The 72,089-nt window shown below is 40.8% G+C and overlaps 2 protein-coding genes across 5 annotated transcripts in view; one reads left to right on the top strand and one right to left on the bottom strand.

The window, feature by feature from the left end:
* Window positions 1-6,211, top strand: part of PDCD-5 (programmed cell death 5) — a 10,307-nt gene extending 4,096 nt beyond the window's left edge. The window contains exons 2-4 of the mRNA XM_076179874.1: window positions 1-17; window positions 3,647-3,810; window positions 5,369-6,211. The exon at window positions 1-17 is cut by the window's left edge and continues 80 nt beyond it. Of these exons, the coding sequence (XP_076035989.1) occupies window positions 1-17; window positions 3,647-3,810; window positions 5,369-5,413 (226 nt within the window). The 3' untranslated portion in view covers window positions 5,414-6,211. The remainder of the gene's footprint in view (window positions 18-3,646; window positions 3,811-5,368) is intronic.
* An 8,212-nt stretch (window positions 6,212-14,423) lies between these two features.
* Window positions 14,424-71,433, bottom strand: LOC143021951 (dual oxidase maturation factor 1-like). Of its 4 annotated transcripts, none has more exons than XM_076179868.1 (14): window positions 71,323-71,433; window positions 68,288-68,488; window positions 67,610-67,667; window positions 62,553-62,687; window positions 57,087-57,173; window positions 53,508-53,661; window positions 43,161-43,384; window positions 42,148-42,264; window positions 34,134-34,196; window positions 31,100-31,170; window positions 29,592-29,676; window positions 26,009-26,085; window positions 21,170-21,312; window positions 14,424-20,498 (listed from the first exon to the last, which is right to left on the bottom strand). In XM_076179868.1, the coding sequence occupies exons 2-14, from the start codon at window positions 68,441-68,443 to the stop codon at window positions 20,468-20,470; spliced, it is 1,401 nt and encodes a 466-aa protein (XP_076035983.1). In that variant the 5' UTR covers window positions 68,444-68,488; window positions 71,323-71,433; the 3' UTR covers window positions 14,424-20,467. The 4 variants fall into 4 exon arrangements, with proteins under 4 accessions (XP_076035983.1, XP_076035984.1, XP_076035985.1 ...); XM_076179869.1 differs by having other exon boundaries at window positions 71,362-71,380; XM_076179870.1 differs by lacking the exon at window positions 34,134-34,196.
* Window positions 71,434-72,089: the final 656 nt, after the last annotated feature.

The raw sequence follows: 72,089 nt of genomic DNA, 5'->3' as shown, positions 1-72,089 counted from the left end.
GCAAGCAAGAGCAAGGTGTCAGTAACTATTTAAGATGTTCTGCAAATTAAACTGTTATGAAATTTGAAATAAGGCACTTGTGTCAAAAAAGCTTTTCAGTCTTGAACTTGAAGGTATCACATACTGTTTTATCAAAATTCATACATATCAATGACAAAGTAAGTGTTTGTACTGCATTGTCAGCATTTTTATTTTATCCCAGTTTATACATGATCATTTGGGAGATTGAGAGTGGATGTGAGGGGTGGGGGAAGGGGAGAATAAGAGAAGGGAGGCAGAGAAGTACAGGGGTCACCGCAATTTGACAGGGATGGGGCGGTCTATCTTCGATCGAACCTGGGTTCTGTCGAATCATGATGCAGTTTTTCCCATAGGAATACATTGTAATTAGGGGGGATAGGGACCGACCTCCAGCCCAGACCCCCACCAATATATCACTATGACCTCTAAAAAAAACACTAACTTAGACTAAATCAGTAATATTAAAGGCTTCATTTATATCTAATTTTGTTGATCTCGGGACACCCATTTCCGCTGCAACGGTAGAATGAGCCATACCTGCCACACACTTTCTTATAAGCTCAAGCTTATCTTTGAAAGGCAGGAAAGTGTGTTTCTTAGGGGTGGGGCTGGAGGTGGATTTGCGCGGCATGGTGAAGGTGGAACAGAGGAGTGTGGCTTGCCTCGATGATGGCTGGGGTGAGAGTGAGACAGAGTGGCTCATTGGGAGTGGCGGCAAATTCGACCGGGTGGGTGGCACGCGAGATTTGGATGTCGAATTGTCGAGTCTGGCTGTTGAACCTTGAGGGTTGGATATAAATTAGCTACTGTCGAATTGTTGTGACCCCCTGTATTAGTGCATGAAAACCAGGTGAAGCTGAGAGATGTATGGAATGAAATGGAAGAGAGGGGAGGAGAGTCTGGGAGTATAGAAAGAATGCTTCATGGAAGAAAATGTTACGGCATGGAATGAGGTGAATGGGTAGCAATAGAGTGAGAGTTAGTGAATGGTGAGGGTGGCACATACATACATACATATACCAAGGCTTTTTTTCCCCTTACCATGGGGGTAGCCAAAAAGGACAAGGCACAAAAATATTCCCACCCCATTTCATCCCCGAAAACACTCCACACCCCTCCACCCTCCCTCCCATCTTAGCACCTCCTAGATGACGGGTCATCCCTGCACCCTGTCCACTGCCCTGGGTCAGAAGCAGTGTCGCAAGACACAGCACATCCACAGCAAGGCCGCTTCATTAAATCGGCGACCCCCCCTCTCCGTCCCCCCATATAAAGGAGAGGACGGGGAGAAATCCCTTTGGGCTGTGTCAAAATTTTTGCTCACACACACTACCTGACCCCCATTCCCCCGTCCAATCCACCTCATGCATCACAACATTTTCCATATACAACCATTCTCTATTCACCCGTCTTCTGTCCTCTCCCGTCCTTCCTCAACCGACATTCCTCTCTTCCCCAAAGCCCCCTTCACCCCATCCATCCATCTCATCCTAGGACGTCCCCTCATGTTCACTCCCTCGACATCTGCCTTCCATACCTCCTTTACTAGTCTTTCTTCACTCATTCTTTCCATGTGTCCAAACCATCCTAATACTCTTTCATCCACCCCTGTTCTCCTCCTCACTTCCTTATTTCTCACTCTATCAAGCCTAGTAACCCCCATCATACTTCTCAGACACTTCATCTCAAACACATTCAAGTTCCTTCTCTCTTCCTCTCTTATGTTCCATGTTTCTGCTCCATACAGTGCTGTTGGCACAATTACTCCTTCATACAGTCTCCTCTTAGCATCCATTCCCAGATTCCTATTCCTCATTACACTTTTTAAACCACCAAGGCATTTACTCGCTTCTCTCAATCTACATTCTACCTCCACCTTCACTCCACCCTTTCCTGCCACATTTGCACCCAAATATCTAAAACTATCCACTTCCTCCAGTTGCTCTCCCTTAATGCTCACTTCCAGATTACTGCCACTTTCACCCCTTGTACATCTCATCACCTTACTTTTATCCACATTTATCTTCAGCTTTCTTCTATCACACACTCTCCCAAACTCTGTCACCAGCTTCCTCAATCCCTCCTCCGATCCTGCCACAAGCGCAGTGTCGTCCGCAAACAACAGCTGGCTCACCTCCCACTTTTCTCCATTTTCCTTAACCATCTCCAATCCCTGACCCACTACCCTTGCATTCACCTCTCGCACCACCCCATCCATGTATAAGTTGAACAGCCAGGGTGACATAACGCATCCCTGACGAAGTCCCACCTTTACCTCAAACCACTCACTCTCTCCATTTCTAATCCTGCAGTAGTGGTGGAAAAGAGGTATGCAAATGAAAGATAGTGGCAGGGAAGAACAAGCAACATCCCCAAATGTAAGGGGGGAAAGGCCTTTGGTATATATAGCAGAACCTATTATAATGAATATCCATTTTGTGAATGTGTTCTTAAACTGAATGATACATACATATACCAAAGGCTTTTTCCCCCTACATTGGGGGTAGCCAAAAAGAAAAAGGCATAGCAATGATAGCTAACTGAAATAATTATGGCAAATGCACCAAAGCACTACTCTGCCATAAAAAGACAGAATGCATCAACTCCAGAATTTGGGGGGGTGGGGATAATTCACAATTTTGGTATCTATGGAATTGGCAGAAATAGATGAACCTTAATCTTAGGTGGGTTAGTCCTGTCTATAATACCAGGGTTTCAACAGGCAGAGTGCATTTACTCATGTTTTCTACATTATTAGAATGCATAATGCATTGACTATTTGCTGAACATTTTGTGGGAATCTAACATCATAAAGCAACAGTTCTGTTGTCAATCCTCAGATGTGCAAAAGTACAAGATGCAGATGTAAGCAGCAAAAAATCAATGCGCATTCAAACCTTTAACATCGCTTTTCTCTAAACAAAGATTTTGGAGTTCATGTGTTTTGACTTTTTATAGCAGTACAGTAACTGTGGTGGTGGGAGTGTGTGCAGGCATATGCATATGTTTGTATCCTGAAGTATTGTTGAGTAACTGAGGCAAGAATTATTCACAAAACTTGTTCATTAACTGGTTTGTTAAATGGGGCATTCATTATCTGAGGTTCATCTGCATTTTCAAGTAGTTGTCATTAGAGAAACTGTAAGTGAATATGAGATGGTTTATTGTAAGCTCATGTACTGCATATTTAGTATTGTACCATACATACCAAAGGATTCCCCCCATAAAGTGGGGTGGGTGGGGGGCAGGCACATGCCCACCCCACATCCACCTCACATCCACCCAGACCTTTTCATTACTCCATCCACCTTGGTACCTTTTAGGTGAAGGGTCATCCCTGTACCCCACCACATAGCACAGGTCAAAGGCAATGCAGCAAGATGCAGTAGCATTATAGAAGTAATGTATATAAAAAAAGAAAAGTGTATTTGCATAGTGATTATTTATACAGGGTGGTTAGAATGTGGAATGTATTAGGACCCAAAAGGTGCTTGAATCTGATGATTGACACACTCAGACTATTGTGTTATGGGTTGAATTCAAATGTAAGATTTTGTATTCTTTATCAAATACCTGTAGATACCATATTACTCTTGTACCTAGTAGATTTATTTTTAATCCACAGTAAACACAATCATGTTGGCCAAACCTGAAAAGGGCAAAAAGATTGAAACAATGGTTCTTCAGATGGCAACAAGTGGTCAGATTGGAGGCAAATTGTCAGAAAATGACCTCATAGGACTTTTAGAACGGGTCAGTGCACAGATGCAGAAGACTACAACTGTGAAGGTTAGTATAAGTATATTTATTTTTATAATTCCATACCATCATGATCAAAAGTCGTGACCAAGCCTCAGTTTTCCGTGTGCAAATGTCATGTTTTGTTGTTGAGCAGTGGTGTAGGCAAATCTTAATGCCAGAGTAGATGCACCAATAGCCAGAATAGAAGAGAAGTATAGTGTATCAGGTAAGAACTATAGTGGAAAGATGTTAGAGATTGTTTAAGAAGGGAAATGGTGATAGCAAACACTACTTAAATCATACATCGTCAGCTCAGGTACAAATACATGCTGGCATGGGCTGCTTTTTTTTTTTAATTTGTTTTGAGATAACATATAATAAAAGTAGGGCATAAGAAAGTAGTCACAGTTGAATATATCTGCATCTGTGACCACTGTCAGCATGAGATCAGAGCATATAGGCCTACAGTGAGTTGACAGGGTAAGGTTTTAAATTTAGCCTGTTCTTTCCTGTTCATTTATATTTTCCATGAAAGAAATGGTACTAAAACTGCCAAAATTTTACCCAAAATGTGTGAACAGTGCTTCCAGCACTCTGCAGTGTTGCAAGGTTATGAAAGTATATTTGGATGGCTCAAAGTCAACCCATGATGGCAAAAATATGTAGTGTACAGCAGAATGGTTATACATACATACCAAGGGCTTTTTACCCCCTTACACGGGGCCTCAGCAAAACTCTATATTAATGAGGTTCTCAAAAGGCTTCAACCACTGCGTACAATTGTCATGTTTCATGTTGATGTATGAAAACTATGCAGCTTACCCAAACCAATTTGTTAGGAAGCAGCTGCTATGGCAGCTATTGTGGCATTGAATGAACACTGTTGACACTCAAGCTAGTCAAATGCTGTGTGTTGTGATGTAGAATTAACACTGTTGATGCTGTATGGGTTAAAAAGAAAAGTAAGCATAGGTGCCTTACCTGCTCTCTTCTTAACAATGGCCTTCACTTCATCTTTCCTTATTTCTCCTACATTTTCCTCATTCATCCTGGTCATTTTCCTAGTGCTTCTCGCTGAACTACCTTTCCCTCCCTCTACTCCTTCACATTTAGCAACTCCCTGAAATACTCTGCCCATCTTCCTCTTATTGCTGTCTCTTCCATTATCATCTCTCCATCTGCACCTTTTCTTCCCTACTTGATTCGCCTCGTCATTCTTTTGTAATTTCTTTCCAAAACATCTTTTTATCACTTTCAAAATTTTGTCATACTCTTACCCCATTTCATATCTGCTCTCATCTTTGCCTCCTTTATCTTATGCTTTACTTCTCTTTTCTTTGTACCTTTCATATATTTCTCTCATCTGATTTATGTATGTATGAATGTATATAGATAGATAGCTTATTATGTACTGTTGTAAGGGAGTTTGGTATCTGAGTATATTGTAATGGTTCTGTATTACCTGAAGTAGAATATTTGATGGTATGATGACTTACATCACCTCTTCAAAATTTAGTCTTCAAAAGGTTTAGGTTTCTTTTTTTAATATTATATATATATATATATGTATATATATATATATATTTAAAATTTCTTCTTTTTTCAGTTTGATCGAAGGCGGGCTGCTCTTGATTCGGATGATGATGATTGATCTTTGGATTATGTTGATAACATGTTACACCTGCAGTTCCCAGCTTATCTTATAAAACACAGCCACTGTTTTGATACTATTTTTAAATCAAGCTTAACCTTTTTGTGTGCGGTTGGCTTGTGTACCATTTTCTACAATTTTTATTTATGCTTCAAATCTTTTTTGCTGTTGAGCATATCGTTACCTGTGTTTATAGCTCTGACCATGAGGGTGTTTTCTGAGCCTGCCTTGTGTCTGGTGAGTTTAGAATGCATCTTAGTCTCTGAGATATATTGTTTGTTAATTTTATTAAATACATTTGGAATAGTAAGTTCAATGCTGCTCCTATGCATCAGTACCAGAGTGGTGCAATCCTGAATTGCTGAAAGCACATAAGCCAGTGACAATCTGGGTAACATAAATAAGCAGATATTTACCTGTGACATTGTAACTACAGCTAGATATGTCTGTGTTGCCAGCAATCATCAGTGAATATTGTGATGAAGGACTTTGCCATCTGTACCTTTCCAGCCTTTTCTCATAGATGAATGATGACAGCATGTTTTCACTGTGGTATCATTGGAAATATAGATATTTTAGTGAAAGCAGCAAGTTTCATGTAATATTAAGGGTTTTTGTTAACCATGATATTTTCAAGATAAACACAATAAATTTGCAAGTCATAAATACCACTGCATTATATTTTGCAGCTTGTATAATTTGAAACATTACCAGATCATTGTGAATGATTCTAATGTTCTTGTTATGATGAGTGTATCCATGCCATAACATTTTTCAGAACTTAAAATAATGAATTTACTCTTGCCTTTTATTTTGAAGTCCCAAGAACAAGAATTTGTTAATTAGATGTATGATACAAATTGAAAAGATGGTAGGAAGTTTTGAGATGAAACTATAACTTGGAACCCAAGGAATGCAAGGATTAATGAAACTAGAATTTTGAAGAGACCACATTTTCACCATGGAACAGAGTAATTGACCTCGCCATTTGATGAACCCATTGACCTGTTTTTAGCATCATATTATTCTGCATTTTGAGGTATTAAACAGTCAAGACATATAAGTACATTGGAACTATAAAGCAGTGAGTGTATGATTAGGTAGGGTACAAATAAATATATTTGATTCCTGTGTGTATTGGTTTATAGTGTGTTGATAGTAAAAATTGTTGCCACAAGTTTCAGTGACTGGAAGCCTAATCCCACTGTGGTTTGGCAGCAATATCTAGGCCTTCCCATAGATCTATCAGAGAAGAAACTTTTTTTTTGACTGCTGCTGTTATCATTCCTTAGACTGGCCGAGCAGTTCCGTCTCCCTGAGGAATGCCATTGCTGGAACAATGTTTACCCACAAATCTATTATAGTGTATATTGTGTTGTTGGCATGTTTTGTATAATATGAGATGAAGTGTTACATCTTTGACAGTTGTCTGCAATGCAGTCATCCAGCTGCCTCTAGTAATTTAGAAGAGCTCAATAGTGGCCACACCAGATCCTGGCCAGATGGACTCTACTCTCAGAAGAGACAATTCAGAGGGATGGATGTGAGAGGGGTTGGGCATGTAGCAGCATAATGTCTTCCAGTCTGTTAGTGGAGCTGTGAGTGATATAATTATGGATATGCTTCTGGAGAAGGGTGTGTTATTTGTGTGTGATATATTGGGTGTTGTTTTGATGTTTCTTGGCATGTGTGGGTGTTCTGTGTTTGTCTGCCTCTCATGTCAGGGTGATCCTTGAATTTGAGGACTTTTATGTGGTGAAGATGGGCTGTAGGTGTTGTATCTGTGCAGCCTGTAATTGTCTTTAGGGCTTTGTTCTGTATAGTTTGTATGGGTGTTGTGGTGTCTCAGTGAGGTTAGGGGTCCATGCAGGAATTACATAATTCACCAGTGAGCATATGTATTGTTTGTTTACTGTAGTGGTAGCTTCTTTGTTGTGTTCAAAAATTGTACCTGTAGAGGTTACTAGGTTGGATAGAGTGAGAAATGAGGTGAGGAGAAGGGCAGGGTGGAAAGGGGGTTGGGAGATAGGGTTGATGAAAAAGTATTGGGATGGTTTGGACACATGCAAAGAATGAGTGAAGAAAGATTAGTAAAAGGTGTGGAAGGAGTGAACATGAGGGGGCGATCAAGGATGAGATGGATGGGGTAAAAAGGGCATTGGGAAAGAGGGGAATGTCTGTTGAGGAAGGAAGGGAGAAGACAGAAGATAGGTATGAGTGGAGAATGGTTGTGTATGCATGATGCTATGATGTATGGAAGGGAGTGGGTGGGGCAATGAGGGGGAATAGGTGAATGGTATTTTGATATATCCCAAAGGGATTTCTCCCAGTCTTCTCTTTTTCTGCATGAGGGAACAGAGAGGGGGAGTCCTTAATTAAATGAAGCAGTGTTGCTGTGGATGTTCTATGTCTTGCTGCATTGCTTCTGACCCAGGGCAGAGGACAAGATGCAGGGATGTCCTGTCATCCAGGAGGGGCCAGGATGACCTCTCTCATTGTATATATTCTTGTACATAAGAGAATATGTTACTGGGCTAGGTGATGCAGGGAGAGATTAGCACTCAGTTTGGCTTGTGCACTTTATTCTGACTAAAAGAGATCTACACACGCGCGTGTTGGCCAACGCGAGTCAGAAAGGATAGTATGACCTGACCCAACATCACATGACTTAAATATCCCTGGGGCATACCGAAAGGTAGCATCCCTCTGGCTGGGACAGAATTGCCGGGCATGGCCCAAAATTGGGCTTTCTGTAGCATACAAATATCTTTCTCACAGGCGTAATATGTCTGTAGCCCAAACATAAATGCTCTGAAGCTGAAGGCTAGTTGTCCCTACACATTCTCACCAGTGGCTGCTCACCCACATCCCGCAACTATATAAATATGCCTCATAACGTTCCTGTGGGGGATTCTATTCACCACACCTGCATCTCGCCCACTGCCCTGGGTCAGAAGCAGAGTCGTAAAACACAGCATATCCATAGCAAGGCAGCTTCATTCAATTGGTGACCCCCCCCTCCCTCCCTCTCCCTCCCCTCTGATGTATTTTTGTATCCTGGTTGGGTTTGTCAGAGTTATATCGTTTCACAATTGAGTTGGTAAGGTGGGAATATTTTGAATGGTGAGTTTAGACTAATGTATTGGAGATGGTTATATTATGTTGGCAATTGATGGAGGTAGTTTTGAGTTTGATATAATTGTGTATTATTCCTGAGCATCAAGATCAGAAATAAAGACGAGAAGATTTTTATATGGAATGATTTTTGGTAAGGGATCGTTAATAACCTGTAACCTATTGAAACACAACCTCTTGTGTCCCTTGGGTAGAACAACTATTGAAATTGCATGGTTTTATGTATTGGTTTTGTTCATTGTGGGATTTGTCATTGTGTTTTCCTTGATTTATGTTTTGTTATGTGTTGGCTTTGGGTGACAGCTTGTGAGATTTCCCTAGGGCAGAAAAAGTGGTTGCAGGTGTGTGTAGAATATGCTGAGCTGAACATTTTGTTGGGTGTGAATTTATCTGATTTAGTTTAAGGTTAATGTGATATTGAGTTGATATATTTGGGTTAATTATTTGAGTACATGATGGCAGGGGTGATATTGTAGCTTGTGTTTAAGAGGTGTATTGTCTTTGATATTGTATAGAATGAGTTTGAAAAGCTATCTTGTACTGGGAGATGCTTTGTGTGTAATTATTTACTTTTATATATCTGAGATTTGATATGTTTACAATGAGTTTGGTATTATGTGTAGATCTATCTCTAGGTATGTAGTATGTGTTAAAGTTTGTTGTTGGCTGATATGTACAGTTATTTTGGTAAACATATGTGGATTTGAAGACTTGGTTGTGTAATGATAACTTAATGTCTTATCGATTCTGTTGGATGCTTTTGATTTGAATGATTGGCTGTGAATCACTTTACCTCTTAGTATGTGGAGTCTGTTTAATGTGGATGTACGTATTGGTTTGTAACTTTCTATATTGAATGTTTATATATATTTGTGTAGTTATGTGTATACACAGTTATAAAAATTGTTTTTATTGGGTTGATGGGCTGATAATCCTCTTTTGAATGTGTAGTGGTTGGTGTCCATAATTGCTGAGTTTGTTGTTTCTTTGGTCTGCTGATGTCTTGGGTGGAGGTTGGTGGTGGATGGGGTGGTTGAGGGAGATGGTTGCGTGAGGTGGTTAAGCGGGGTGAGCTTGACCAGCACGAGTAGCAAGGCCTAATGCCTCCTGGCCTCGCTCAACTGATGTGATGTCCCTGGTCCTCGTTGGATATCAAGGGGGTGCAGGGCAGGTTCTCACCTGGCTCCATATGAGATGAACTAGAAAGATTAAAAGGGGATTAGTGGATGTATGTTATTTGGTACTCATAATGACTGATGAGGTTAGTGATGGAGTATGTGGAGATGCCTCGACACTGCGTTGACAAGTCTCATCGGCCTGGAGGTCGTGTGGTACCGAGTCGACCTTCAAGTCGGTGCGCTGGGTCCCTCACGGCTTATTGAAGTTGCCTGGGATTGTTCTAGAAGTAGAGAGGTCAACAGTATTACCAAGTGGATTGTTTGCTGAGATTGCGATTTGCATTGCTTGTCAGATTGTCACCTTGGGGGGTGGGGGGTGGAAGGGTGGCATATAGATGCGGTTTGATTGAAGATGAGAGTTGAAATGGAATGCTTTTTTATTTCACCACCTATTCTAAGATGGCTATCAATTATGTAACAATGGGTGTGAGCAATTTCTTTTGATGGGCGTGGGTAGTACTCTTGGACCACCGTTGCTGGCAATTATGTAACAATGGGTTTGCTACATAAAAGGGGTGCTTTGGTGGGCAATGTAAAGTCTCGGTTGGACTTTGGTGATTTATGCTACAACTGCAGGTCACACCTGTGGCGATCGGCAGATGTTCCTAGAAGTCCGATCGTCGTCTCATAGGGGACGGTTTGTGGAGGGGTGGGGTATAGTTGTGTTTCTCCCAGGGAACTGCAGAGTTTAGCGCGCTGGGTTGTGACCTGCCACTTGTCTCAGGTGGCGATGAGGATTTGAGTGGGTGGAGGTGAGTGTGCGGTGCTGAATGAAATTGTTTGAAGTCTTGATGTTGATGTACTGGGCTTGTGGTGTGATTGAAGTTTGATGCTTTGATTTATGTCTTGTGTTGTCAGGAATCACTGATCCGGATTGACAATTCAGTCATTTAACTGGTAAATGGCTGCTCAGACATGCTATGGGGTATATTGTGGTGAGTCTTCAATTGGTAGCAAACTGCCACCAGGTGGTTTGATATTGAATGTCGATTTCACCACCAATTATGTAACCCAATTTTTTTTTTTCTTTTTTTGTAAGCATGGTCTGGGTGGCTTGGCTGAAGATGACAGTTTTAGGTACCCTTCTTCTGGGCATGGGAGCACCCCTGCTACCAATTATGTAACAGCAGGTTTGCTACATAAAAGGGGTCCTTTGGCGGGTGGTGTAAAGTCTTAGACTTTCTATTTATTGGCAGGTACTTTATTTTACAGCTTCAGAGAATGTCTCCCCTACCTCTAGACTGAAGGAGAGAATCTCCTTGGTCCCTGACCTAGGCTGCCTCTTTTTTATATGACGAGTGCAGTCATAGTTTATAAAATGGAAAAAACACTTGGGTAAGTACGTTTGGTATAGTTGCATCCTAGGGAATGTGTGATAAAATATACATTATATGTGTGTTAGTTGCATAGAGATGGGTTTAGTATTATTATTTGTGGTTGCGGTTAGTTATGGCATATATACTGAAGTCATGATAATGTAGTTGGGGTAAGGGGTCGATGGATCTGTCTGGTGATGTTAGGTACTTACTTGTTGGGTGATGGTTCAATGGCATCATGTTGTGAAATGTTAGCATTCATTGAGACATGTGTTTTGTGATTGGGAAAATGCGAGGTCAGGGAGACTGGAGGTCTTAGTAAAGAAGAGTACCATCTTACATGTGTGTGGATTATGTGCATGGCATGTGAGCTAATAATAATGGTTACACCATGCAGAAAAAGACAGGGAGAAATCCCTTCAGACTGTGTCAAATTGTTTTTTCACACACCCTCACCCCCCATCCACTCCCTTTCATGGATCACAGCATCATCTATACACAACCATTCTCCATTCACCCCTATCTTGTATCTTATCCTTTACTCAACAGACATTCCCCTCTTTCCCTTGCCCCTTGTACCCCATCCATCCATCTCATCCTTGGTCGCCCCCTCATGTTCACTCCTTCCACCTCTGCCTTCCACAACTCTCTCTTTTACTAATCTTTCTTCACTCATTCTTTCCATGTGTCCAAATCACCCCAATGCTCTTTCATCAACCCTATCTCCCATCTCCCTTTCCACCCCCATTCTCCTCACCTTGTTTCTCTATCCAACCTAGTAACCCCTCTCATACTTCTCAGGCACCTCATCTCAAACTCCTTTCTTATGTTCCATGTTTCTGCCCCATACAGTGCTGTCAGCACAATACAAGATCTGTATTGGCTCCAATAATGTTTACTATTTATGTGAATGACATGGATGATGATGTGGAATGTTACATGAGCTTCTTTGCAGAAGATACTAAATTATTGAGGAAAGTGAAAACAGAAATACTTGATGGAGAGGACTTGCTAAATTAGGACAAGAGAAACACAAGAGGACATGAAAAGAAACTAAAAAAGAATAGTTATAAATAGGGCTGTGGAGTCGGAGTCAGAGTTGTGGAGTCGGAGTCTGAAGTAATTAATATGTCACTGGAGTCGGAGTCTGTAAAAATATACCGACTACGACTCCAGTTAGATTTACACTTTATAAGGCCTTCGTTTAGTCTGTAGAGTTATGTAGTGCACACTCCTTATACATACATACATACATATACCAAGGCTTTTTTTCCCCTTACCAGGGGGGTAGCCAAAAAGGACAAGGCACAAAAACATTCCCACCCATTTCATCCCCGAAAACATTCCACACCCCTCCACCCTCCCTCCCATCTTAGCACCTCCTTAATTTTATAAAATGTAATAAATCTCATCGTCTTATCTTCGTGGTCATTCCACTAAACCCCCAAAATGTCCTCGTGCACCGCTGGCTTTCAAATTTATACGTAGACCGATAAACATCCAAAGTATTACTTGAATAAATTTAACACCTCAATTTTACACCTTCTGTTGACACAGTCACTGGAGCTGTAATATTCCTGTCAAGTTCCATATGCATCGTTTCCATCACTCCTTCAGTTTGGTGTTTCTCCCACTGCTGTGTTGCCAAACAGTAGGATAATCATGATTTCAACTGTATACTAATGCAATAATATTATCTTTTCTTTCCTTTCCCCTTCTTTTTCGCCTCTATACTTTTTAACAATGAATTATTGAAATAAGGATATTTAAAGTTGAAAAATTTAAGTTGGAAATTACATGAAGAGGAGTCGGAGTCGGAGTCAGTGGTGCCAAAAATAGAGGAGTCGGAGTCAGAATCGGAGGTTTTGTGTTCTGAATCCACAGCCCTGGTTATAAAAGAGATCTGAAGAAAAACAGTTTCCACAGAGTGGTGGACACTTGGAACAAACTGGACAAAATGATAGTGCATGCAAAAACCATACATGAATTTGAGCAAACTAGACACTACAAGATACAAAGGCGGGACACCACGAGCTTAGTTCCCCTTCCCATAAGATACAACTAGATAAATACAATCTTCTCCCAGCATCCATCCCAAATGTCTATTTCCCATTACACATTTTAATCCACCAAGGCATTTCCTTGCTTCTCTATATTTACATTCTACCTCTACTCCCTTTCCCACCACATTCGCACCAAAGTATCTAAAACTATCCACTTCCTCCGGTCTCTCTCCCTTAATACTCACTTCCAGTCTGTTGCCATTTTCTCCCCTTGGACATCTCATCACCTTATTTTTACCCACAGTTATTTTTAACTTCCTTCTTTCACACACCTTCTCAAACTGTCACTAACTTCCTCAATCCCTCCTCTGATCCTGCCACAAGCACAGTGTTGTCAGCAAACTACAACTGGCTTATCTCCCACTTTTCACCATTTCCTTTAGCCATCTCCAATCCCCAACTCATTACTCTTGCATTTACCTCTTGCACCACCCAGCCCATGTATAAATTGAACAGCCAAGGCAAAGTAACATATTCCCGGCAAAGCCCCACCTTTACCTCAAACCACTCTCTCCATTTCTGATTCTAACACAAGCTCTACTACTCTTGTAAAAACATTTGACTGCTTTTAACAGGTTTTCTCCTATCCCATATATCTGCAATACCTCCCACAGTGCCTTCCTGTCTACCCTGTCTTAAACCTTTTCCAAATCCATAATGGTCCAAATAACATCCTTGCCTTTTTCTAAAGCTTTCTCACATATCTGCCTTACCACAATAATCTGATCTACGCAATCCCTATCTGTCCTAAACCCACACTGTTCCTCACCAATTACTCCCTCTGTTCCTCTCCTAATCCTCTCAATCAAAAACCTCCTATAAGCCAACCACAAACTGATCCCTCTAAAACTACCACACTCACACTCATACCCTTTTACCTTGTAAAGTGAAACTATACAGGCACTCTTCCTTCTCTTAAACATTAAATAATCTCACCAGCTAGTCCACCATCACTGTACCTCCTTTTTTTTTTCAGACATTCTGCATGACATCCATCCAACAGGTGCCTTACCTGCTTTCATCAACTTAACAACTGCCTTCACCTCATCTTTCCTTATTTCTCCTCCATTTTCCTCACTCATCACTATCATGTTCTTAGTGTTTCCCACCACAGCTACCTTTCTTCCCTATCCTTCTTCACATTTAGCAGCTCCCCAAAATACTCTGCCCATCTTCCTTTTATTGCCATGTCTTCCATTATCATCTCTCCATCTGCACCTTTTACCTTTTCTTCTCCACTTGATTTGCCTCTTCCTCTCTTAATTTCTTTCCAAAACATCTTTTTTATTTCAGTTGTTAAAAATTAAAGACTTGTAGGTGTTATCCAAACTTTTTATTGAAAGCTTTGGTATATTGAACAAAAGAATTTGAACACCAACCTAAATATTAATACGGAGTGTACATAAATATATCAAAGACCCTTTCCCCTATATATATATGGGGCGAGTCAAAGCATACATATCTAGAACAAATAGATTCCACTTGGCCACTCCTCCCATTTCAGTATCTTGGGTATAAAGATTTGCCATCTCCTCCCATGCTGCTTAGGATATGAAATGTGCAAATCTTTAATTGGAGGGGGGAAATGGTGGTTGAATAAACATACATACATACATATACCAAGGCTTTTTCCTCCTTACTAGGGAGGTAGCCAAAAAGGAAAAGGCACAAAATCACTCCCATTTTTAAATTTCAATTTGTAAAATTGAAATTGAAAATAGTGAGGCTTGGTAATAAGTTCATGGAAATCAGTCTTCAATTGTTTGTAGTACTTTACTATAAAAGAAAATGGCACATCTAGTAATTTTGTTCTGTATATACATGCATTCACCTAACTGTAGTATAATGAAAGGAGTTATGCTATTTTCTATTAATCATATTTAGATTCATTTATGGTTATAGTTAGGGTTATATTATCCAAATTATTTCAATTTACACATCAGTACAAAATAGAGCACTGCTTTATACACTTTCATAAATGATATTTTTCAAGTTTTCCATGATTTTGTGATGCTTCCCAGTCCCAAACTGTGATTTTCAGTCAATTTTGTCCACTCCCTTCATCAATCCATGTCACCCACACTTTATTGATGTTTGTCAGTTGATAAGTTACACCTGATCAATACTAGATATTTCTCATCATTTGTGTTTGTTTTACTTCCATTATATAACTCAATGAAGATCTTTTTGAGTTATTGCCCATTTCTGATACTTTGCATTTCTTGTTGAAATCCACTTTATGCTCGACTTCAAGCATATGTATTGTCTAGATAATTTTGTAAAAACATAGTTATCCTCGTCTCTCACTCTCCAGTTCTTTTGATATTTGCATCACCCACAAACATACTGGTGTATTATTTTCAGCCCTCCATCATGTCATTTAGAGAGATGGAACATTACAGGTGCTAATATTCCCTTGTGGGACTGCTAGTCATAGCCTTCCATCCTGTTATTTACTACTGTCATCATGTACCTGTCTTTCAGGAAATATTTCATCCAGTCAAATCTATCTAACTGTATACCAAGGGCTTCTTACCTCACTCTACTGTATGCCAGACCCCCTGACATTTACCCCTCTGAACCATCTCTCCCCCAAGAGGACAGAGTCCACTTGGCCAGACTGCAATGCAGCGACCATCCAACCTTTCTTTGTTAGTAGAGGTGGATGGATGAACGCATGCTATTCTACACATTATGGAGACTGCACTGTACACAATAATGAATGCCAACAACACAGCATATAGTTTATAAGGGACTTAAGGGAAAACCCTGTTCCAGCCATTGTGTTCCTCAGGGAGATTGGACTGCTCAGCCAGACAGCCTAGGGAATGTCGTCATTAGCATCCCCCTTATAAGGGAAGTAAGTCAAAGGCACACACCCGCTCTGATCCACCACCCTCGTTTTCCTCTTATCATAGTTCTTCATGGACCAAGAGTTGTCATCCCTGTTTCCTGCCCAGGTCAGAAGCAATGCAGAAAGATCATATAGGTTACCTTTTAGTCCTCCACAACCCACCCAGCCCCCTCTCTTGCAGAACATCAACCACTTGAGCAAAAGCTTGATTCATACGACTCCATTTCTGGAACCAAATTGATTGTCCACCAAAATGTTAATTTTTGCAAGGTATTAACCCACTAATCTTTCAAAATTCCCTCACAAATATACTAATGTGGTATTTTTATATTTCCCTTTTTATGAACTGATATCATGTTAGCCAGTTTCCAACCATTGTGCCCCACTCCTTTTAATGACCACACAATTAGGCTATGAATCTTATCTGCCAAGTGCTCCCTCCATCATTTAAGTCCAGTTTGAGGTCGCATCAGGCCCTAAAGTTTTTTTCACATCCAGTGAATTCAATAGTTTGAGCATTTCCTTCACTTATACATTTATATCTTCTAACATACCTACCTCCTTTACAAAAATAATATTCCTTAGCAAAAACAGATTGGAAGATTTTGGTAATTATTACAGCCAAATTAATATTTTCTTTAAATGCCTCACTGCTATTAGCTACCTTCCCTGTGTCACAACTAATCATTGACAAACCTGCAGCTGTTGATGTCATTTTCTAAATTGGTTGAGCACTCCCGTCTCCCTAAGGAACACCATGGCTGAAACAGTGTTTTCCCACAAATCCTTTATAGAGAGTATATCGTGTTATTGGTATGCACTGCATGATTCTTGTACAGAATCATGCTATTACAGAATCATACTATTGCAGTCTTCTATAATGTGTTCTATAGGATGAAGTGTTGCATCCTGGACAGTTATCTGCAATGGTCATCCAGCCTCTTCTGGTAGATTAGAATGGCTGGATGGTGGCTGCACCGCAGTCTGGCCAGGTGGACTTTCTCTTGTCAGGGGAGATGGGATTCAGAGGATTGGATATCAGGGAGTCTGGCATGCAGCAATGTATTGTCTTTCAGTTTGTTGATGGAGTAGTAAGTGGTATAATTATGGATATGCTTCTGGAGGCTGGTGTCTGGTAGTTGTGGAGGAAGAGAAGAGTATTTGTGTGTGATATAGGTATTTGGGTGTTGTTTTGAGGTTTCTAGGTGTGTTTGGGTGTTCTGTTATGTAGTGTAGTGTAGTGGGTGTGGTGTGTTTGTGGAGGCTGCAGCAAGTGTTTGTTTGCCTCTCATATCATGGTGATCCTTAAATTTGAGGACTTGTTTCATGGTGTAGATGGTCTGAAGGGTGTTGAAGTGTGTCTCAGTGAGATTAGGGGCCCATGTGGGGCTCTCATAATTCATCAGTGTATGCATTTTATATTGTAGTTTTAGTTTCTTTTTGTCCATATGTTGTATCTGTAATTGATTTTAGTGCATTAAGTCTAGGTGTGCATTTTGTTTTTATGTTTGTGATGTGTTGTTTGAATGACATGGATGCATTGTATGTTATGCCAAGAATCTTGAATGTGCATTGTTGTTGATATAAAGGTGTAATATGTATTTGTGTTATTGGTGAGAAGTGTGGCTTTAGATTTGGTTGGGGTTATTTTGTGTCTGTAGTGAACTAGGTGTTGAGTGTGTTTAGGTATGGTTGTAGTACTTCTGCAGCTTTGTATGCATTATGGTGTGTGCATGTAATTGTTGTCATGTACATAGGAAGATATTTGTATTTCTGAGATGTCTGGTATGGGTACATCATGCATGTACTTACCTAACTGTAGTATACAGAAAAGGAGCAATGCCAGTTGGGTTCTGTTTCTTATTCTCTAATTTTCTAATATACCTAGACTCAAATTCATGTACAGTTACAACTTAATCTATATCTTTGATGTCCAATTATCATACTTAGATTTGAACTCGTTTATTTTCTGAGCTTGGGCTGTCATCTTCTAAGCTATTCCACATTTATACATCTATATGGAAAACTATTTCTTCACATCCTTTGGACATGTGGTCTTTCTTAATTTGCTCCAATGATCTCTTCTGTCAATGCAATCTTTCACTTTGATCTTTCAAAGTTGGCAGTTCCAGTGTTTTTAGTCTTTCCTTGTATGGTTCATCTGCCAGGCTGAGGACCAGTTTGGTTGCTGCCCTTTGTATTCTCTCAATCTTGCTTATATCCTTCACTCTGTGTGGGAACCATACTACTGATGCATATTCCAGTCTTGGATGTATCAGAGTTTCAATGAGTTTTTTCATCATCCCTTCATCCATATAGTGGAACACGACTTTAATCTTCTGCAGCAGTCTGCATGTCTCTCCCACAATCCTGCTCATATGTCTGTTAGGTGACAGGTTGTCCTTTATCAAGACTCCCAGTTCTTTCTCCCCTTTTGCTTTTGTAATGGGTTCACTTCCCAAGGAATAGTTTAAGGATGGCCTTTTGCTGCTATTGCCCATTTCCAGTACTTTGCATTTTTTGGTATTGAACTTCATTTCTCATTCTTGGCTCCATGCAAAAATAGTATCTAGATCTTTTTGCAATAGTCTACCATCCTCCTCATTTTTCACTCTTCTTATGATTTTTGCATCATCTGTTTGATGCTGCCATGTCATTTCAGTAGTGAATAAAGATGCTAGTGTCTAGCTTCAAAAGCAATGCCACTGATTAGTATGCTTTTCACAGAAATATATTTCATAAATAGCATACAAATCAGGCTTAATCAATTTTCATACATACATACATACATATACCAAGGCTTTTTCCCCCTTACTAGGGAGGTAGCCAAAAAGGAAAAGGCATAAAATCATTCCCACCCATTCTATCCCTGAAAACACTCCACACCCCACCACCCTCCCTCCCATTTATGAATAATTCACATATACGATAAAGAAAAATAAAGTAGTTCATGTCATTAAAAATCAACTCGATTCGCTACTTGTAGTCCAATCTAGTAATCCTACTTTCTGCTGTGATTCATTACTTCCGCTATTGTCATCCCTCTCATGCCATCTCGCCTCATATTTGTTAGGTCATTAAAAAAAATTACTATATGATGTACAATTATGATGCCAGTGACACCTAACAGGAAGACATGGAAACTGAGGATGCACATTCCCCCCCCCCTTTTATTTTCTTAAGGAAATCGTCATTTTCTATTGGTAGAATATCCATCGATGATTAAAACCATCTATAGATAAATTTGTTGATAACTAAAACCGTTTATAAAAAAAAATCCATCGATATTGAGAATCTACATTATCACTTTTCCCTGTGGAGCAAAGGTACTTCAACGAATCATTAATGTCTGATTATTTCGTAAGTAGCAAGTCCAATCTCACGAGTGTCATCTCCTCTATCCTGAATCATGTCTTATACTCATCAAATCACTGTGTTGTCCATTGCAATATTCAACAATGTATTACCTCTTTACTAAATCCTACACTAGGTTCATATGCTCGCCTCGTTCAATAGTTTTCTTTAGGAGGGAAGGCGCATCTAACGATATTTCCTGCTATTTAGCTTGATTCCAAGCCCACATCTTAGGCTGAAATATATACTATCATGGGATCTCTTCTATTTAGCCATCTAGTCCTAACTTAAAGATTTATTGCTTCTGCCTTGCCTTTACTGAGTATCACAACTATCATAACCCTATCTCCCTTTTTTTTTTTTTTTTTTCCCCTCCATGTCTCCACATAGTATATCTACCATTACTCAGCTGTAGACCAATGTTTCTTTTGATCTTGGTTTCCACAAAATAATTAATCCATCTATTATCGTGTAGCCACCAATTTTCAACCTGGATGATATTAAACAATCTACAATAGTATATGTTAGTTTGAATTTCCTCGTATTGCCTCTTGCACTGTCTTGATATTTTAAGCTAGTACTTGATGACATTATTCAGCCAAGACAGTATTACCCTTGACTAACCCCTTTGGTATGATGACACTACATATTTTGTGTCATTCTGGACATTATTCATCAATGTTTAATAAAAGAAATTATAGCTACAATATTTCTATTAACCCCTAATGCTATGGTGTTGCCCTTTTGTCATTTCAGTATTGTACTCTGAATAACATTGTATTAAGTTTGAGAAACAAAATATTTTTTTTAGAAGCTACATCAATTGTCACTCAATTAGACTTTGCATAAAACTCATCTAAAAACATACATATACCAAGGCTTTTTCCCCCTTACAAGGGAGGTAGCCAAAAAGGAAACGGCATAAAATCATTCCCACCCATTCCATCCCTGAATACACTCCACACCCCTCCACCCTCCCTCTTATCTTAGCACCTCCTGGATGACAGGTCATCCCTGCACCTTGTCCACTGCCCTGGGTCTAAAAACAGATCAAACATTTATCGAGTCAACTCTTCTATCACAGAAAAAGACGCAATGAACGTTTTCTTCAAGTCTTCTTTCTTCTGGCATACCTCAGTACTTATGGAGTGCTGTTAGCGCTTCCGTGGGGGCAGTGCTGGGGCTCTGAAGAAGCAATTGAAAAATTTAATTGTTAATTGATCTAATTGTACAAGTTGAGAAATCCAATATCCAAATACCTCTAAAATCCAAAAGATTTTAATAACTGAAACATCACAAATGGAAAGTTCTAGATTGTTTTGAAACTAGACTGCAATCTGATACCTTCCAGGCATTTATATACCTCCTTAATTCTGTAACTCAACTCCCCATCCATTCTTCCATTCAGTCCCATGTGCAATCCCATTGGTCTCTCTAGTTCCTATAGCTTCTAAACTTTCTAGCTCATCCAGCCTGCCACAATCATTACTCCTTGTATATCTCATCAACTTGCTCTCCCTAATACTGAATTTTGCTTACACCCCCTCAACTTTACACTGCTCATATGCTTATTTCTTCTTACAACTATTCTTCATATTCACACTTCTTTTCTGCCACCATTGCCTTCACCTTTATTCATTCCACCATTCACTCCCATTCCTTCTACTCCCACCTATCCTCCTCATCCCAGCATGCCAGACACCATCTTTGTACACTCATTACTCCTTGAAACAAACCCATGCATTCTCTGCTCTCACTTATACATTATCTTTTACTACACTCCATACCTCTCTTAGTAATAAGTATCATCACAATGGTAACAATTATTTTCATAAACATCATGTTGGTAAGCTTACCTGGGACCTTGAGAGATGTTCTGGTACACTGCCTCTTCATTGGACTCTCCCTCGACATTTACATAAGTTTCATCAATCTTGTAACTTGGGTTTGTTTGGGACACCATTTCCTCAGGTACATTAAGGAGTTTCTTCTGGTTGAACTAGAGATGGAGATCAAAGATAACAATATAATTTCCACACAAAACATATTTTTAACTAAATGTCAGATTTTGCATCAAGGAAATTTAGAAAACAACTATATTTGTCTTCATGAATGCATATAATTTATAAAATGCTGGGAAATTTTAGGTGCTTCGGTCAGTATAATCTTGATTGTAGTTATTCTTATATTTTCTACTTCAGCATGTTATCAATACAACATGACAAAATTTTTTAAATAAAGATAATTCCTGTGATCAGGCATTAAGTTTCAATAACTAGAAATCCATGAATCGAAGGTGGCCATCAATGGTCCTCAGGCCCTCTCGTAGATCTCTTCAAGAAGAAATGAACAGATGTTTATGCTGTTTTGAGTGTGGCTGTTTCTATGTCACTGGTCAGAGGCAAAGTTACCAGTTACTAGTTCTCCTTGTGAAAAGGTGGAAATTTTGTTGAATTTGACTGGGAGAGCTCTTGGCCCTGGTCTGAAGATCAAGTGTCAAATCCAAGCCAAAGTGGAGATAAGGATGTCTATGGGCTTTGAAAGTGTGTGGTAGGGAGATTGACTGGTTGATTGATTAACTGACTGATTGATTGATTAACTGACTGATTGACTGATCTATTAGTTCTTAGTCTTTCTTCACTCATTCTTTCCATGTGTCCAAACCATCCTAATACTCTTTCATCAACCCTATCTCCCAACTCCCTTTCCACCCCTGTTCTCCTCCTCACCTCCTCATTTCTCACTATCTAGCCAAGTAACCCCCATCATACTTCTCAGACACCTCATCTCAAACACATTCAAACTCCTCTCTTCCTCTCTTATGTTCCATGTTTCTGCCCCATACAGTGCTGTTGGCACAATCACTCCTTCATACAGTCTCCTCTTCGCATCCATTCCCAAATGTCTATTCCTCATTACACTTTTTAATCCACCAAGGCATTTACTCACTTCTCTCAATCTACATTCTACCTCCACCTTCACTCCACCTTTTTCAGCCACATTTGCACCCAAGTATCTAAAACTAACCACTTCCTCCAGTCGCTCTCCCTTAATGCTCACTTCCAGTCAACTGCCACTTTCACCCCTTGTACATCTCATCACCTTACTTTTATCCACATTTATCTTCAGCTTTCTTCTATCACACACTCTCCCAAACACTGTCACCAACTTCCTCAATACCTCCTCCGATCCTGCCACAAGTGCAGTGTTGTCCGCAAACAACAGCTGGCTCACCTCCCACTTTTCTCCATTTTCTTTAACCATCTCCAATCCCTGACCCACTACCCTTGCATTTACCTCTCGCACCACCCCATCCATGTATAAGTTGAACAGCCAGGGCGACATAACACATCCTTGACGAAGTCCCACCTTTACCTTGAACCACTCACTCTCTTCATTTCTAATCTTGACACAAGCTCTACTACCCTTATAAAAACTCTTGACAGCTCCTAGAAGCTTTCCTCCTATCCCGTATATCCGCAAAATCTCCCACAGGGCCTTCCTGTCTACCCTGTCGTAAGCCTTTTCCAGATCCATAAAAGCCCAAAAGACATACTGTACTTCCCCTTTCCTATAGCTTTCTCACATATCTGTCTTACCACAAAAATCTGATCTACACAACCTCTACCCGTCCTAAATCCACACTGTTCTTCACCAATTACTCCCTCTGTTCCTCTCCTAATCCTCTCAATCAAGATCCTCCCATAAGCCTTCCAAACTACACTTAACCTCTTCACTCCGGGCACATCGCACGTCTGGCAGCATTAGCTGCCCGACGTGCGATGTTGTGTCATAATAATCGCATTATAAAAAATAAAGTCAGTGCTCAATCATTTGTTCTCTTTCACCCGTGTATTTTGATAACCATAGAAAATTGATGAAGCCAGTTTAGAGAGAATGGAGATTACGTAGGTACGACTACAGTAAATATAATCAAGATGCCAACGTCAGCATCATCGAGTACCCACTTGCTCCTCATGCCGACTACGTAGGCGTCACCGTATGGAAGTGGTGACTACTACATTCACACCTGTCCCCTTTTCCCTTGTAAAGTGGAACTATACAGGCACTTCTCCAGTCCTCCGGTACTCTACCCTCTCTCCAGCAAACATTAAATAACCTCACCAGCCAGTCCACCATCACTGTACCTCTTTTTTAGACATTCTGCATGGCATCCATCCGGACCAGGTGCCTTACCTGCTTTCATCATCTTACCAACTGCCTCCACTTCATCCTTCCTTATTTCTCCTCCATTTTCCTCACTCATCACAGTCATTTTCTAAGCATTTCCCACTGCAGCTATCTTTCCCTCCCTATCTTCCTTCACATTTAGCAACTCCCTAAAATATTCTGCCCATCTTCCCCGTACTGCCTTCTCTTCCATTATCATCTGGAAGGCAGATGTGGAGGGAGTGAACATGAGGGGGGTCCTAGGATGAGGTGGATGGATGGGGTGAAGGGGGCTTTGGGGAAGAGAGGAATGTCTGTTGAGGAAGGACGGGAGAGGACAGAAGACAGGGGTGAATGGAGAATGGTTGTATATGGATGATGTGATGCATGAGGTGGAATGGGTGGGGGGATGGGGGGTGAGGTAGTATGTGTGAGCAAAATTTGACGCAGCCCAAAGGGATTTCACCCCGTCTTCTTTTATGCACTGGGGGGATGGAGAGGGGGGGTTGCCGAATTAATGAAGCGGCCTTGCTGTGGATGTGCTGTGTCTTGCGACACTGCTTCTGACCCAGGGCACTGGACAAGGTGCAGGGATGACCCGTCATCCAGGAGGTGCTAAGATAGGAGGGATGTGGAGTGTATTCAGGGATGGAATGGATGGGAATGATTTTATGCCTTTTCCTTTTTGGCTACCTCCCTTGTAAGGGGGAAAAGGCCTTGGTATATGTATGTATGTATGTATTAGTTCTTGATTTTATCATTATCTTTTTATTCATCACACTGGGCCACCACCCCTTATAAGAGAGATTAAGGTTATTTTTCTGTACAGTATACACTTCTCCCTTCTCATCTGGCTATTAGATGTTTGTTTCTATATTTGATAAAACACCAAGGACAGGTAAGCTACATGTGCCTGTAAAGCTACACTTTCATTAGTCAATGGATGGGTTGGATTCGAGGCCTAGGGGTGGATTTCATCCAACATTGGAGAATTTGGGTTGGAATCTAAGCCTAGGGACACCTAACCCAATACCATTATAGTAGTCAGGTGGATAAATGACAAAATATCATGAAACTGTTCAAATTCGGTAAAAATAATTAAATCTGGCAGAATGTTACACTACACTCTTATGAAGACTGTCAGATATGGGGCCATCTCAAACCCTGCTCAGGACCATTTTTCAATATGGCTGCCAGTAAAGAATATACATACATATACCAAAGGCTTTTTCCCCCTTACATAGGAGGTAGCCAAAAAACAAAGGCATAAAAACCACTCCCACCTGTTCCATCCCCAACATACTCCACTCCCATCAACCCTCTTCCTCTTGGCACCTCCTGGGTCATCCCTGCATATCACTCACTACCCTGGGTCAGAAGCAGAGTTGCAAGACACAACATCTACAGCAAGGCTATTTCATTAAATCAGTGACCCCTTCCTCTCCGTCCCCTTGTGCAGAAAAGAAGACAGGGAGAAATCCCTTCAGGCTGTGTCAATTTATTTTTCACACATACTCCCTCACCCCCATCCCCCACCTACTCCCCCTCATGCATCACAGCATCATCCATACATAACCCTTCTCCATTCACCCCTACCTTCTGTCCTCTCTCATCCTTCCTCAACAGACATTTCTTATTCTAATACAAGCCCTACTACTCTCATAAAAACTCTTGAAAGCTTTCCTCCTATCCCATATATCTGCAATACCTCCCACATTTCTCAGCTGTTTTGCTAATTCTGATGTATATCTTATGTAAACTAGGTAAATATACCCTGGACACTGATGGGTACAGCCCTAAGGGCCCAACACCCAATCTTTGGATCAATCCATCAATCCAACACCCCAGATTTCTTTTGAAGGAGGCCCATGACTCTCAGGTAACCAGCAACAGCCACCAGATTGGCCCACGAGTCACTCAAGAAAGAAATATTTTGTTGTCTGGATATAGCTAGGGTGGAGCAGTGTAAAATGAGATATTCAGTATCTTCTATGTAATGGTTGCATCTGGAGCAATTTGTTTCAGTGGCTAAGCCTGTTGGTACAGTCTTAGTGCTGGATGGTGACTGTGCAGCAGCAGCCTTTTAGGCTGCACCTCCAGATGTGAGGGTGCTGACAGGTTTTGAAGACAGGCAGCAGCAGGGAGGGGATTCTCTCTGAAGTCTATCTTGTAGGACCAACATTTGTAAGTACCCATAATTAGCCTCCTCAAAAGATGAAATGTTTTAAATGAGTTTGCCCTGTTTTATTTAAGATAAATATTCACGATCATAAATTTAGACATTATAGCATTCTTTATCAGTATTCATATTTTTTTTTATCAAATGAAGACCACTTCAAGTGTGATCACCTATGTTGCAGCCTAGTCAAACTTGTGATCAATCCACCTCTGCTAACATATGAATGATAAGTGAAACAAAAGAAAATTAGATAATTGGATATCTAAATCTTATAACAGTTACATACAAAGATCACACTTGTAGAATATAAGTGACCTCTTAGTGTGCGTAAATATCATCATCTTACCTTATCCCTGAAATTGCTTAATCTCTGCTTCACTTTTGCAGGGTATGGAAGTAAGGGGGGACGTTCTGAAGGCAAATCTGCAATATAGTTATCCAATTAGTAATGTAGGACATATACAATGAATCCATCTCTACATAGCTTCATTTTTTTTTATACAGGAGTCCCATTACCCTGAGGTATCTGGCCACAACCTCTAAAGGAATATATATATATATATATATATATAATTTATGCTGAATTATGTGAATGTTGGGCTATTAAGATGTTCTGTGTCCTCCATTAGTTGAATGCATCCGGGACATATGGTGTCAGTTTTCAAGCCAATAATATATCTATTTTATTGTGTTTACCTAATTGTAATGATGGGGCAGTCAAGTACTACCTGGGGAAAATGGGCTTCAGTACCATGAGTAGCAGCTGTTCAGCTGTTCTTCATCTAAACTACTGAGTACATCTTGGATAGACTCCAATACTATATACAGGGAAGAAGCTAAACTTGTGGGGTGCTGTCTCTTTTTCTCCAATTACTATACCTGGGTTTAAATTTGCTTACCATGAATGTTTGAGTAATAGCTGACTTTATATAAAGTCGACCCCTATTTTTGGCCATAAACAATCTAGAATCTTAATATACCTTGTGTAAAAGACGGCCCTAGTTTTTCAGGCCTACCGTAATGGACTAACAATGGTGATGCAGTAATCCCTCTAATAATCCATATATAGTCATCCTTATTTTCTATAAGCTGTCTTATTACTATATATGCATACATACATACATATACCAAAGGCTTTTTCCCCCTTACATGGGAAGTAGCTAAAAGACAAGGCATAGAAACCAACTCCCACCTATTCCATCCCCTATATACTCCACTCCCCTCTACCCTCTTTTCTTGGCACCTCCTGGATGATGGGTCATCCCTGCATCTTGTCCACTGCCATAGGTCAGAAGCAGTGTCACAAGACTCAGCACATCCACAGCAAGGTCGCTTCATTAAATCGGCAACCCCCTCTCTCCATCCCCTCGTGCAGAAAAGAAGATGGGGAGAAATTCCTTTAGGCTGTGTCAATTTATTTCATATACATACTCCCTCACCCCCATCCTCCACCCACTCCCCCTCATGCATCACATTATCATCTATACACAACCATTCTCCATTCACCCCTATCTTCTGTCTTCTCCCATCCTTCCTCAACAGACATTCCCCTCTTTCCCAATGCCCCTTTTACCCCATCCATCCATCTAATCATAGGACACCCCCTCATATTCACTCCTTCCACCTCTGCCTTCCATACCTCTTTTACTAGTCTTTCTTCACTCATTCTTTCCAAGTGTCCAAACCATCCCAATACTCTTTCATCAACCCTATCTCCCAACTCCCTTACCACCCCTGTTCTCTTCCTCACCTCCTCATTTCTCACTCTATCTAGCCTAGTAACCCCTATCATACTTCTCAGACATTTTATCTCAAACACATTCAAACTCCTTCTCTTTTCCTCTTTTATGTTCCATGTTTCTGCCCCGTACAGTGCTGTCGGCACAATCACTCCTTCATACAATCTCCTCTTAGCATCCATTCCCAAATGTCTATTTCTCATTACACTTTTTAATTCCCCAAGGCATTTACTCGCTTCTCTCAATCTACATTCTACCTCCACCCCCACTCCTCCCTTTCCTGCCACATTTGCACCCAAATATCTAAAACTATCCACTTCCTCCAGTCTCTCTCCCTTAATACTCACTTCCAGCCTGCTGCCACTCTCTCCCCTTGTACATCTCATCACCTTACTTTTACCCACATTTATCTTCAACTTCCTTCTTTCACACACATTCCAAACTCTGTCACTAACTTCCTCAATCCCTCCTACAATCCTGCTACAAGTGCAGTGTCGTCCGCAAACAACAACTGGCTTATCTCCCACTTTTCTCCATTTTCTTTAACCATTTCCAATCCCCAACCCACTACCCTTGCATTCACCTCTCGCACCACACCTTATATATACAGTCTCAAATTAACATGTATCATTACATTTCTCAGCTGCTTTGTTAATTCTAATGTATATCATGTAAACTTTTATAACTATCACAACGTTTGTATGTTCCATGTGAACATAGTTTTTAAGATAAAATATCATCAGTACTGTATAATTTCTTTTGTTTTTACTGTCCCTTCCTACTTCCCATTTCATGAATAGCATGATGTACCAATAGATGGTACTCGTGATGCAAAACAACATGCTAATGATGATCATTTAACTTTCAAGTACCAGATATTTATGGATAAAGTACAGAAATAACCTGTATATTTGGTAAGAGGGTTAATATGAAGTAACAGGTTACCAGTATAGTAAATCTGGTCTACAAAATAAGTCTCCATAGCTCTGAGTGTAGGATTTTTGAGCTATAGGGGTCTGCTCATCTCAGACTTCTAGCTCAAACCCTGTGCTTTCGGTCTTTTTCATTACCTTTCATGGAGTTCTGGCCCTTCACTGTTTATCTTTTACTCATTCCAATCATGAATTTCATCCCTTTAAAAATAGCATGTATGTATGAGTCAACTCCCTAATTTCAGCTTTAAATAAAGGCCTAATCTCTGTCTATTTTATATATTCCCTTTACCGACCTGAGTACCACTATTGAGTCACCTTTTTACCTTCTTTCAATCATTGGAACCACCAATGTTTTGCCTCTACTGTGGCCCTGAGTAGCTATCCACCCCCAAATCTAATCAACTGGCAATGTTTTCATCTGGCTTTGCCTGTAAAAGGATTAATCTGGGGGTGTTGCCAGTTGATTGTTGGTTGTGTGTGTGGAAAGAATACAGTGTACCTTGTGTAGGTGAGTACTATAGATGACTGTAGTGTAATTGGTAAGCACACCTACTCAGACAGTGGGAGGTCCCAGGTTCAATTCCTGGGCAGTGCCAGCTTTTCAGTGACACTCCCTACCCAACATGGTGCAGCAAGTAGGATTCTGAAGTGGTGCACATTTCTAGAGGCAACTGTAGGGTAATCAATAAGCACGCCTGCCCAGACAGTGGGAAGTCCTGGGTTTGACTCCCAGGTGGTGCCAGCTTTTCAGTGATGCTCTCTACCCAACAGTGTGGGATGGGTGTGGATGTAAGATATTACATATAAATCTGCTGTAGGATTTTTGCTTCTGATGAACTGTGCAGATAGGGATGCACAGTTGGCACCTCCAGCACAGGGTCAAAGTTCACAGTGCATATGTGGAATGAGAAGGTGCAAGTGCAACAACCTTAATAGGATTAAAATGAGCAGAGCCAGTGGTTTTAGGTAAGGTAGATTGTAGAGTGAGAGAAGTAAGTGCATTGGGGGATTGAAGAGTGAAACAGAAGCAATGAAAGAATCAGGAAATCTAAGAAATTAGGTAAGTGAGATACAAGTCTTACAGGGAGGTAACTGGTATAGTCTTGGCAAGTCTTACCACTGTTCCATAGAAAGAGAAATTATATTGTCCAGAAAATTCTTTTGATTTCTGGAAACAGTTTTATGGGTTCTAATAGAAATGATGTACACTATAGATGGAACCATAAATTGAACAAGGCAATACTGTTCTTCTTACTTCCATCGTCTTCCTTTCTATTTCTCCCTTGACGACGCCAAATATTAGACCCACGATGACGCAATGACAGCATTACAGTGGGTGCCTGCAAAAATCGAACTATGTCAATAGGTAAAAATAAGAAGTATGAGAAAAAAGAATATTGTATACTTTTCAATTCTGTTCTATATATTGTAATCATTGTGGTTTCAAAAGCGTAAGGTCGATGGGAGACCATATTTTTACTTTTAAGACAATAAAAATATATTGGGAATATAAAAATCAGTATCGTCTCTTTGTGGACTTCAAACAAGTGTATGAGAGCATCTGCCATCTCTGTGGTGTATCTCTAAATGTTTCTCAGGAACCAGTAATATTAACAAATTTCATTAAACCCTTGCCCTACAAAAAAACAAATCTGTAGCAAGAGTAGAAATTTTTCAAAACCTTTCGAGAGAGAAAATGGCTACTAAAGGCAAATAATACCCAATTTCGCTCTTGCCTTTTCCAAACAATGAGACACCTCTTCTTTGACTGACTTGCAGTCCAATCTCACAGCCACTGCCAGTTACCTAGGAGCTGTGGGACTCCTACACGAGGGACTTCCCAGGGCAAAAGATTGATTTACTGCTTTTATCCAATTGTAAATACAATTAGGTAAATATGTTCTAACATGTTATCTATCTAATTTACATAAACATACCAAAAGGCCATCTGCCCCCATATAAAAGGGGTGGCCAAATCAAAGCACACATCTAACCCACACTCATCAAAACACCTTCCATCTCAGCAGGCACCTTGTGGATAAAGGGCCATCCCTCATCTCTGTCATACTAAGGTCAAAAGCAATGCAGCAAGGTCCAGTACACATCAGCTGGTTTACTTTCACCGCTACTTTGTATTCTGACCCATACCAATGCAAAACCTTCATTCATTATTTTTGTGTGTGTGTTTAATTATAACTGAAAAAATCCTGATAGACACCTGAATACAGGAAAAATTGCCACCTAGTATCGAAGTTAATCAGATCAGGATAGGCAATAACCCCTTTATAATTGAAGAATTACCAAAATACCACAAAGATAAATGAAATGTTGGTGGCCTGGTGGCATTTGGTATAAAAATTATATGATATGGAAGTAGTTGATCAAGATAAGCTATAACCCTTCATTACTGAAAGAATGATGCAAGAGAAATAGATTAATTGGTGGCATCCAAAATAAGAAATAAAGTGCTATTCAGTATGGATGATGTTATGAGACAGTACTGAATATACTGCATAGTGAACACAGAAACTGTGGTATACCAAGGTAGATATATATAATGTGCAATTAAAACCACAACAAAGAAAAGTAATTCATGAGTCAAACAAACCATTGCCTCAAATATCTTGCAAGAAATCTGTGGCATCCAGGAACTCATAAGACTGGGACACAGTTCACATTAACATGTCTGAATTGAGGAAGTGCTGAAGAGAAAAGAAAGAAGAAAAAAAAAAAAAAAAGGTTTTTCAAGAAATTCTGACTTACCTTATTGTCTTGGTTAATTTCTTCCATCTCCATAGCATTGTCTGCTTCCACAACCTTGGTGGCTTCCTCCTCTGTGAGGTGGTGACAAATGTGTTGTGACAGATTCATTGTAAATAAGCAGTGGTGGGTGGAAAAAATGTGCATTATAAAATATGGAAATTACCAGACAGATATGAGGAAAAAAGTCATGCAGGGAGAGAGGAAGAGACAGAATGATGGACCACCATATATGTATGTGGTCATAAACACAAAGATCAGATAGGAAGGCAGGTAAACAGGTAAAATATTTACATACATACACCAAAGGCTTTTTCCGCCTTACAAGGGAGGTAGCCAAAAAACAAAGGCATAAAATCCACTCCCACCCACTCCATTCCCATTCACCCCCCTCCCTCCCTCTCATCCCAGCTCCTCCTGGATAACGGGCCACCCCACACAGAAGCAGTGCCGCAAGACACAGCAAATCCCCAGCAAGGACCCCCCCACCCAATCGGCGACCTTCCCCGCAGAACAAGAGAAGATGGAGAAATCCTTTTGGGCTGTGTCAGATTACCCCTCACACACACCTACCTCCCCCACCCCACCCCCATGTACCATAGCATCATCCATACACAACCACTCTCCACCCACCCCCATCCTCTGCCATCTTCCATCACCCCACAATAGATAGCCCCCTCTCACCCGATGCCCACCCTACCCCATCCATCCATCCATCTATCTCATCCTTGGATGCCCCCTCATGTTCACTTCTTCCACCTCTTTCTTCACTCATTCTTTCCATGTGTCCAAACCATCCCAATACTTGTTCATCAACCCTGTCTCTCAACTCCCTTTCCAGCACCATTCTCCTCCTCATCTCCTCATTTCTCACTCTTCTCAGGCACCTCATCTCACATTCAAACTCCTTTCTTTCTTATGTTCCATGTTTCTGCCCCATACAGTGCTGTCAGCACAATCACTCCTTCATACAATCTCCTCTTAGCATCCATTCTCAAATGTCTATTTCTCATTACACTTTTTAATCCACCAAGGCATTTACTTGCTTCTCTCAATCTACATTCTACCTCCACCTCCCCTCCTCCCTTTCCCACCACATTTGCACCCATGTATCTAAAATTATCCACTTCCTCCAGTCTCTCTCCCTTAACCCCTTCCATACGGTGCTGCATACATAGGCGGCATGAGGAGCAAGTGGATACGCGAGGCTGCCATATCGGCGTCTTGATTATATTTATTGTAGTTGCCCCTGTGTAATGACATTCTCTCTAAACCAGTGGTTCCCAAACTTTTTTTCTGTCATTTCCCCCTGCACCCAGGTCAACTATCCAGATTTTCCACTTCATGTGTAGCAGGAAAGAGTAGTTCAAATACACTGTGACTATTTACTAATTTATTTTTCAAATATACTGATAAACAGGCATTCTCTCTCTCTCTCTCAGACATGAGAAAATCCATCAGAGATTTTTTTAGTGGGTAATGTAATTATTTCCCCCTGGTAGCTTCAAATTTCCCCCCAGGGGGAAATTCCCCCCAGTTTGGGAACCACTGCTCTAAACTGTCTTCATCACATTTTCTATGGTTATCAATATTCACGGGTGAAAGAGAAAACGATCGATATAAGCGGTGACTATACTTTATGATGCGAGTATTATTACGACACTCTCCATCTGGAGTAAGTTTGGGCCAAATCGGAGACATGACGGTTTTTGGCCAAATCCGTGGGTTAACCCCTTTGGTAATTTTGAGGGTCATTTTGGCCACTTGTCCCGATTGGGTCACCACCTCAGCTACAGGTCGAGTGCCACCAGGGCTCTTGCGGATCGTAATAATACTCGCATCATAAAGTATAGTCACCGCTTATATCGATCGTTCTCTCTTTCACCCGTGAGTATTGATAACCATAGAAAATGTGATGAAGACAGTTTAGAGCAGTGGTTCCCAAACTGGGGGGAATTTCCCCCTGGGGGGAAATTTGAAGCTACCAGGGGGAAATAATTAAACTACCTGCGACACTGCTTCTGACCCAGGGCGGTGGGCAGGGTGCAGGGATGACCCGTCATCCAGGAGGTGCTCAGATGAGAGGAAGGGTGGGAGGGGTGTGGAGTGTATTTAGGGGTGAAATGGGTGGGAGTGTTTTTATGCCTTTCCTTTTTTGGCTACCTCCCTTGTAAGGGGGAAAAGCCTTGGTATATGTATGTACTAACTAAAAAAAATCTCTGATGGATTTTCTCATGTCTGAGAGAGAGAGAATGCCTGTTTATCAGTATATTTGTACATTTAAAAAATAAATTAGTAAATAGTCACAGTTTATTTGAACTACTCTTTCCCTGCTACACATGAAGGGTGAAATCTGGATAGTTGACCTGGGTGCAGGGGGAAATGACAGAAAAAAGTTTGGGAACCACTGGTTTAGAGAGTATGTCATTACGCAGGGGCAACTACAATAAATATAATCAAGACGCCGATATGGCAGCCTCGCGTATCCACTTGCTCCTCATGCCGACTACGTATGCGGCACCGTATGGAAGGGGTTAATATTCCCAGTCTGCTGCCACTTTCTCCCCTTGTACATCTTATTACCTTACATTTACCCATATTTATCTTCAACTTTCTTCTTTCACACACCTTCCCAAACTCTGCCACTAACTTACTCAATCCCTCATCTGATCCTGCTACAAGCAGTGTCATCAGCAAACAACAACTGGCTTATCTCCCACTTTTCTCCATTTTCTTTGACCATCTCCAATCCCCGACCCATGACACTCGTGTTTACCTCTCGCACCACCCCATCCATGTATAAATTGAACAGCAAAATAACATAACACATCCCTGGTGAAGTCCCACCTTTACCTCAAACCACTCACTCTCTCCATTTCTGATTCAAACACAGGCTCTACTACTCTCGTAAAAACCTTTGACTGCTCTTAAAAGTTTTGCTCCTATACCATATATCTGCAGTACCTCCTAGTGCCTTCTGGTCTACCCTGTCATAAGCCTTTTCCAAATCCATAAAAGGCCCTAAAAACATCCTTACCTTTTCCTAAAACTCTCTTATGTATCCGTCTTACCACAAAAAACTGATCCACACAATCCTTACCTGAAATGATAAATGAAAGGAGTTGGGGTGAGAAGGACGGAAAGATAAGATGATATGCATATCACATATCTGTAAATAGATTCTTACCATATGAATCTTTTTTGATTTACTGCAGTTGGTCAAGTTCAGGTTTTTACTTAGTTTCTTGGATTATTACAAGCTAATATCACTTCATAACCACCTACGAGTTATCTTGACCAGCCTTACTGTACAGTGCTATAGTAAATTTGCCACTACTGTATACATATTCTCTCCTTGACCCATATGGTAATTTATCATCCCAAGATTAATTAGATGACATGAATGAATTTGTAAGCATGTTGACTGACAAACTGTATTACCTTTCAAACTAAAGTAGAATGTTTTTAGACAAGAAATCTAAACAACTTGGTACACACAACTTTATGAAGAGCACTTAAATACAAGATCAGAATTTAGTCAGTTTTAGAAAAAGTCTACAGTAATGTATGTAATATTTCTTTGTCGCGGCTCGTGCCGCTTAAATTGTTTTTATCGGCTTAAGAAACCTGCACAGCGAAGCTATAGCGATAATCCCATACCACACACCTGGTCATATGGCCATTTCCCGAAGGTTGAGTGTGGTTGGAATTTTCCGCCAGAATCATCAGAAATTTAAAATTCCCGGCTCTGTGCAGGCATGCGCATTGTCGACCCCCACTTACCCCTCCCTTCTTAGCCGGCTCGCCTGAGTCGTCACTTCGATGAGAAATGAAGGCTTCGCTTGTGGGAGGAGGGAGGGACCCTAAATCTGTGCAGGTTTCTTAAGCCGATAAAAACAATTTAAGCGGCACGAGCCGCGACAAAGAAATATTATCGGCTGAAAGAAACCTGCACAGCGAAGCTATGCATGAGACAAGGACAGGTGGGAGGAGAGGTGAAGCCTGCTTCAAACCGTTATTTCGTGTGTCTTTCCTATGGGAGACTTATTCATTTTATCACTCCGTAGAGGGGAGAAAAGAAACGTCAAGTACCCACACCGAAGAATGTGACATGCACAACATTGCACTGTTCACACAATGCGTAAATTATACGAAATTCGTATCCTGTTCAGCGGTTCTTGGCCCCTCCCCACTCCTCGGTCGCCCTTTGCCCCCTCCATTCCCCCCCCCCCTTTTTTATGAGATGAGAGGGGTGGAGCTGTTTCCATGGCGACACATGGGACAGGGGCGACCGAGTGGTAGAGACACCGTGTCCCCAAGGGAGTCATCGATGTCCAGTCCCTAGGTCCCGCACCCACTCCACAGAGTGGGTGCGGAGAAACACCAGCGATGCCACGAAGTCTCTGATGCTGTGGGCGAGCGGGGCATGACCCGGGTCGGCTCTCTCCAAAATGCGGCAAAGTAGAAACGCCCGGGACCTCGGGGTTAGGGGAATCCTAAACTTCGAGTTGTAGAAGAGATGATCCTCAGAAATCCCTTCCGTGTGCTCCACGTAGTCTTCGAACGCACGGACCGGGCGCAGCGGTTGTGGACGTCCTCCCTCCAGGAAGGATTGTATTCTGAGAGGGCCAATCATGTCGTCCGCTCGGCCGTTCCTGGCCAGGAATGTTGGTGATGGAGAGGGTTAGGGCCGAGCTGTTCTCCTCCAGTTTGGGGAAGGACGGGTGGCGGGTGATTGCCGCCAGCTGTGAAGCCCAGTAGTCCGTAGTCAAGGCGAGCAGAAAGACGATACGTTGAGGGAAGTGTTCTTCCTCCATAATGGCCCTTTCGAACGCCAGGTACTGTAGAACACGATGCAAGGACCAGGCCAGGACCGGTTGATGTCTCGGCTCTCTTGAGGCGCTGATCCCCTTCATTGGGAGAGTTCGCGCCCTCTGTGGCATGGCACTCGGATGTTCATGCCAAAGCGTAGCAGATCAGTGAGGGCTGTATAGTGAGGCAAGATAGTCGCCGGTGCCCTGTTGGTGGAGGCAGCCAGCCAAGTCAAGAAGTCCAGAACCGTGCTGGCGGAGATGGTCACCATCGCGTGTCTCCGAAGGCAGTTCCGGAATCTCCGTCAGAAGGACCCATACTGCCGCACTGAGGACGGAAGGTGAGCTCTGAGCATCTTGTCTGCTGCCTCTGTAGAGAAGAGTTGGCTGAGAGCTCCCCGTAGAAACTCCAAGTATCAAGTTGGAGTGACGCTTGGAGAGGCGCGGTAAGGCTGTTGGCTAGGCAGGCTGACCCCAGTAGAAGGGGAGAAGGGCCCCATCTCATTAGCTCCCCGAACCACGGCTGGGTTGGCCAGTAGGGAGCTATCAGGAGGACCTGAGGGTCTGCATCACCTTCAGGAGGACCGGTGTCGCTGGAGGAGGAAAATGAATACGTACTTCCAGCTCTTCCAGTCCTCCGTGAAAGCGTCTGGGCCTCCTGTGCGTGTCCTTTGGATGCAGGTGAGGTAGAGGGGGAGCTGGGTCGTGTTTGGGGAGGCAAACAGGTCCACCTCTGGGGTGCCGTAGCGGAGGGAGAGCGACTCGAACACTTGTGGGCGTAGTTGCCACACCACGGAGGTCTCCTGAAACCTGGATAGAGCGACCGGCGTAGGGCCCCCGACCGAAGCCAGGGACGCAACAAGCTGTGGAGTGCTGAGGGTACCGGCCCGGGCAGGTCGCGCGGGAGGAGCAGTATGCTCCTGTCGACCTCCCGTACTAGCCGTCGGCGCCCCAAGCGGCTCAGTGGAAGGGCCGGGGTCACGAAGATGAGGCAACCCCCCCCCCCACCGAAGGCGAGAGAACGTGTGAGAGAAGCACGCTCTCTTGGGGCAGGGGAGCACCCGAAGAGCGCTGTGTCCCACTCAATCTCGAGCCAATAAAGTCTTTGTGTGGGAGCGAGGGCAGACCCGTCCCAGTCCACCCTGAACTCCACGTCCACCAACCCTCTCAGAGCCACCGAGATGTCGGTCGATGCACCCTCCCCGGTGGGCAAATGCATCAACTAGCCGTCTAGGTATATGAGTGTGGAGACGCTTGCTTCCGTCCAGCGTACGCCTACCACTCTCACTAGTTTCGTGAAGAGTCCGAAAGGGATTCTGGTACAATGATATGGTAAAGAGAATCAAATTAGTAGGGCAAGGTGGATTCCGATCCCCGGAGGGTGTAGTGAAGTCACAAAATCGATTGTAGAACGTATAACAACATACATGCGAGGCCGAGTTCGTTTCCGAGCGACCTCGTCCGTGGGCGTTAGTCAAGAGGCTTCGTCCTGGGTGAAGACGTTCCCTGAGCGTCTCCCGCTAAGACGGGCCTGGACCCTCGGTATGTATCCAACTCACCCCAAGTCTTCCCGCGGGAAGTCCTCGAAGCCCGTGGCGAGCGTCCTCATCCAATAGTGTCCTATGGCAGTTTGTGACGTCTCATCACCCGCAAGCTGACTTCCATACCTAGTGACATCATGTGATTATACTGTGACGTCACCGGATTTAATCATGGCGTCATAGGATCGCCTCGTGACATCACAGGGCCACAAACTGACGTCACAGAACTACATCGTGACGTCATTTTATCACATAATGACGTCATCTTACCATACCGTGACATCACTTTATCGCATATTGACGTTACCTGATCACATCGTGAACTATTATCACATCGTGGCATCATGTCATCATATCGTGACGACACCACCAAAATGACGTCACAGGACCCCCATCGTGACGTCATATGTTTTCATTGTAATTCCACTGGACCATACAGTAATGTTACAGAATTAGTGATGTCACATGGTCACATCGTGATGCCACAGGGTTACATCACGACGTCACAGGGTCACATTGTGATGTCACAGCACATCGTGACATCCAAGAATCATATAGTGACTTCAAAGGATCACTGACGTCACAGGATCACATTGTGATATAGCGAGGTGTCATTTCCTGGGTGCCTGGACAGCCTAGTAGGGCGGAGTCCAGATCGAGACGTCAAATGATGTCATTCAGGTGATGACAGGACCCCGTACTGAAGAGCGTTTCCAACAGGCGAGACCCCATCTTTGCTGAATAAAATCCCTCGCCGCTACACAAGGGGGATGTATGTAAGGTCATACCATGAGAAGGGGCGGATCTCGTAAGAGTCCGTCGTGGTAGGAGGATAAGGTAAAGATGAACGGAGGTGGTCCTCCACCCCGTCCCCCAACCCGACGGTCGTCAGATTGGGGGGGGTTCCTCATGAGAGGGGCCTTTCAGTCCTATACCCGCCGCCGGCGCGGAGGGGCGGAGGGAAGGACCAGGAGGGAGTGTGGGAAAGGGGGCCAGAGCTGGAGGCTCGTTAGAAGGCTGCTCTGAGGTGGGGAGGGATGCTCTGGTCTGCGCGGCCTGAAAGGCCGGATAGCGAGAGGACCTGTGCCTCTTCTTTGTCGCAGCTTGTGCCGCTTAAATTGTTTTTATCGGCTTAAGAAACCCGGAAGGAGGGTGGTGCCGTGACCGGGATGTGGAGGGTGTGGACGAGCTGAGGCCTCTTGGGAGAGATAGAACTCTTTCTCGAGCGGGACTTCCTGTTGGGTCTACATGAGCGGCTCCGGGAGGAAGGTGGGCTCACGGACCCGCCGAAAAGGCAAGCCGAAAGGTGCTAGAGGGCCACGACGGTCGGGAGCACGGGGGCCGCCGAGAGGCCCGCCGACCCCCCTGGGCGCCACCCTCCGCACCACCCGACACGTCCTCCCCCCCCGTCCCCCAAGAGTCCCCGGGCCGCCCACCCACGGACGGCCCGGAGACGTCGGACGACGGAAGAGATCAAAGTCCACGCCTAGGGTCTGACGAAGCAAGCCGTGAGGCGTTAGAGGACCATTGATGGTCGGAGGTATGGGGCTGCCGAGGCCTGATGACCCTCGGGGCGCCACCCTCCGTATCATAAGACATGTCCTCCTGTCCTCCGAGAGGCCCGGGTTCTTACCACGGACGACCCGAAGACGTATGGGGAACGGATTACGAGTGGAAAAGGTCCAAGTCTACGCCTAGGGCCTGACGATGCAAGCCGTGGGGCATTAGAGGACCATTGATGGTCGGAGGTACGGGGCTGCCGAGGCCTGATGACCCTCGGGGCGCCACCCTCTGTATCATAAGACATGTCCTCCTGTCCTCCGAGAGGCCCGGGTTCTTACCACGGACGACCCGAAGACGTATGGGGAACGGATTACGAGTGGAAAAGGTCCACGTCTACGCCTAGGGCCTGACGATGCAAGCCGTGAGGCGTTAGAGGACCATTGATGGTCGGAGGTATGGGGCTGCCGAGAGGCCTGATGACCCTGGGGGGCGCCACCCTCCGTACCATAAGACACGTCCCCCTGTCCTCCGAGAGGACCCGGGTTGTATACCAGGGACGACTCGGAGACGGGGACGGATTGCGATCGTATAAGGTCAAAGTCTACGCCTAGGGCCTGACGATGCAAGCCGTGAGGCGTTAAAGGACCATAGATGGTCGGAGGTATGGGGCCGCCGAGACCAGACGCCCCCCTCCGCACCACCAGACTCACAGCAAAGGGCACAAACCGGAGCAAATAGATTTAAGAAGGCCACAACTGGATCACTGATAGGGTGGTCGAAAACCGGCAACCATGCAGAAAGCGCTGAAACTATCAGTCGATTAACCAGCAGGAAACAGACTCACCGGCAAAGAACCCCAAGGCCGGCAGCGAGTATACCGCTCAGTCTCGTTTCCGCGCTAAAAGTGACGACTCAGGTGAGCCGGCTAAGAAGGGAGGGGGTAGGGAGGGGGAGGTGGGGTCGACAATGCGCATGCCTGCACAGAGCCGGGAATTTTAAATTTCTGATGACTCTGGCGGAAAATTCCAACCACACTCAACCTTCGGGAAATGGCCATATGACCAGGAGTGTGGTATGGGATTATCGCTATAGCTTCGCTGTGCAGGTTTCTTTCAGCCGATAATGTAATAATATACATCAAAATCTTCAGTACAACGACATAAGAATATCTACATATTTTCATCAAGGATAACCATCACACATATGAACTTACTGTATTTGCCAACACACATGCATACACACACAGTTTCTATGTTTCTATGTTCCTATGGTTTCCAGTTTTCTTAATATATATATATTTTTATGTGTATTTACCTAGTTGTGTATTTACAACTAGGTAAATACACATAAAAAATATATTAAGAAAACTGGAAACCATAGGAGGGATACAAGGTAAACTACTGAAATGGATGGAGGACTTCTTGTGTGTCGTTGAGCAGCAGGCGTCACTTAATTGAGAAGTAGGCGTTAGTTGAGCAGTAGGCGTCATTCAGGTTAGGTCAACAGGAGTAGCTGCTTCAAACAGTGAGATGGCAAGTGGTTGTGTTTCTGTGATCAATGCCGAAGATGTACAATCTCTATGTAATAGAATTGTTGCCTTAGAGAAGACTGTTGAGGGCCTTAAAGAGGAGAATTGAGTTCTTCACTCGAAGACCCAAAACACAGATGACAAACCATGTTTGAAACCTGGGTGGAAAAAGGTGACAAACAAAACATGAAGAGATGGTAAAAAGCCCTCACCAGACACACTTGAATGCAGAAACTCATTTCAAGCTCTTGTGGGTTTACAAAAGAAGGATAGGGCAGTCACTAGGAGATAGCCAGATGTGGTGTTAAGATAGGGCCTTCTGTGACAAAGATAGGAAGCACAGGACCCAGGTGTGTTTCCCCAGGGCAAGGATAGGTGATGTTTGAGACAGGATTGAAGAGTGTATTGTCAGGGAAGGTGTGAAACCCATCAATTGCTTGATTGCTGATGGGAATGACATAGGTAAGTTAGGGAGTGAGGAACTGTTTGTGCGGTTCTGGGATGCACTAGATAAGTGGAATTTTCCAAGGCACACAGCTGGAGGCATGTGGCATTCCAGGGCTATTGCAATGAGTTGCAGGCTGGCCAAATATTATAAGGACAATGGATAGGGGTTACTGGGCTGGATAGAGTGAGAAATGCGGTGAGGAGGAGAGCGGGGGTGGATAGGGAGTTGGGAGATAGAGTTGATGAAAGAGTATTGGGATGGTTTGGACACATGGAAAGAATGAGTGAAGAAAGATTAGTAAAAGAGGAAGGCAGAATTAGAAGGAGTGAACATGAGAGTGTGACCAAGGATGAGATGGCTGGATGGGGTAAAAGGGACAATGGGAAAGAGGGGAATGTCTGTTGAGGAAGGATGGGAGAAGACAGAAGATAGGGGTGAATGGAGAATGGTTGTGTATGGATGATGCTGTGATGCATGAAAGGGAGTGGTTAGGGGATAGAGGGGTGAGGGAGTATGTGTGAAAAAATAATTTGACACAGTCCAAAGGGATTTCTCCCCATCTTCTCTTTTTCTGCATGAGGGGACAGAGAGGGGGGTCACCAATTTAATGAAGTGGCCTTGTTGTGGATGTGCTGTGTCTTGCTACATTGCTTCTGACCCAGGGCAGTGGGTGAGATGCAAGGATGACCCATCATCCAGGAGCCAAGATAAGAGGGAGAGTGGTGAATGGGAGTGGAGTATGTGGGGATGGAATGGGTGGGAGTGGATTTACTGTCCACCCTGGCATTTGGGCCAGGGTGTGGTCTTGGTATATATATATATATATGTATGTATATATATATATATGTATATATACATACATACATACATATATATACATATATATATATATATATATGTATGTATATATATATATATGTATATATATACATACATACATACATATACCAAGGCTTTTTTTCCCTTACAAGGGGGGTAGCCAAAAAGAAAAGAAAAAGGCATATATATATATATGTATATATATATATATATATATATATATATATATGTACCATTAACTGATAACATACAGTGAGACAGGTTGCCATGCACAAGTCATTGCATTGCTAGATGTGTAAACAATGGGGATTTCCTCAGGCCACAACAAAGAGCTCAAGTTAGTCAACAGAATATTATACAAGTTTAATCATTCATATGAGAACAAGAGGAACTTTACTTACCTTGTATTTCAACAAAGGATAATGAATTGATGCCAAAGAAGTTTAAAATATAACTTTCAAATGTACTTGTTCTTGCCAACAGGGATATCATGCCACCCAGAACTATGCATGCTATTCCTGAGGATAGGTGGAAAGGAAAAGTAAATCAGTATTTACATTACATTTTTCATCAACAGAGGTCCAATCTGCAATAAAAATAATCTTCCAGTCATTCTCTTGATTTTTACTTATGCATACATACCCAAGATTTTTTTCCCCAAAGTCAAAAGGCACATTCCACATCCCACCCATTTCATCTCCACCCATTCCACCCTCATTCACAACCCTCCCTCCCTCCCTCTCATCTTAGTTCCTCCTGGAGGACAGGTCATCCCTGCATCTTGTCCATCACCCTGGGTCAGAAGCAATGCAGCAAGACATTGCACATCCACAGCAAAGCTGCTTCACTCAATCAGTGACCCCCCATTTTTATGCAGAAGAATGTTTTGCCTCTACTGTGACCCTGAATAACTCTGCTTTCTTATTGTTTATTCAATTGGCAATTATTTTCATCTGGCTCTGCCTAATAGGCAAATCTAGGGGCGTTGCTTTGCATCGCCATTGTCAACAACGTTGCGTCAAGACAAAAATAATTATTTTCCATCCCTGACTCTCTCTTAAAGTTGGAACCAGCAATGTTTTGCCTCTACTGTGACCCTGAAATAGCATAACTTCCCCTTGTTCACTCAACTGGTGTGTGTGTGTTTATACATGACTGGTTTTAGTTTTTAAATATATAATGAATCCACTACCTCATTTCTATCTTGCTTGAGGCCACGGCCCCCAAAAAACTGGACATGGCCACTGGATGGTCCCAAACATCACTTAGCAAAGAAATGTTGTAGAGCTGTCATGAGTCTGCTAGTTAGGATGGCATAATATGAAGGATTCAGCCCACAGGTCCACGCAACCAAAATCCGCCTGGGTGCAACTTCTCATAAGGTATTACAATCCCAGGTGTTATTTTAGCTTACCCACACAAAGGGCCAGGTACCAGTGGACTCCAAATTGTGTCTCAAGCAGGACATTTTCCTTCCCATGACTGAAGGGGATGGCCAGTTCAATGAAGTTCCGGTAGGAGACCCAGATTAAGGCAGCGCATAATAGGAAAGTCCCGGTGAGTAGGAGCAAGAGTCCACCATACACAGGCACCATGAGCAATGTCACATGTGCCAATATCCACAGCGGGAAAGCAGTCCTGCAAACAAAGATTAATTCATTTGTTCAATAAAGGTTCCTTATGACATTTGGAAAGCAAGCAGTAGCTACCAGTTAAGCTCAAAGACCTAATGGTATAGATTCCGTGCCAGGTCTGATGACCATGCTTGGCCTTCAGGGTTTCATTCCTGACCCTCTCTCTCTCTCTCTCTCTCTCTCTCTCTCTCTCTCTCTCTCTCGCTCATACAAACACACACACAAACACACACCAGCAATGTTTTGATTGATTGATTGATTTATGGAATTTTTGGCTTGAAGGCCAAGCGCCGGAGCCGGTAGGCCATTCAGCGCAAGCCAGCAATGTTTTGCCTATACTGTGACACTGAATAGGTTTGCTTTCCCCCTGTCTATTCAATTGGCAATTATTTTCATCTGGGTTTGAGGGGACTTGTTGACTGTCTACAGAATCATGAGAGGCATGGAAGTCCTTGATAGAGAAGACTTACTAAATTGGGATAAGAGAAATACAAAGGGTCATGGAAGGAAGCTCAAAAGGGACAGTTATAGAAGAGACCTGAAAAAGAACAGCTTTCCCAAAGAGTAGTGGATGTATGGAACAAACTAGATGAAATAACAGGGTGTGCAAAAACCATACACAAATTTAAGAGCAATTTAGACACTGCGAGATACAGAAACGGGACACCATAAGCATAGCTCCCCTTTTTGTAAGATACAACTAGGTAAATGCACACACACACACACACACTTTCAACGAACGGACGGCTTGACGAACGCTCTGAAGAAAAGTGCAGATTGTGGATACCAACGCAAAGAGAAGTGCCTTTTTGTATTTGCAGGGGGGGGGAAATTGCTCGTGAGGTAGTGGGAAAGTAAGGAAAGAGGAGAGGGGGAGGGATTGCTGGGGAAATGGAAGGAAATGAGGATGTGGAGGACTTGGCCCAGGCAGACGGGCGTAAGGTCAACATGAAACGACCACCGGACCAGCTCAGTGATGACGAAATGGCAAATAAAAATGTAAAGATTAGAAGTATAGAGAGGAGCAATACAGAAGAAAGTGACGAGAATATGTTCCAGGGATTTAAAGAGGGTGGGGGGGACACAACCCCCCCCCCCCGACTGATAAGACTAGAGGAGAGAGTTGATAAGGTGATCGAGGACTTGGAGCGTAAGTTAGGTAACGTAGACTCCATTTTCCAAAGAATTGAAAGGTTGGAACAACTAGAGAAGGCTAACAGAAATTTAACTGAAGAAATAGAGGACCTAAAAAGACAGTTAGGAAATGTAAAGGAGGAGAATGAGAAATTGAAGAAGAATAGTAATGAAAACAAAGAGAAAATAGCTACAGAAGCTAAAAATTGGAGAATAACTCAAGAAGGGAATAAGGTTTCATTCACTGACATAGTCAAACAGCAATTGAAAGAACATAATGAAGACTCAGTTATTAAAGTGATGAGACAGAAGGAGAATATAGTAAGAGAATTAGCTGACAAAAAGAAATGTATAATTATATTAGGAATGGAAGAGAAACATAACCCAGATAGAACCGCAAGAATCAAGGAGGAAAATGAAAGAGTAAGCAGTTTATTAAAATTAGTCCAGGAAGATGAACCAGAAATTATAAAGGAAATTGAGGAAAAATTCAGACTCGGAAAATATAGTACAGATAAGACCAGACCAATTAAGATTAAATTCAGGTCACAAACAACAGCAGAGAAAATTCTATCCAAGACAGGGAAACTAGCAACAAATGATCAATATAAAAAGGTATGGATAAAAAGAGAAATGAATAAGGAGGAAAGAGAGGCAGAAAAGCAGAAAAGAATTGAAGCTAAGGCAAAAAACGAGGAAAGAACGGAGTCAGAGAAAGAGAGATTCTATTGGAGAGTAGTGAACATGAAAATAAAGCAGTTCGACATACTAAAGAAAAACATAAGGGAAACAGAGAATACAATGGAAGTGGCAGAAAACTAAGTGTCTTACACAAATATAGATGGATTGATAACAGGATTGAATGAACTGAATGATTATTTGAAAGAAAAAGAACCGGACATAATGGGAATTGTAGAAACAAAATTAAAAGGCCCACTACCACCCAACAGTGTAGGACATGATACATACAATTATTGGATTAGAAACAGAGAGAAAAAACAAGGGGGTGGAGTTATGTTCCTGACTAAGAAGGATATAAACGTGAAAGGTGTCATATATGGAAAGAATACAGTAGAGATGATTATGATAGAAGTGGAAGACCGAGATAAGAAGAGCAGAAAATTTGTGATCAATTATGTGCCTCCGAAAACAGCCTCATGGGAGGAGAGTGAACATAAAAGTATGTTAGAGGACACAAAGATAGCATTAACTAAAATAATGGAAGACGGAGGAAGAATAGTTATGATGGGCGACTTTAATTGCAAAGAAATCTGCTGGGAAGAAATGACAGTAAAGAGTGGTGATGACTCATGGGGAAATGCTCTACTTGAGATGATTACTGACCATTCAATGACACAATGGATACAAGAGAACACTAGGTATAGAAATGAAGAAGAACCATCGAGGCTAGACTTAATAATTACATCTGAACCTAGAATAGTAGACAAGATTGAATATAAAACACCAATAGGTAAAAGTGACCACATATTGATTGAACTGGAACTTAATGAAGAAAAATATATGAAAAGAAATGAACAATATAGAAAAGGAAGAATGATGTATGAAAAAACAAACTTTGATAAAATAAGAGAATTCTTCCAACAAGAAAACTGGGAAGAAATATACAAAGAAGAAACAACAGTGGAAGAGAAATGGAATATTTTGACAAAAATTTACAAAAAAGGAGTGGAAAAGTATGTCCCAAGACAAAAACAAGAAAAAGAATATGTAAAATGCTGGTACAGCAAAAGTTGTAGGGAGTTAAAGGACAAAAGAGACAAAGCCTGGAACAGATGGAAAAAAGACAGACCTGAAAAATGGAAAATATATACTGGTTATAGAAATGAATATGTACAAAAGTGCAGAGAGGAAAAAAGAAAATATGAAAAAGATGTTATAGAAAAGTGTAAAGATCAACCAAAACTATTCTACAGATTTGTAAACAATAAACTGAAAAACAAACAAGACTTAGAGAAATTAAGACAAGGAGGAGTTGAATACACTGAGGAAATGGAAATGGCAGAAATTATGAACAAACATTTTAAATCAGTGTTTACAAGGGAAAATATACAACCTGAAGAGATTGAGTGGAAGGAAAAAGTCCCCCCTATGGAAGAAATAGAAGTAACAAAGAATGAAATATTGACACACTTGGGTAATTTTGATGTCAGAAAATCGCATGGGCCAGATGAAATAGCAAACTGGATTCTGAAAGAATGCAGGAATGAACTGGCAGACAAAATACATAGCATAATAAGCAGTTCCTTAAAAGAAGGAAAAGTTCCAGAAGATTGGAAAAAAGCAAATATAGTACCTATATATAAAGGAGGAAATAAAGAAGAACCTACCAACTATAGACCAGTCTCTCTAACAAGTACAATAGCAAAAATATGTGAAAGAATTATCAAAAGTAGATGGGTAAAATACTTGGAAAAAAACAACGTACTAAATCCAAGGCAATTTGGATTCAGACAAGGACGATCATGCGTCACCAATTTAATATGTTTCTATTCAAGGCTAATAGATATAATACAAGAAAGAGATGGATGGGCTGATTGTGCATTTCTAGACCTAAAAAAAGCTTTTGACAAAGTACCACATAAGAAGTTGCTTAAGAAATTAGAATATGAAGGAGGAATACAAGGTAAATTGCTAAATTGGATGGAAGACTTTTTGCAAGAAAGAAAAATGAGAGTAGTGATAAGAGATCAGCACTCAAAATGGAATGAAGTAATAAGCGGTGTCCCGCAGGGAACAGTTCTGGCCCCAATAATGTTTGCTATATATATTAATGATATGGATGAAGGAATTGAAAGCTATATGAGCTTCTTTGCAGATGATGCAAAATTACTGAAAAGAGTGAAAACTGAAGAAGATTGTGAATCACTACAGAGAGATCTAAATAAAGTACAAGAATGGAGTAGGAAGTGGGAGATGGAGTTCAATACAAAAAAGTGTAGTATAATGGAATTTGGAAAAAGCAAAAACAGAATAACAGGATCATATAATTTGGGAGAAGAAGGAATAAAAAAAGTAGAAAATGAGAAGGACCTGGGAGTCATTGTTATGAATAATATGTCACCTGAGAAACATATAAATAAGATTTTTGGAGAAACTTATAATTTAATAAGAACAATCAAAGTGGCATTTACATACCTGGATGAAGAAATGGTGAGGAAAATCCTAATCACCCTGATAAGACCAAGATTGGAATATGCAGCAACGATATGGTCACCAAGTACAAAAAAATGTATAAAAAAACTTGAAAGAATACAAAGAGCAATTACAAAACTGGCACCAACACTCTCAAAACTATCATATGAAGAGAGACTACAAAAACTTAAACTACAGACACTAGAGCAAAGAAGAGAGAGAGGAGATTTGATAGCTATTTACAGAATCATGAAAGGCATAGAAATTACTGATAGAGAGAATCTGATAAAATGGGATGACAGAAATACAAGAGGACACGGAAAGAAAATAAAAAAAGACAGCTATAGAAGAGATTTTAAAAAGAACAGCTTTCCTCACAGAGCAATAGACAGTTGGAACAAGTTAGATGAGAAAGTGGTGTGTGCAAAATCAATACATGAATTTAAAAATAGTTTAGATAAAATGAGATATGAAGACGGGACCCCACGAGCATAGCTCCCCTTCCCGTAAAATACAACTAGGTAAATACAACTAGGTAAATACACTTTCAACGAACGGACGGCTTGAAGAACGCTCTGAAGAAAAGTGCAGATTGTGGATACCAACGCAAAGAGAAGTGCCTTTTTGTATTTGCAGGGGGGGGGAAATTGCTCGTGAGGTAGTGGGAAAGTAAGGAAAGAGGAGAGGGGGAGGGATTGCTGGGAAAATGGAAGGTAATGAGGAAGTAGAGGACTTGGTCCAAATAGACCGCCGTAAAGTAAACAAAAGACCACAAGACGAGCTGGAGGACGACGGAATGTCTAATAAGAATGTAAAGATTAGAAGTATAGATAGGAACAATACAGTAGAAAGTGATGAGAATATTTTCAAGGGATTTAAAGAGAGTGGGGGGGACACAAACCCCCCCCGACTGACAAGACTAGAGAAGAAGGTTGATAAGGTGATCGAGGACTTGGAGAGTAGGTTAGGTCATATGAACACCATTTTACAAAGGGTTGAAAGATTGGAAGAACTGGAAAAGGCGAATAAAAACTTAACTGATGAAATAGAAGAACTAAAAAGACAGTTAAGAGAGGTAAAGGGGGAGAATGAGGAATTGAAGAAGAATAGTAAAGAAAACAGAGAAACAATAGCTAAAGAAAGTAAAAATTGGAAGCAAACCCAAGAAGGAAATAAGATTTCATTCACTGACATAGTCAAACAGCAATTGAAAGAACATACTGAAGACTCAGTTATTAAAGTGATGAGACAAAAGGAGAATATAGTAAGGGATTTAGCAGACAAGAAGAAATGTATAATTATATTAGGAATGGAAGAGAAACACAACACAGATAGAACCACAAGAATCAAAGAGGAAAATGAAAAAGTAAGCCAATTACTAGAATCAGTTCAGGAAGATGAACCAGGAATTATGAAACAAATCGAAGAGAAATTTAGACTCGGAAAGTATAGCACAGACAAGACCAGACCAATTAAGATTAAATTCAAGTCACAAACAACGGCAGAGAATATCTTATCCAAAACAGGGAAACTAGCAACAAGTGAACAATACAAAAATATATGGATAAAAAGAGAAATGAATAAAGAGGAAAGAGAGGAAGAAAAGCAGAAAAGACTGGAAGCTAAGACAAAAAACGAGAACAGAACGGAGTCAGAGAAAGAGAGATTCTATTGGAGAGTAGTGAACATGAAACTAAGGAAGTTCGACATACAAAAGAAAAACATAAGGGAAACAGAGAACACAATGGAAGTGGCAGAAAACTAAGAGTGTCTTACACAAATATAGATGGATCAATAACAGGATTGAATGAGCTGAATGATTATTTGAAAGAAAAAGAACCGGACATAATGGGAATTGTAGAAACAAAATTAAAAGGCCCACTACCACCCAACAGTGTAGGACATGATGCATACAATTATTGGATTAGAAACAGAGAGAAAAAGCAAGGGGGTGGAGTTATGTTCCTGACTAAGAAGGATATAAATGTGAAAGGTGTCATATATGGAAAGAATACAGTAGAGATGATTATGATAGAAGTGGAAGACAGAGATAAGAAGAGCAGAAAATTTGTGATCAATTATGTGCCTCCGAAAACAGCCTCATGGGAGGAGAGTGAATATAAAAGTATGCTAGAGGACACAAAGATAGCATTAACTAAAATAATGGAAGACGGAGGAAGAATAGTTATGATGGGCGACTTTAATTGCAAAGAAATCTGCTGGGAAGAAATGACAGTAAAGAGTGGTGATGACTCATGGGGAAATGCTCTACTTGAGATGATTACTGACCATTCAATGACACAATGGATACAAGAGAACACTAGGTATAGAAATGAAGAAGAACCATCGAGGCTAGACTTAATAATTACATCTGAACCTAGAATAGTGGACAAGATTGAATATAAAACACCAATAGGTAAAAGTGACCACATATTGATTGAACTGGAACTTAATGAAGAAAAATATATGAAAAGAAATGAACAATATAGAAAAGGAAGAATGATGTATGAAAAAACAAATTTTGATAAAATAAGAGAATTCTTCCAACAAGAAAACTGGGAAGAAATATACAAAGAAGAAACATCAGTGGAAGAGAAATGGAATATTTTGACAAAAATTTACAAAGAAGGAGTGGAAAAGTATGTCCCAAGACAAAAACAAGAAAAAGAATATGTAAAATGCTGGTACAACAAAAGTTGTAGGGAGTTAAAAGACAAAAGAGACAAAGCCTGGACCAGATGGAAAAAAGACAGAAGACCTGAAAAATGGAAAATATATACTGGTTATAGAAATGAATATGTACAAAAGTGCAGAGAGAAAAAAAGAAAATATGAAAAAGATGTTATAGAAAAGTGTAAAGATCAACCAAAACTATTCTACAGATTTGTAAACAATAAACTGAAAAACAAACAAGACTTGGAGAAATTGAGACAAGGAGGAGTTGAATACACTGAGGAAATGGAAATGGCAGAAATTATGAACAAACATTTTAAATCAGTGTTTACAAGGGAAAATATACAACCTGAAGAGATTGAGTGGAAAGAAAAAGTCCCCCCTATGGAAGAAATAGAAGTAACAAAGAATGAAATATTGACACACTTGGGTAATTTTGATGTCAGAAAATCGCATGGGCCAGATGAAATAGCAAACTGGATTCTGAAAGAATGCAGGAATGAACTGGCAGACAAAATACATAGCATAATAAGCAGTTCCTTAAAAGAAGGAAAAGTTCCAGAAGATTGGAAAAAAGCAAATATAGTACCTATATATAAAGGAGGAAATAAAGAAGAACCTACCAACTATAGACCAGTCTCTCTAACAAGTACAATAGCAAAAATTTGTGAAAGAATTATCAAAAGTAGATGGGTAAAATACTTGGAAAAAAACAACGTACTAAATCCAAGGCAATTTGGATTCAGACAAGGACGATCATGCGTCACCAATTTAATATGTTTCTATTCAAGGCTAATAGATATAATACAAGAAAGAGATGGATGGGCTGATTGTGCATTTCTAGACCTAAAAAAAGCTTTTGACAAAGTACCACATAAGAAGCTGCTTAAGAAATTAGAATATGAAGGAGGAATACAAGGTAAATTGCTAAATTGGATGGAAGACTTTTTGCAAGAAAGAAAAATGAGAGTAGTGATAAGAGATCAGCACTCAAAATGGAATGAAGTAATAAGCGGTGTCCCGCAGGGAACAGTTCTGGCCCCAATAATGTTTGCTATATATATTAATGATATGGATGAAGGAATTGAAAGCTATATGAGCTTCTTTGCAGATGATGCAAAATTACTGAAAAGAGTGAAAACTGAAGAAGATTGTGAATCACTACAGAGAGATCTAAATAAAGTACAAGAATGGAGTAGGAAGTGGGAGATGGAGTTCAATACAAAAAAATGTAGTATAATGGAATTTGGAAAAAGCAAAAACAGAATAACAGGATCATATAATTTGGGAGAAGAAGGAATAAAAAAAGTAGAAAATGAGAAGGACCTGGGAGTCATTGTTATGAATAATATGTCACCTGAGAAACATATAAATAAGATTTTTGGAGAAACCTATAATTTAATAAGAACAATCAAAGTGGCATTTACATACCTGGATGAAGAAATGGTGAGGAAAATCCTAATCACCCTGATAAGACCAAGATTGGAATATGCAGCAACGATATGGTCACCAAGTACAAAAAAATGTATAAAAAAACTTGAAAGAATACAAAGAGCAATTACAAAATTGGCACCAACACTCTCAAAACTATCATATGAAGAGAGACTACAAAAACTTAAACTACAGACACTAGAGCAAAGAAGAGAGAGGAGATTTGATAGCTATTTACAGAATCATGAAAGGCATAGAAATTACTGATAGAGAGAATCTGATAAAATGGGATGACAGAAATACAAGAGGACACGGAAAGAAAATAAAAAAAGACAGCTATAGAAGAGATTTGAAAAAGAACAGCTTTCCTCACAGAGCAATAGACAGTTGGAACAAGTTAGATGAGAAAGTGGTGTGTGCAAAAACAATACATGAATTTAAAAATAGTTTAGATAAAATGAGATATGAAGACGGGACCCCACGAGCATAGCTCCCCTTCCCGTAAAATACAACTAGGTAAATACAACTAGGTAAATACACACCCATATAAACAAAATTGTTGGTGAAACCTATAACTTGCTAAGATCAATAAAAGTGGCTTTTACTTACTTGGATGAAGAAATGGTAAAGAAAATATTAGTCACACTAATAAGGCCCAAACTGAGTATGCATGGTCATATAATGTTCCCCACTGCACTAGGTCATTTGTACCAAAAAGAACATAAAGAAAATAGAAAGAATCCAAAGAGCAGCTACAAAAATGGCACCTGCACTTGCAAACCTATCATACGAGGAGAGATTGGCTAAACTGGAGCTACCAACACTGGAGGAAAGAAGAGAGAGAGGAGACCTACTGACCATCTACAGAATCATGAAAGGCACAGAGATACTTGATAGAGAACAATTACTAAACTGGGACAAGAGAAACACAAGAGGACATGGAAGGAAATTAAGAAAACATAGCTATAGAAGAGAACTGAAGAAAAACAGTTTTCCACATAGAGTTTTAGACACTTGGAACAAACTGGATAATGAAATAGTAAGCTCAAAAACCATTCACGAGTTTAAAAGCAAACTAGACACTGAGAGATACAATGGCGGGACAACACGAGCATAGCTCCCCTTCCCGCAAAATACAACTAGGTAAATACAAGAATCTAGAATTTTAACAACAAAGGCAAAGAGATGGTATTCTACGATCATAGCTCCTTTCCTATATACTGCAATTGAGTCAATATAGCATTCACTTAAACAGCTTACCATATGTCTCCTTAATAAACTGCCATCGACTTATCTATCACAGCACCTCCCAATATGAAAATCTATGCTATTCTTTCTCGGCTTAAAACTTAGACAAAAAGGAAATTGATTAAACAAAGCAGAGCTTTGCTGAGGCACCAGAGACCCATGGCACCAGAAGCCCAAAGGCCGACATGTAAAAGCTATAATAAATTTTCTATTTCTTATTTCATTCTTTATTCTATTTATCTATCTTCTTATCATTACTATTATTATTGTCATTTTTCAAATGGGTCCCCTATCCAACTTCAGCTACATTCAGAATCCCTTCCCACTGGGTGACATCGTGTTTTCTCCACCCTTGCCTGCAATATTGTGAGGTTGTAGTTCTCCATACATTCCACCTCCAATGGTAATTTTGTCACTATGCCAAAGAAGGATCCATTTGGAGGGAAAATAAAGGATCTAAAGCCAAGGAGCTACAGGACACTGCTTACCAGATGCAGATGTGAGCGTACCATCCTGAGTGGCGGTAATGGCGCCCAAAGCGGATGCCTTCTCCATCAAAGGTGAAGTACTCTGCCACCCACAGGATTGGGTAGGGTGTCCCACGCCTCTGGTGCTCTCGGAACTCCTGCTGTATCTCTCCAGCTGAATATTGCAAAAAAAAAAAAAAAAAAAAAATGAATAAATAAATAAATGAAATAAAATAAATTCAATAATTTAAAAAAATTATCAAATAAATAAATAATACATACAGTACATACATACATATACTAAGGCCTTTTCCCCCTTTCAAGGGAGGCAGCCAAAAAGAAAAAGACATTTTAATGTCCGTGGGTGATTGGAAGCTCATTACACATAAGTAGATGCTCCCACACATCCAACCCAAAATGAACTACTAAGAGTCTGTGATATTTAGTGGGAGTGATATTCTTAGTCTAAGGCAGTTTGGAGAAAGTTTGAAGTGTATCATTCACTTCTTTGCTGATGTTTCACAAATATCCTGTTCCAATCCTCTCTCTCCCTTCCACTCACTTTTTTTTTATTATTATTTATTTGGAGAATAATGGAGAAAAGTGGGAGGTGAGCCAGCTGTTGTTTGTGGACAGCACTGCGCTTGTGGCGGGATCGGAGGAGGGATTGAGGAAGTTGGTGACAGAGTTTGGGAGAGTGTGTGATAGAAGAAAGCTAAAGATGAATGTGGGTAAAAGTAAGGTGATGAGATGTACAAGGGGTGAAAGTGGCAGTAGACTGGAAGTGAGCATTAAGGGAGAGCGACTGGAGGAAGTGGATAGTTTTAGATACTTGGGTGCAAATGTGGCAGAAAAAGGTGGAGTGAAGGTGGAGGTAGAATGTAGATTGAGAGAAGCGAGTAAATGCCTTGGTGGATTGAAGAGTGTAATGAGGAATAGACATTTGGGAATGGATGCTAAGAGGAGACTGTATGAAGGAGTGATTGTGCCAACAGCACTGTATGGGGCAGAAACATGGAACATAAGAGAGGAAGAGAGAAAGAGTTTGAATGTGTTTGAGATGAGATGAGGTGTCTGAGAAGTATGATGGGGGTTACTAGGCTAGATAGAGTGAGAAATGAGGAGGTGAGGAGGAGAACAGGGGTGGAAAGGGAGTTGGGAGATAGGGTGGATGAAAGAGTATTAGGATGGTTTGGACGCATGGAAAGAATGAGTGAAGAAAGACTAGTAAAAGAGGTATGGAAGGCAGATGTGGAGGGAGTGAACATGAGGGGATGTCCTAGGATGAGATGGTTGGATGGGGTGAAGGGGGCTTTGGGGAAGAGGGGAATGTCTGTTGGGGAAGGATGGGAGAGGACAGAAGACACAGGTGAATCGAGAATGGTTGTATATGGATGATGTTGTGATGCATGAGGTGGAATGGGTGGGGGTGAGGTAGTGTGTGTGAGCAAAATTTGATGCAGCCCAAAGGGATTTCTCCTCGTCTTCTCCTTTTATGCATGGGGGGACGGAGAGGGGGGGTCACCAATTTAATGAAGCGGCCTTGCTGTGGATGTGCTGTGACTTGTGACACTGCCTCTGACCCAGGCCAGTGGACAAGGTGCAGGGATGACCCGTCATCCAGGAGGTGCTAAGATAAGAGGGAGGGTGGAGGGGAGTGGAGTGTATTTAGGGATGGAATGGGTGGGAATGATTTTATGCCTTTTTCTTTTTGGCTACCTCCCTTGAAAGGGGGAAAAGGCCTTGGTATATGTATGTATAATAATACCAATAATGATAACATTAATAGCAATAATAATAATGGTAACACCAATAACAGTAACAATATTAACAATATATGATAATTATTATCAATAACATTAATTATAACAATAGTGATAATGATACTAACAATTACAAAAATAAAGACAATAATAACTAATAATAATAATTAATAATATTATTATTAATACATACATATACCAAGGCCTTTTCCCCCTTTCAAGGGAGGTAGCCAAAAAGGAAAAGGCATAAAATCATTCCCACCCATTCCATCCCTGAATACACTCCACACCCCTCCACCCTCCCTCTTATCTTAGCAACTCCTGGATGACGGATCATACCTGCACCTTGTCCACTGCCCTGGGTCAGAAGCAGTGTTGCAAGACACAGTACATCTACAGCAAGGCCGCTTCATTAAATCGGCAACCCCCCCCTCCGTCCCCCCCATGCATGAAAGGAAAAGACGGGGAGAAATCCCTTTGGGCTGCATCAAATTTTACTCACACATACTACCTCACCCCCTATCCCCCTGCCCATTTCACCTCATGCATCACAACATCATCCATTTACAACCATTCTCGATTCACCCCTGTCTTCTGTCCTCTCCCATCCTTCCTCAACAGACATTCCCCTCTTCCCCAAAGCCCCCTTCACTCCATCCATCCACCTCATCCTAGGACTTCCCTTCATGTTCACTTCCTCCACATCTGCCTTCCATACCTCTTTTACTCCTTCTCTCTTCCTCTCTTATGTTCCGTGTTTCTGCCCCATACAGTGCTGTTGGCACAATCACTCCTTCATACAGTCTCCTCTTAGCATCCATTCCCAAATGTCTATTCCTCATTACACTCTTCAATCCACCAAGGCATTTACTCGCTTCTCTCAATCTACGTTCTACCTCCACCTTCACTCCACCTTTTTCTGCCACATTTGCACCCAAGTATCTAAAACTATCCACTTCCTCCAGTCGCTCTCCCTTAATGCTCACTTCCAGTCTACTGCCACTTTCACCCATTGTACATCTCATCACCTTACTTTTACCCACATTTATCTTCAGCTTTCTTCTATCACACACTCTCCCAAACTCTGTCACCAACTTCCTCAATCCCTCCTCTGATCCTGCCACAAGCGCAGTGTCGTCCACAAACAACAAATGATGATAATGACAACAATAATAATAACTAATAACATTATTAATAATAATAATAATGATAACGACAACAGTAATAACAATAATAATGATAAAAGTAATGATAATATTATCAATGACAACAATAATAACAATAATCATAATGATGATGATAATGATAACAATAACGGTAATAATAATGATGATAATAATGATAATGATTACCAATAACAATATAATTATAATGATAATGATAATAATAATAAAACAAAAATAATAATAATAATAATAAGGATAAGGATAATCATAGTGATGACAATAATAGTAATAATAATATTAATAATAATAATAATAACAAAATTACAATAATAATATCATTATGATAATAATAATTATGATAATAATGATCATAATAGTGATGACAATAGTGATGATGACAATAATAATAATAATAATAATAATAATAATAATGATAATAATAATGATAATAATGATAATAATAATAATGATGATAATAATAATGATAATAATACCAACAATATGATAACAGTAATAATAACTATAATAAAAGTAATGATAAAATTATGATGGTATCAAGAATTACAAAGCACATGAAAGCAATGTTATCGATAACAATAGCATCAATAACTAAGGTAATGATACTTTGATGACAGTTTTAAAGAGAAAAACAAAAATGTGGTTCTACCAACCGAAAGGTCCGAAGCCATTCCTTCCCTGCGTCCAGGTCCACCAGAATCGTTCGTTGTAGTCGATTTTCTCCTGTCCTTTATCAGGGGCTGTTCCAGGGTCAGAAGGGGGTGGTGTAAATAAGATAGATAAACAAACAAATAAATGTGAATTAATAAATATCTTTCTTTGTGGGGATAGTGCCTTTATCAGTACGACATTTTGCTTGTTACAGCTTTATCAAAGTAGATGCACCTGATAAAGCTCTACCAAGAGAGATGTCATACTACTGAGGCTTCGTTCTCATATGGTGTTGGAGTGGACAGCATTGTCCTCGAGGTTAACCCCTTCCATACGGTGCCGCATACATAGGCGGCATGAGGAGCAAGTGGATACGCGAGGCTGCCATATCGGCGTCTTGATTATATTTATTGTAGTTGCCCCTGCGTAATGACATTTTCTCTAAACCAGTGGTTCCCATACTTGTTTCTGTCATTTCCCACTGCACCCAGGTCAACTATCCAGATTTCCCCCTTCATGTGTAGCAGGGAAAGAGTAGTTCAAATACACTGTGGCTATTTACCAATTTATTTTTCAAATGTACAAATATACTGATAAACAGGCATTCTCTCTCTCTCAGACATAAGAAAATCCATCAGAGATTTTTTTTAGTAGGTAGTGTAATTATTTCCCCCTGGTAGCTTCAAATTTCCCCCCAGGGAGAAATTTCCCCCAGTTTGGGAACCACTGCTCTAAACTGTCTTCATCACATTTTCTATGGTTATCAATATTCACGGGTGAAAGAGAGAACGATTGATATAAGCGGTGACTATACTTTATGATGCGAGTATTATTACGACACTCTCTCCCTCTGGAGTAAGTTTGGGCCAAATCGGAGACATGACGGTTTTTGGCCAAATCCGTGGGTAATTTTGAGGGTCATTTTGGCCACTTGTCCCGATTGGGTCACCACCTCAGCTACAGGTCGAGGGCCACCAGGGCTCTTGCGGATTGCACTTATATACTGCTCATGCTAAAAGGACGGGCGCCAACAGGCGGAAATGAGAGGAGAAAATTACACAAACATAAACAAATTTGGCTGGTCGCCACAACCTCACCCTTGGGTCCAGGTTCCCCACGTCTACCTCGCTGTGCCCTGTAAACGACTCTCTCCCTCTGGAGTAAGTTTGGGCCAAATCGGAGACATGACGGTTTTTGTCCAAAGGGCGAGGTTATGGCGACCAGCCAAAATTGTTTGTGTAATTTCCCCCTCTCATTTCCGCCTATTGGCGCCCGTACTTTTAATCTGAGCAGTATCTAAGTATGATCCGCAAGAGCCCTGGTGGCCCTCGACCTGTAGCTGAGGTAGTGACCCAATAGGGTAATTTTGAGGGTCATTTTGGCCACTTGTCATGTCTCCAATTTGGCCCAAACTTACTCCAGAGGGAGAGAGTCGTCCACAGGGCACAGCGAGGTAGACGTGGGGAACCTGGACCCAAGGGCGAGGTTGTGGCGACCAGCCAAATATGTGTGTAATTTTCCCCTCTTATTTACGCCTGTTGGCGCCCGTACTTTTAGCCTGAGCAGTATCTAAGTGCGATCCGCAAGAGCCCTGGTGGCCCTCGACCTGTAGCTGAGGTGGTGACCCAATCGGGACAAGTGGCCAAAATAACCCTCAAAATTACCACGAATTTGGCCAAAAACCATCATATCTCCGATTTGGCCCAAACTTACTCCAGAGGGAGAGAGTCGTCCACAGGGCACAGCGAGGTAGACGTGGGGAACATGGACCCAAGGGCGAGGTTGTGGCGACAAGCCAAATTTGTTTGTGTTTGTGTAATTTTCCCCTCGCATTTCCGCCTGTAGGCACCCGTACTTTTAGCCTGAGCAGTATCTAAGTGCAATCCACAAGAGCCCTGGTGGGCCTCGACCTGTAGCTGAGGTGGTGACCTAATCGGACAAGTGGCCAAAATGACCCTCAAAATTACCCACGGATTTGGCCAAAAACCGTCATGTCTCCGATTTGGCCCAAACTTACTCCAGAGGGAGAGAGTGTCGTAATAATACTCGCATCATAAAGTATAGTCACCGCTTATATCGATCATTCTCTCTTTCACCCGTGAATATTGATAACCATAGAAAATGTGATGAAGACAGTTTAGAGCAGTGGTTCCTAAACTGGGGGAAATTTGAAGCTACCAGGGGGAAATAATTAAACTACCTACTAACTAAAAAAAATCTCTGATGGATTTTCTTATGTCTGAGAGAGAGAGAGAGAAAGAATGCCTGTTTATCAGTATATTTGTACATTTGAAAAATAAATTAGTAAATAGTCATAGTGTATTTCAACTACTCTTTCCCTGCTACACATGAAGGGGGAAATCTGGATAGTTGACCTGGGTGCAGGGGGAAATGACAGAAAAAAGTTTGGGAACCACTGGTTTAGAGAGTATGTCATTACGCAGGGGCAACTACAATAAATATAATCAAGACGCCGATATGGCAGCCTCGCGTATCCACTTGCTCCTCATGCCGCCTACGTATGCGGCACCGTATGGAAGGGGTTAATGTTCATGAGGGCGAAACTGGAATGAAAGATGAGGGTTTTTTGAGTTCATCCAGTACTGGTAGTGAGAAAAGTGGAGAGGAAAGGGAGGCTTTTTGGATCAATTTAACTTATTCTTTAGAAAATTTTAGGAGGAGCTTAGGAATGTAGATGTAGTGGTGTTGGGGGATCTCAATGCTAGAGGAGATGGGCCAATAAATGGAGTAGTAGCTTATTGGGCCGTATTCATAAAGAAAAGGATATGCTTATACTTGCAAAATATGAAGGAAATCCTTCTACTTGTATTCATAAAAAAATCAAGCAAAACCTTTTCCTTGTCAAGCAAAAGCATAACCTTATAATTGCATAAAAGTAAATGGTTATACATAAACAAGACCCTTTACTTCAAATAAAAAGCATATGCTTCAAGAAGGTTGAGTCTGGTCAGTATCAGACTACAGTTAGAAGTGAAAGGTTTTGTCCAACTCTCAGCACGATGGCAGAGTTTGTGAATGTGAGGCATGTTAAACATTACATGCCCCATTTACCTACACCTGATCGTGATTTTAAGATGTTATTCCGTTTTGAAGAACAAAATGTACAGTGGCTTGCGGACAGATTTTTAGGCACCAATGAAGAAACTCGGGAGACGCCTTGTCATCTGTCCATAGAATGAAGATATGTTTGCGTTATCTCAGTGATCCTGGCTATCAGAAAGGTATCGGTCAAGAATTTGGTGTTAGCCAAGCTACGGTATCACGGACTGTGAATGCAGTAGTTGATAGCATAATTGCTCATGCGAATGAATGGATAAATGTTGAGACATTGTGACAAGTTGAAAAAGGTGGAAAAAGAAAGTCACGAGTCTCGTTCCGAGTTTATTTCTGACCGAAGAAACTACAAGCGAAACCGGTCAGGAATAAACTCGGAACGAGAATGGATAATTTTTTTTTTTCTTATTTATATTGTATTTAGTAATTTTGCCATGCTTATAATGTTACCTGAAATAATGTAGGAGAGCAATAACCACATACCTCCACTCAGCAACCACCAACGCAATAGTAAACTCGTGTACGGGAAACAGGAACATCACATCAGAAATCTTACGAGTTACGACACGTTCAAACATGTAACTATGTAACCCGGCGCTCCCGAAACACGAGTCATTCTTTTACTTCTGCTTTACTTCTCCCAAGTATAAGGTAATCATTATGAATATGGAAAGAAGGATATGCTTATACTTCTACCTTATACTTGCAAGGATATCCTTCAATTTTTTTAATACGGCCCATTGTCTATAGAGCATCAAGAGTTCTCTCCATGTGAATTTTGCAAAGTCAAGAGAGCTGAGGATTGCTGGTTCCTGCCTCCAGAGACGAAAGTCACACCAATGGACATGTTATAGTACTGTTGAAGGAGTGGCTAAAGTGATCAATCACATACTTATTAGCACTTGGAAGATCCCACAGAACTGCAGGGTTTATCAAAGTGCTGAATTCTTTTGGACTGATAATAGACTTGTGGTCACAACACTCAGATTGTGCATCAAATCCAGGAGAATCCCGAGATGTAACCCACCTGGTTTTCATCTGGAGAAACTCAGGGATGTTGCATGTGCCCATGAGTATGTAGTAGCAATCTCTAAGTGATTTGAAGCACTTAGCTCTTTTGAGGACTCTGAAGAACTGTGGGACACTCTTACGTATGAAACTCTGAAAGCTGCTGAGAAGTGCATTGGAAAGTGCCCAAGGTCAAGGAGAGACACGGGAAAGTATAGAGTTAGGCTGTGCTGCCAGAATGGCTGGGGATATGGACCAATACAAGACTCAGAAACTGCAAACTAGAGCTCTCATGAGAATGGATAAGGAGAGGTGCATAGAAGAATTACTGAGGATGTCGATGGCCATTTTAATGCAAATCACCCTCAGGACTGCTTACCAAACCTTGTGAAAACTGCTCCAAATATGTGACCCAATATCACATCACCCCTTCAGTACAACAAGCCTATTTCCAGTATTTCATAAAAAAAAAATCCTTATCTAGCACCAAAATAGTGACAAGATTTATTGCCTTGTTATTCTATCAAGCTCAGAGGTAGTAGGAAAATACCAAGAATCAAATTAATTTCAAATGGTTCTCCCATTAATTTTCTAGATTCCAATTTCCTGTTCAACTGAGCTTTACAATGACCATCAACAAATCCCAAAGTCAATCCATACTGTTTCTCGCAGTGTCTATGTTGCATGTTCAATAGTAACGAGTTGGGGCACCCTAAGTATATATGTCAAAGCTCAAAAGAGAGATGAATTACCCACATTGGAAAATGTTGTTTCCCCAATGTCTTTAAGTAGCAGGAGAATGTGAAAAAAAAAGAGTATTTGAGGTTGGTGGATGGAGAATCAAGTATTGATCCATCAAGAGGAAGTAGAGGACAACAACAAGCTTCAGCAAATATATATTCCCAGGAATAGAGGGGGGTGTTATCTGAAGACAAGATCCACATAATATTCACACCAGAGATAGCCCTGGCCATATTATGGATAACTGTGGAATGTTTTGACGATGTGGTGAAAAGATTAGATGGCATTGAGGAACAGAACAAGGAGTTACGAAACGACATCCGTCACCTGAAAAAAAAAAAAAAAATGCTGAAGGAACTGGACAAAAACAACGAATGAATTCTGGAGGAGTTGATCCGTATATATAGCAATAACAATAAGATCAACAAGCCACAAAAAATAGATGAATAAATAAATAAAATTATAAAAATAAAAACACAAAGTAAAAAACAATATTTTATTCACCCAAGTTGCTATGGCAAGAGGCAGATACAAGCTGGGGAGAGCACAGCTTTTTGGGATTGTGAAGCCAAGCCCCTGAAAATAGCACTACCAGAACAGGAGGAGGCCAAATAAAGGTTGGACAAGACTGTCCCACAACTCACCTTTGAGAGTGATGTTGACAGCTCTGAGTCCAATTTTGACCCCAATGTCAGCCTCGATGTGGTCGGGGATCCCTGCACGGTAGGGTGTGGTCGCTCGTACATGGCCAACTTCCCACTCGTGGCCAAAGTTGCACACTGGAAGCAAAGAGAACAAATCACAGAGAGCTAGACAGAAAACCAGGATAACAAGGGAGGGAAAGGATGGAAAGACAGAAGTATCAACAAACATGATAGGCAAAGAAAGAAAGCATTAGACTTGAGAGAATAAGATGGAACAGAAGAAAACAGGAGGGGAGGAAAACTTTGTTGCCCATAAGCAATGCCTCTGTCCTTAAGAACAATATCATTATTGAGTGGAGAATTCATCAGTCACAAAAGAATGTTGCATGACTCTGGTCCATAAAGGTGTCACAAGTGTCCTTAAATTACTTACTTCATTACCCCATACAGGGAGGGACAAGATGAGGCATGGAGGAAATAGATACAAGAACAAGAGAAACTTGGGAGAAAAAAAAATGGAGAAGAAGGCAGTGAAATGCAACTCATTGAGAGGAGCTGAAAAATGATTGGATTGGAGAAGAAATACTGCTTTAAAATTACAGGAAGAAACAGAAGGGAAATGTAAATTAAAGTGAAAATAACAGTAACAATAGTATTAATAATGATAATAATAATAGTAATAATAATACATCCATATCCATTACCAGCATGCCTGACATGTGATCCACATGCATACAAGAAGTTGCTGACAGACACTGGCTTCTTGCAATACCTCCAATCTTGCTGACCTCCATAATCCCAAATCGTAAACACCTGACTCAAACATACAACACACATCACACCACCGCCCAACAGAAAGTAACTGAAACAAGTACACAGTGTTGCCAGACTATAATTATAACTGCAAACCATAAAGCATGTCAAGACACATTCATTAATATTAAATAGATCCATTGCAATGCAACTAACACACAAACAGTATTGTACAAATCCCAAACCTATAATCTAACTGTTAACACTACACCAGATAGGCATATTCATATATATATGTAGCAACTGTGTTGCCACAGCAGAATTCTCCCTTACAAGGAGTACCTGGGGGCAGAACTCTCCCTTAGAGGTAATACCTTGGGACTCTCCCCAAAGGGCATTACATCTCCATGCTGTAAATATTTCTTCACTATAATAAATCAAGAAAACCTGAAGAGGATTTACATTCCCTGCCACAGGTGTAGCCATTCATCAGTTACATGGCTGGAGGCAGCAGTGATGGCAATCCACTACCCCTCCCTATGCCTCCAAAGAGAGACTGCCCATACTCTTCTTCCCATGCCCAACTGAGTAATCACTAACCAGTTACATAACTCGCAGTAGCAGTGGTGGCAGTCCACTAGCCCTCCCTATGCCTCTGAAAAGAGACCACCCATCCACAAAGGCTACACAACATGTCCAAACCATCCCAATAGTCTTTCATTAACCCTATCTCCCATCTCCTTTTCCATCCCCATTCTCCTCCTCGTTTCTCACTCTATCCAGCCTAGTAACCCCTTCATACAATCTTCTCTTAGCATCCATTCCCAAATGTCAATTTCTCATTACACTTTTTAATCCCAAAGACATTTACTTCCTTCTCTCAATCTATGTTCTATCTCCACTTCCACTACTCCCTTTCCTGCCACATATTCACTCACACATAGACTACAGTAGCATATTTAGTGACTAAGGCTTCATATGCCTCTATACATAATGGAAAAACTCCAGTGAATTGTTGGGCAGTAGGGCTATTATTGAATATTTTTCAAATAGCCCATATTTTGAACATTTCAGAGCATCTTTCTTCGTTCTGATAAAAGCAGCCAAAGATCTACATGATGGCACAAAAAATTAATTTTATTGAAAGCCTACTAACTTGGTCTAACTACTCTTAGCATGCTATCAGTAGAATATGGTCAGAGATAGTTTTGGTTGGTGAAAGCAGAAATCTATCAGGGCCGGAGCCTTTGAGGGAGGGGTTGCCAACTGCCCTGCCCCCCCACCCCCCACCCCTTTGGAAATTTTCAAGATTTTAACTTCCACATTTTCTGAACTACCCCACCAATACACTCCTCCCACAAACTACAGGTTCCTTCACTGGGTACTACTAGATCATTGTATTTGGAGGGAAATAATGCAACTCAAGAGGGATTACAAATGCATATGGTATGAGATATAACAAATTAATGTTAAATGTACAAGAAAAATAATGTTCCTACATGTGAAAACCATAGATCTCCCAATCTTTTTCTTTTCCAAGCCTGAACCTACCCTTAAACCCTGTGCTTCCTTCTGAAGGGCTGTAACACTAGAATGCACGTGAAATCTCGATACTTTTTTTTTTTTTTGAAGACCCCTAGACGCTTTTGCAACCAAAAGGACCCCTCTCTTGCACTTTTCTCCTGTTGCAATTTCATGTATGCAATGCATAACAGACGGCTTTGCTATATGTTACATCTTGACTGGAATAACCTGTCAAAATTTGGGAGGGATACCCCCCCCCCCATCAATCTTTTCTAAATGTAAATCTACTGCCCCCTGGCACAGTGGCTGCTCGTCAATAGGGGCTGTGAGACTGGAGCTACTGCCAGCCACCCCAGTGGATTTCTAGGATTCACGAAAATAATGTTAATTTATTTATGTTTGACTATCATTCACATAAAACATCCATTCTCATATATTTATATAAAAAAAATACCGCAAAACAATGAGGAAATGCGTAAATTATTTACTATTTACTGATGCGAAAGCGTGGAGAAGGGGATTGGCTTTCCCGGCGGTATGGAGAGTATGGACTGCCTACTTGGTAGTTTTGGCTCAGCTAGCGTCAGTCGTTAGGCGCATTTTGGCGAGTACAAAAGTCAAATGACTTTGGCCTGATTTGACTTCTGGTCAAAACAAACCCAAAGCGTGATACCGAGAATTTTATTTTAAAACCTCGAGCACACAAATAAGTCAAATCAGGCCAAAGTCATTTGACTTTTATACTCGCCAAATGCGCCTATATGGAGAGTGTGGACTTCCTGGCACGCAGTCTTGTCTCAACTTTTGTTGTAAGTGATTGCGTGTTCTTGCGTCGCTCTTATTTTCGATCGTGTTTTTAAATTTGCCAGGTGTGCTTCTGACCCAGGGCAGTGGATAAGGTGGAGGGATGACCCGTCATCCAGGAGGTGCTAAGATAAGAGGCAGGGTGGAGGGGTGTGGAGTGTATTCAGGGATGGAATGGGTGGAAATGATTTTATGCCTTTTCCTTTTTGGCTACCTCCCTTGTAAGGGGGGAAAAGCCTTGGTATATGTATGTATGATTTTGGTGTCGTCCAAACTTGGATATTTAGAATTTATTACATTGTAGGTGCAATATTTAATTTTTCATCCAAATTAATTACTTGTTAGTATAGCTTATTTTAAGAAAGTTAAACATTATTTATAATAACAAATATTACTATTTTAAGACAAATTAAATACTGTATGTAATAAATTTGAAAAAGTCGAAGTTTCGTGAACACTTCCATAAATTAACCCTTAAAATCCGACGACCCCTCAAGTCAATTCGTCTCTGATGACGAATTTATGACCGAAAAATCGAGTCTTACCAAATTGAATAAAATCATGCGAGAATCAGTAGCGGCAACTTTTACTACCAGATTCGGGCCGGCGTGCTACGGCGTGTCAGGCGACCCTGCACAATGGTTGGTATCAGCGCAGTTTGGTTTCAAGCATCTTTTGCACCAGATAGATAGAGCAAGTTCTTAGGGACACCATAAACGGGCAGAAAATAAATATTTGGTAGATTTGGCGACGAGGAAGAGTGGTTGAAAGTGTACGAGTCTTTCTGTGCATGGCCGATTTTGTACACACTATTGCATAATGTGTTGTTTTTGCGCAACCACGCCCACACATATAAAAGCTTCCTCTTAGTTCCTTGAGGCATGTTTACACTAATATCACACTGATTGAGGTAGATAATCCCGATAAATAAGATGCAAAAACTACTCCCGAGTCACCACGTGTATCAACGCTCTACCGCGTGTATGAAAGCACTAACTGGCATCGTAGCATTCTCTGGGCAGTGTTGACAAGTCAGACAAACTTCCCTAAAAGTATGAAAGCGCTACCAAATCTAGCGCGATTTCTGTAAGGGGTTGAATATCGTGCCGCCCGGGCGGCATATCGGTTCTCCCCAGTGCTGCCTCCCGGGCGGCATATCGGAGTTAACGGGTTAATGCCAATTTCTAATAAATGAAAAAGTTATTGATCTGTTTGCAGAAAACAAGAACATGAGAATGGACTTCCTTTTCAAATAGCCTAAGTCTGCCCTGAGGAAGTCAAGCATTTACTGGTAAGACCTAAATAATTGAATAATTATCTGTCTATCTATATAATCTATCAATAAAAGTATTTAAGATTTTATTTGTGTCTGAATGTGAGACTGCCCCCCATCAATAACAGTCACGAGCCGCCACTGCCCTGGCATTTGTCAGCCCATGGTCCTGTATGTATATGATATCTCGTAACGATTCATGAAGCTACTCATAAACAGTTCACCCAATTTATTCAATCCTTATTAATTTGAGCTTGACGCCGTGAATTCTCAGTGGCTTCACTTTTGAAACTACATCATACATGCTCGATCCAGACTTTGAGATCAGTAGTTGCATGATGTTTTAGAATGTGAATTAGCAGACGACAAATATTTTTGTAAAAAAAAAAAAAAAAAAAAAAAAAAAAAAAAAAACTTTCAAATACTACTTCTGATGTAAGATATTTGTTTTAAACGTGGTTTTCGTGAAAATGGATAACCGTGAAAGAAAAAATGCAAAGTTGTACCTAGGCACAGTGGTTACCCTTAACGTACACACGATCCAAAAGCAATACATTTAAGTTTGAGAGAAAAATTCAAAGTGAGCTGATTAGTCATTAGTATACAGAACAGCAGGAATAATTACGCAAACACGTTACGACAGTCGACATTGACTTATTTGGTTATGATCATAGGAGCACGGTAATCGAACTTCTCTACTTACACATGATGATGAGTCCAATAAAGAGACTGATTGTGGTCCGAATGAAGGAGGAAAGGCCCTGCCGATATAAAAAGTGTCACATTTAGTAGCTGCCCAACTAATTGTGTTAGCATATCATTTAGTAATTCCATACCTGCCGATGTAAAACATATCACATCGCAACAGCTGCACACCTGCCAGTGTGAGATGAATCGTATTTAGCAGTTGCATACCTGGCAATGTAAACATGTGATATTCAGTAGTTTATACTTGCCGATGTAAAATTAGTCATATTAAACCTTTACACACCTGTCGGTGAAAAATTGACCAATTTTAAGAGCTGTTGCACTCCAACTGATACAAAACATACTTAGAATTTGTATACCTATCGATGTGAGACATATTTAGCAGTTGATAAACAATAATGATAATAATAACAGTACCAATAGTTATAATATTAATAATGAATAATAAAATTGGATGAAAGAATAAAAGAAATGAAAAAGTGGAAAATAGAGATCTTGTACTTGGGCCGAAGACGGACGGCGGGGAAAGTATCGTATCCGACGTCCGTCTTTGGTCCCTGAAGTCGCATAACAACGGTCATGGATGCCAATATAAATGTACACGCATACATGCATACATTTATACTTAAATAGATAAATGGATAAATAAATAAATAGATACATAAATAAATACCTCTACGGGTCTGACCAATGTCACGACACTGTAGGTGAAGAAGAGGGTGATGAAGGCAACGATCCACCCGACTTCGAGAACGTCGACAGTGACTGGCGTCTTGTTTTCTGGGTAGATTGTTGGGAAGGGCAGCGATCGGCTGAAGTCGAAGACCATCCTGGAGGAAGGGTGGGAGAGAGGAGTCTCTCTCTCGGACTGAAGCTGAATGGAAGAAGGGCAAAGTCATGAGTAAAGAGGCCAAGATATTAAATTGGAGGATACAATAGAGTGCGAGCAACAAAACGTTAGGAAAATAACAAGAGCTTGTGTGTATGTGTTTACCTAATTGTAGTATAAAAGGAAGGAGCAGCGCTCGTTAGGTCACGTTTCCTACTCTCCAAGTTTATCATACCGAGCTGCCTCAAATCCATGCACAGTTCCAACTGAATCTATCCTTGGTTTCCAATTATATTTAAGTTATAATTCATTTACTGTTCCAGCTTGGGCTATATCACCTTCTAAGCTATTCCAAATATTTATGCATATATATGGAAAACTGAATATATTTACATCCTTTAGACATTTGATCTTTCTTAATTTGTTCCCACGACCTCTTAAAGATCTCCCATCCTAAATCAAGATACCTCTCCCAGTCTTGGACGGGTCAGGGTTTTGATTGTGTGTGTGTGTGTGTGTGTGTGTGTGTGTGTGTGTGTGTGTGTGTGTGTGTGTGATTCACCTGGGTCTTTTTGGATCACGTGTTGGACTCATGATCAACAGCTATTTCTCTCCCGTAAGAGAGCTCAGAGCTCGTATAACCGATCTATGGGTAATGCTTTGACCTTACACGCAACCATACACCCAACTCCCCGCCCACAGGAGTTGGAGTAACGACTCGAAGCACAGCTATACTGAAATTATTTCAGCCCTGGGCAGGATTCGAACCCGGACCGCCATAGTGGCAGTCGGGGACTCTACCAACCGCGCCACCGAGTCGTGTGTGTATTCACCTAGTTGTATTTTGCGGGAAGGGGAGCTACGCTCGTGGTATCCCGCCTTTGTATCTCGCAGTGTCTAGTTTGTTTTTAAATTTATGAATGGTTTTTGCGCACACTATTTCCTTGTCCAGTTTGTTCCAAGTGTCTACCACTCTATATGGAAAACAGTCTTTCTTCAGATCTCTTCTGTAGCTATGTTTTTTTATTTTCTTTCCATGTCCTCTTGTGCTTCTCCTGTCCCAGTTTAACAAGTCCTCTCTATTAAGTATCTCTGTGCCTTTCATGATTCTGTATATGGTCAGTAGGTCACCTCTCTCTCTTCTTTGCTTCAGAGTTGGTAAATCTAGTTTAGCCAATCTTTCCTCATATGACAAGTTTGTGAGTGCAGATGCCATTTTTGTTGCTGCTCTCTGGATTCTTTCTATTTTATATTCTTTTTGGTACTGGGTGACCACAATGTCGCCGCATATTCTAGTCTAGGCCTTATCAGTGTGACCAATATTCTTTTAACCATTTCTTCGTCCAAATATATAAATGCCACTTTTATTGATCTTAGCAATTTTGTTTATCTGTTTGTCATAGGACAGGTCGTTTGAGATAATTACAGCCAAATCTTTTTCGGATCTCTCCTTCTTTACCTCCTTGGTTCCAATTTTTTATTATCCTGATATTCTGTTTTTGCTTTTTCCAAATTCCATTATGCTACACTTCTTAATATTGAAGTCCTCCTCCCATTTCTGACTCCAGTTCCATACATTATTCAGGTCTTATTACAGTGATTCGCAATCCTCTTCATTTTTTACTTTCATTAACAGTTTGGCATCGTCAGCAAAGAAGCTCATGTAACATTTCACATCCTCATCCATGTCATTCACATAAATAGCAAACATTATTGGAGCTAGTACAGATCCTTGCGGTACTCCACTGATCACCTCTTTCCAATCTGAATATTTTTCTCTGAGCACTATTCTCATCTTTCTACCAATGAGGAAGTCCTCCATCCATTTTAGTAGGTTCCCTTGTATCCCTCCTATATGTTCGAGTTTCTTTAATAATTTTTTGTGTGGTACTTTGTCAAAAGCTTTTTGTAAGTCCAGGAAGGCACAGTCAGCCCATCCATTCCTTTCTTGCACTATGTCTATTAATCTTGAGTAGAAACATATTAAGTTTGTGATACATGATCTTCCTTGTCTGAACCCAAATTGTCTTGGGTTTATTATATTGTTGTATTCTAGGTTTACCCATGTATTCTTGATTATTTTCTCACAAATTTTGGCTATAGTGCTTGTTAGTGAGACTGGTCTATAGTTAGTTGGTCCTTCCTTGTTTCGTCCTTTACATATTGGTACAATGTTAGCATTTTTCCAGTCTTTTGGTATTTTTCCTTCTTTGAGTGAGCAATTTATTATGTTATGTATTTTGTCCGTTAGTTCTTCTTTGCATTCTTTTAGAATCCAATTTGCAATTCCATCCGGGCCATGTGATTTCCTGACGTCAAGGTTTGATAGGTGTTCTAATATTTCTTTTTGTGCTATTGTTATGTCGCTCATGGGGGGAGATCGCCTTTCATTACCTTCGTTCCAATATTGTGTTTTCTCTCTAGTGAAGACAGAATTAAAGTGGTTTTTTTCATGATTTCGGCCATTTCTAAATCTTCTGTGTATTCTACAATTCCTTGGCGTAGTTTCACCATTTCTTGCTTGTTTTTAAGTTTACAATTCACGTATCGATAGAATAGTTTGGGTTGCTATTTGCATTTATCTATAATATCCTTTTCGTGGTTCCTTTTTTCCTCTCTTCTCACTTTAACATACTCATTTCTATAGTTTATATATACTTGCCATTTTCCAGGATTTTTTTTTCTCCACCTTTTCCAAGCCTCTGTCCCTTCTGTCTTTTGCCTCACTGCATCTTTTGTTGAACCAACATTTAATGTACACTCTCTCGCTTCCGTCTTGGTACGTGCGTGTATATACGTGTATGTAAGTGTCGGCAAAACACAGTTTGAAAAGGGATGGTTTGTGGAATTAGAATTCGAAAAAAAAGAACACGACTTACTATTAACGTCGGAATGAAGCTTAGACCCTCACGTACTACACAAGGAGAACAACACGAATGGGCAAGCAGGATACTTCACATCCGGAATTATCACTACAGACTGAAATCCCCAAATAGATTACGGCGTCAGAATGTCAAGACCACTGATCCCTTACACATTGACATTTAATATGTATACATACACATGTACACGTATAAATGTGCATATATATATATATATATATATATATATATATATATATATATATATATATATATATATATATATATATATATCCATATTATATATATATATATATATATGTATATATATATATATATATATATAAATATTTGTATGTATATATATTATTTATATATATATATATATATATATATATATATCTATATATATATATGAGAGAGAGAGATTGGGTGGTGGAAGTAAAACAAAGATATTTTCGGAATATATTTTACTTCTACGTTACGACCAAAGTTGGTCGTAACATCTTCGTTTTACTTCCACCACCCAATCTCTCTCATATATATATATATATATATATATATATATGTATATATATATATATATATATATATATATATATATATATATATATATATATATATATATACAGTATATATATATATATATATATATATATATATATATATATTTATATATAGATAGATAGATATACATACATGCATACATACATACATACATATACCAAGGCTTCTTCCCCCTTACAAGGGGGGTAGCCAAAAAGAAAAAGGCATAAAATAATTCC

The sequence above is a fragment of the Oratosquilla oratoria genome, chromosome 43, assembly GCF_046742065.1.
Source record: "Oratosquilla oratoria isolate Oo_2021 chromosome 43, ASM4674206v1, whole genome shotgun sequence".
Classification (NCBI taxonomy): domain Eukaryota; kingdom Metazoa; phylum Arthropoda; class Malacostraca; order Stomatopoda; family Squillidae; genus Oratosquilla; species Oratosquilla oratoria.
Note: the sequence above shows the minus strand (reverse complement) of the source record. Positions and strands in the feature narration are given on the sequence as shown.

What these genes read in the sequence shown, in the direction of transcription:
- LOC143021951 (XM_076179868.1), bottom strand. Translation starts at nt 68,443, where the DNA reads ATGGTCTTCGACTTCAGCCGATCGCTGCCCTTCCCAACAATCTACCCA. An exon ending in TGTCAACATCACTCTCAAAG is followed by an intron (nt 57,174 to 62,552) that starts GTGAGTTGTGGG and finishes ACCCTGGAACAG; the next exon opens with CCCCTGATAAAGGACAGGAG. An exon ending in TAGAAAGGAAGACGATGGAA is followed by an intron (nt 26,086 to 29,591) that starts GTAAGAAGAACA and finishes ACTATATTGCAG; the next exon opens with ATTTGCCTTCAGAACGTCCC.